Here is a 72,089-nt window from a genome sequence, read left to right on the forward strand (position 1 = left end):
TTTTAAAATGAGGGTTATTAAAAATTAAAATAAGGATGCAACAAGCCAGAATCAAAACACTGGAGGGAAAGGGAGTGGGACACGAATGTAGGAGGGTATCACGCTTGTTTATGGAATAGCGAGTGCTCTGGTTTTGCTGGAGTTGTGTGTCCCCTTTAGTCTGATTACTTGGCAGCAATAAACTTAACCATTATTGCCTCAGAGTTGCCTGAAAAACTTCCTCTCGGGTGCATTCTGAGAGTGCCTAGACACCTCTTGATTGCCAAAGGAACAGACAGGATGGCCCACCCGGCTGAGCCAAGTTCCTCCATCAGAGATTCTGCCAGAGCCTTTCCCTTTGCCTGTTAAGCATGGCTCCTGCAGTGACTGCATCTGCCTACGGCCCCATTTTGTTGAGATTATTTAATAGTTGCCCATGCTGGGAATGTTTATTTATTCACTTGCCAGACACCTGCACCTTCTAATAATATTATTTTTTCCCCTATTCTTTCATAAATGAAAAAGAAAGAAAGAAAGAAAGAAAGAAAGAAAGAAAGAAAGAAAGAAAGAAAGAAAGAAAGAAAGAAAGAAAGAAAGAAAGAAAGAAAGAAAAGAAGGAAGGAAGAAAGAAGGAAAGAAAAGAATCAGAGTGAGGGTAAAACACATTTTATGTCCAGTGAAAACATTTAGGCATGACAGTAGACAACACATTGTTTTAATTTCACAGTCCATTGGAAACATTAGTTCATTAACAAACTAATTAAGAAAGAGGAAAGAGAGGTTATTTGGGATGGAGTGTATTGTTTACTCTAGTCAGCAGGCAGTTGCACAGCCCACAGATCTTTAACCATTAAGCACACATCAGATCTCTTCCTAACCTCCATCAACTCCTGACCCTGTTAGATGTGAACTTCTTCCTTTCTCTTCTGTGTCACAAGAAATAAAATAGTTTCCCTGATTAGAGGTGACAGGGTCCGTTTTATATCCATGTTAGTTTTGTGTCTTGAAAATTGAATGGAATGATATAGAAGAACCAAGTTAATTTGCTACCCCTTATCCTCAATTCTTAAACATTCTTAAGTGTTTACCATGGGAGGGATGAGTGAGACCTAGTCTTTGACTTTCATTTTATTCTTGAAGAGATTTTTAAAGAAGGATTTACAGTGCAATTAAAATGACAAAATCATACATCTTACCAAGAATGAAGAGATGAGATGTTGGAAGTGTTTCCCATAAATGATGGATATTTAATATTAGATTATTAATTTTACTTTTTAATACACTGCATTAAAATTTTGCCAGAATTTATATATTATGTTCTTCTATAACCATAACCCTAGAAGGAGGAGAGATTTAAGAAATACAAGTTACAGGAGCTACCATTGTTTCCTAGTTGATTTGCCCTAGTGCATGTGCCTGGCATGAAATAATTTGTATAGTTTTTATAACTCTATGAGGCAAATTTCATTTTTATCACATTCATTTTTCATCTAGGAATCATAATCTTAGGAAGGTAGGGTAATTTCTCAAAACATCACTGAAAAATAAGTAGCAAAATCACGATTCAAACCTAGGCAATCTGATTCCCCTGCATTTGGTTTTAATCTCTGTGAAATGGAAATGAGAGCTGTTGAAAAGGTGAGACAAAATTCTGCATGAACATTTAATCTGTTCAGGGTTCTGTTCAGGATTCAGTCAGGAGACAGGTACCATACCAATATTTTGAATAGGGGAATTTTAACTTAAAAATTTAGAAATGAGTCAGTGAAATTTCCTTAGGAAAAGCATATTAGGAAGGAGGCTCCCCTGGTCATGCTGAATATATTTGCTTTATTGGAGGTATTGTGTCTGAGACACCCTGGGTTATAGAGAAGTTCTCTGAGATCCTATAGATCTAGGGAGAGGAGGGTACTAAACCAACTACCTTTTATCTTGCATGCAAAACTGAGCAGACACCTGTTTGGTGATGCAGGTAAAACTGGCTTGAGGTTGTATATTGGGAACTCTGTGGCATTGCGCACCAGGAAGTTAAAAGGAAAGCCCTATATCAGGACAAAGAAAAAGTTCCCATATTGTCAGTGGTCTCTGAAGATCCTAATAAAATGCCAGCTAGTAAGCAGAAGTACATACAGGATTGAGTTTACAATAATATAAAGTCATGGCTAAAATGGGTTGTTCTGCAGCACAGAGGAAATACACTGATAACTGATAGAGATCAATTGAAGATTTTTATAAACCCCAACATTAAAAATGCAGTTTTTTTGCATATACTATTCAAAATAAAACAATTCTACTTCATAAAAAATTAATCATATATAAAAATGTTTGGATTTTCTCCAATGGCTACATTGATAGATACACAGATACATACATGCGCACGCACACACACACACACACACACACACACACACACACACACAGAGGTTAAGTAACAAATCATTTCAAACAGATGATCTGTATGCATGATTTAATAGTGACTTATGCATATGCTTTGTGTTTCTATTGGAAATCTACCAATAGGAGCATCTCTTCCCTAAGAATTTGGAATGTAGAGAAATGGAATTTTTATTAAACTTCCTACAATTTAGTTTTCCTTCTTTACTTCCCTCCCCCCCCCCTTTTTTTTTCTTCTTCTTCAGGTTTCACATCTAGGAAATTTTCCTATTGAGACTCTTAATCCTTGAGCTAGATGTAATACAATGTTCTGAAATGAAATTCTCATACTGAGACTTTTTTTGTGTTTTATAAATATTATAAATATCCTCATCTTACACTGTTTTAAGAATAAGTCATGGGTTACATTTTATCCCAATACAGACAGAATCAAAAAAAGTTTGTTTCAAAAGATGTACCATGACTTGTTCTTATCTACTCCCTAGAAACATAATAACCCCCAGACTCTAAAGCAAAACCTTAATTACTACAGAGAACAAATATATGACAATACAATTTTTTTTTAATGTTAGAATTGATGACTTTGTCTTCAACTAGAATAAATATGTTCTTTGAAATTACAACATTTTAAGCTTCTTTGGCATTCTAAAAGATATATTGTTCTTTTCTGTTTGGGGATAAAACCTCTATGAGTCTACTATATCAACATGTCTGAGGATGTGAGAGAAAATGTATTTTTTATATCATTGCTTGTATTTAGCACAAGAGTTTTAGAAAAAGTATGAATTTGATTGTTTGAAGAATATCCATTTGTGTGTTTTGCCTTTTTTCTGAACTTATTTTCACAGTTTGAAAGAAACAGACTACGAAGAATAGTGGCTCACTCCTATAATCCCAGAGACTCCACAGGCTAAGGCAGGAGGATACAAGTTCAAGGCCAGTCTCTGCTAGGGAGTTCCTTTCTCAAAGCAAATAATAAAAAATGACTGGGGATATGACTCAGTGGCAGAGCACCCCTGGGTTCAGTCCCCACTACCAAAAACAACAAAAACAAACAAAAGCAAAACGAAACCCCATGGATTATAACAGCTCACTTCTAAGTCTCTTATAGTTTAATTTCTATGATTTTATGATGAGTAAAATTTTTAGGATGAGTAAAAATTCAAATAAACTAAAAAAATCAGTATTGCCTCCTTAGTCAATATCATGTAACAAGGAAGTTTGCTATCCTAGGGAAAAAAGCCTATGAGTGCTGGGGTTGTGGTTCAGTGGTAGAGCGCTTGCCTAGCATGTGTGAGGCACTGGGTTTGATTCTCAACACCACATAAAATAAATAAATAAAATAAAGATATTGTGTCCATCTACAACTGAAACTTTTTTAAAAAAACTTTCAGATTGATTTTAGTATTTTTTGTTGATACACAGGAAAGCCAATAAATTAGTACAAAATATCATTATTATTAAAACTTCAAAATGAGACATTTATTTCTAAATTTAAGAATACCACAAGTTGCAGGATCAGAATGTTCATTGTTGATCCAAAATACCCTTCATATTTAGAAATTCAGTATACTAAGTATATGACAAATTTTAAAAAATAATCTTCTGGGTCAGTGCATAAGGAAGAAGAAGGAATTACAATTAGGAGTGATTAAATTAATGACCTGATTGTTTTTCCAAGTTACACAAAGCTGTTTAATCCATTGTTTGAAACATTTTTAAAAACATTTTCAAACTCCTACCATACCTAAAGGTTAAAAAACTAATGTATAAGTATCAAAATCCCATTAACTTTGTCAGGATGGTATAGTGTGGAGAATGGTGACAGAGGGTGGGAGAGCAGTTACTGAGATCAGGGGTCTCTGATGACCTCATGACTGTGGCATGACTGGTACCTGAGAATGTTTCTGTGCAAAGGCACAGGATGCTTAGCTGCTGTGGAAATGCCCTGCATGAGGAGGCTCTATTCCAAGAGTCCTATCAGCTCTGACCTTGATCTCAGGCACATAGCTCCTAGGAAAGAAGGAACTTACGTTAGACAACCACAATGTTTCACCAGCTCCGCTTCTCCAGTTCCTGCCTGCCTTGTAGTAACTTTTTGTTTTGTTTTGTTTTATTTTTTTAAGTTTTTTTAATTAAAATATCTTTTATTTTTACAGATTGCATTTTGATTCATTGTACATAAATGGGATACAACTTTTCATTTCTATGGTTGTACACAATGTAGATTCACACCATTCATGTAATCATAAATATACATAGGGTAATTCTGTCTGTAGTAACTTTTAACAATGGACTTCCTTGAGAGCTACACAAAGCTCCTAATGTTGCACTTTGCAACTATGGATTGCAACTGTGGAAAAGCTACATAGATGTTCTAATTTCTGTAACTTTCCTGAATACAAAGAATAATGGTTGCATAGTCTATAACCTGATAATGAAACATATATAAATAAAGATTGCTGGTGTAACTCTTTAGATTTGCATCTCCATCAGAGAGCAGAGCTCCACCTGATCCCAGTTTAATCTTCAAAATCTCTGTTTGTGAATATTTATTTTTCAATCCCCCTACCCCTGTTGCCAGACCAAGAGTTTGGTAGTGCTGGTTATGGCAGTATAGAAAATATTCAGGAAGATATTTAAGTATTTTCAGGATACCTGTATTGTATTATATAATGCAAATAAAAACTGATAGTACAAAGAATATATAGTCCCTCATAAAAGATATTGTCATGGGACACGATATTAGGATATTTAATCTCCATTCCATATCATCCCTCAGTGTTCTCTAGGCTCAGAGCTTTTTATTTTTCAATAAGAGTGAGGAATCTTAATAGTAATCTGTAATTACAATCATCTTGTTTAATTTTAGCTAATTAATTCTTGGGCTGCCTCAAAAAATATTTCTTTATATTATCACTAATCAGACTTGATAAAACTCAAACCAGACCTTGGATTATACAATAAATGAACTCTATTTACTGGAGAAAATTTGTGTTTTCTACATAACCAATTGTGCCCTATATGGGGTTTGTTTTTTTCTTCAAATGCATCCAATATTTAGCATAATTTTGCTTTTAAGACATTAATTTTTTTTTTTTTTTTTTTGTGGTGTGGGGGATTAAACCCAGAGCCTTCTGTATGTGAGGCAAGCATCCTACCAACCAAGTTATATCCCTAGGCCCTTAGACATGTTAATTTTACAAAAGGGTCTGGAATCTCAGTTTGATTGATTTTAAACCTACTTTTTAGTTTTCGCATGATGATAACTTAGGTACAGCTATTAAGTTCACACTCATTTGATTAAAAAGCAACTATTTTAATTAAAATTGAGAGAGAGTCTTATAAAGGAATCAACGTTAAATGACTGAAAGAACTGCTTCTTTCACAGAATGATATGGATATTGTTAAAGATTAGTCTTATCATGTTGAAAAAAAAATCCATAAACAAAGACAAGTGTCTCTAGAATGCAAGAGACCTTGTGCAATTATATCTTCTACAAAAGATGTTTCTTTCCACTCACCAAAAAGTCTTATACAATTTACCAATGTAAGTTGCTATCCTTATAGATAAGGTTTTCCTTGGTTTGAACTTGATCTTTATTACAAAGATGAACTCATTGTTCTCTGATTCCTAAATATAAATTTTTAAATGTATAATTTGATAAATTGTCACAAACAGTGGACCCCCCCCCCCCCCATGTAACCACTTCTCAGGTCAGCAAGTCCAATTCTATGAGCATTCAGAAGTTCTCATGTCTCTTCAAGCTTCTACCCTTCCTCTATTATGAAGTAATTACTAATGATTCACAATTGTGTATTTTAGTTTGGCCTGTTCTCAATATTTCCATAAATAGAACCTCACAGTGCACATATTCTGTCTTTATCACTCTACATTGTGTGAGACCCATCATATGTTGTCATTCATTTTCACTACTGTTTATGTGGATTGTAAGTGCAGGAAGGTAGAAATGCAGGAACTGTAGAAAGCACCACTAGATAGGAAGAGAATTAAGGTCACTTTTTAAGAAGGGCATGAAGGATGGGAGATACTGCTGTAGCTGTTTTTGGTAAATATAATTTAGTACAAGCTGTATTCAAACATAAGGTGAAATGGAAACACAGATAGTGGAAGAATATCCATGCATATTGATGAGTTTCTGATTTATTTACAGTTTATTTCCTGTTTGATGCTATTATGAGCAATGCTGTTGTGAATATATCTGCACATGGTATTTAGTATAAAATGTATGCACTTTATTGCTGGTCACAGCAAATTCCAAGTTCTAGTCTCAATAAGTAGTGACTGAAGTATGTATTCAAATATAGTTGATTTATCTAGAAAATGCTGTGCTTTTTTCTCTTTTTCTTTTTCTTTTCTTTCTTTTTTCTTTTTCTTTTTCTTTCTTTTTTTTTTTTTTTTTTTTTTTTTTTTTTGGAAAACTACATAGGAGTAAGAGAAGCAGAATAGAAAAAGGAGAAGTGAACTTAGAACATCTCTTCAGATAAAGTCAACACTTGGCCTCATCTGCAGTACATTCTCAGGTATGAGTCACGTTGCAGTGTTGTATCCCGCACCAGACAAGGGAGACAGAATTTTGCAATATATCAGTTGATTTCGTTCTGTGAGCTGTTCACCTCATAGAGTGTAACAATTGGAGATTGGGCAGTGGAGTACCACCTCACTACAGCAGTGTCTATTGCCTGCTGAGGGCAACTGCCCAAGGAAAGAGGAGACTGTGATCTAATAAGAGGCAGTACTCACACCAACTGGGGTAGCCAAATAGAAATCTAGTTGGAAGAATTAGCTTCACTAATCACAGTGCCATGTCCCTTTTGCACTTGAATCTCACATTAAATTCATTTCATCCTCCAAAGTATCTGTATTTTTGTTTCACAATTCCTAGAAGACTGTAGAAGAGGAAAGTTGTTGGTATGAACTACAAGCTTCTCTAATGCAGTTGCTCCCAAGACTGATTTTTGCTTATCTTCTCCTCTCTCACCTAATTTTTCTCAACATCTCCTCTTTACTCCCTTGGCAGCATTTTTCCTAACCTCAGTGACTTGTCAGGTGGAATTAACCAAATGCTCAAATATAAAAAGTTAGAGACTTATTACCTCATATTGCTATCCTTGTTGATTTATAATTAAAACTTGGCAATGTAAGAAATGCAGGTCCCTTCAAGGATCATAGTGCAAACATACTCCTCCCACCCACCATTAAGGTAACTGAAGAATTATCTCCTCATGTTACTAGTATTATTTAGCCTGTAAGTAAGCTAATTCCTTTTGTCTGTAATCTACAGATAAACTGACTCAAGGTGAGTAATCAACCATTATCCAAAGTTTTGTTTAGTGGTCATCTTTCTATTTTCCCAGGCAGAAGCATTCCTTCTGTGAGAACCAGGATTTTTAGACCAAATAAAAGAAATACAAATTCTCAGACTCGCTGGAAGCGATAGTAAGTCAGGCCATCACTACTTCAACTCCAAGGTTCTGACACGTATGCATCAACTAACTGAGCCCAGAGAATCAGCCAGGAGCCATTTGTTTAGGAAGTACCAACAAATGCAGGAAAATAATGTTTTATTTGTGACGGTATTATTGCCAACCTGGGATCTCAGCTGCATCATTTTTAGTTTACCTAGTTCTCTAATTGGCCAGTGTCTACTACTTGGTGTGGTATGTGGAAAGACCAACAAATCCTATGGTTATGGTTGACATTTTCTTTTCATCAGGGATTCCTTGATCTGAAGTGGTGTTACGCAGGGTTCCATGTTGGCAGACCAGACACTATGAAACCCAACCAGTACTGGCTCTTGATCTGGGTTTGTAGGCAAGAAAAGGAAATCAATACCTATAATATGTATCCATTCTTATAAGAATCGAGTGATCTTTCTAAGATGCAGGGAGTCTAATGAAACTGACTTGACAATGGGTGACTGGTAATCTTCAAGGTAGTATTCCATATTAGAGATTCAGTATTAGCCTCCACCCTTGACTCTTCAGACATCCAGAAGCAGCAGTATCTATATTATGTTTGGTGAGAGGGATTCCACATGGTTGAACTCATTTGTAGTTTTCAACTCTAACACCATAAATATTCATTAGCTCACAATGCCAAAATCTAGTATGGCTAAAGAGTAGGGAAGCTAAATGATCAGATCTACTTGTTGAGTTATTGTCCACTGCCCATAAGCCTATATATACTTATTTTGGACCTCACTTCTTCATATTGCTTAAACTTCTGACAATTGGAAAAACTCTCCACAACAGTCTTAGTATTGCAGCAGCAATCTTTTTTTACTTTCTCTCACATATTAGGCTGATCCATCTCTGAGTAGTCTCAACCCTGACATCCCCTCCATTCACTGCTCATGAAGAAAATCACCATTAACTTTCAAGCATTAACTAAAGTATAGGCATTGGTGCAATAGAAGTGGTGAAATGGGGTTTCTACTAACTGTGCATGGCTGGATCCATATGTGGCCCTATGAAGGGGATAAGGGTGAAAGGGAGAAAGTATGGGTAAATTTATGTTTGATAAATAATGGTTGGAACAATGTATAATTCCATTTATATGTGGGAGAGTCCTATTTAGTCCACCTAGCATACCAAAAAAATCACCAAAATAGTAATTATTAGCTTTTTCTTTTAGTTGCTAAAATTGGCGTTTAATATTGTCTCTTTTTACTTTTATGGTAGTTCTATGTGTTGGTTAATTTTTGTAAATATTTTCATTGACATTCTAAATATTCTTTTTTGCAAATGCCTATTCTTGTATCTTGACCACTTTTCTAATTTAATTAACTACCATTTTTCTTATTGATTTATAAGTATTTTTTCATATTTCCTGAATATAAGACCTTGTCTTCTAAACATGTTGCAAAAATCTTCTGCCAATATGTGACTGGTCTTTTCACTTTATTAATAATGTTTATGGGTGAACAATTTTTATTTTAACATAGTGTAATTTGTCAACCCTTTCATATATGGTTATTACATTTTATTTGATGCTTTAGAAATATTTTGCTACCACAAGATGATAAAGATCTTTTTTGTTATCTTTATTGTTTATATAGGCAAATATATAGCTTACTGTTTTACTATTAATATTCAGATTGATAATATATTCATATAAATAGAGTTTTAAGAGATCATAATTAAAAGAATCCAGACAGTAATATATCCTTATCTTTTACTTTGCAGAATTAAAATGAAGGAAAAAAAACTCAATTTTATTTTGACAGATTTTAATGACAATATAATTTAACAACTTATAGGTTAATTTGAGTGGGTTATAATGATTTTTTGGCCAATTTTTGGTAATATTTATTGAGAAAATTTGTTCCTATATATTAGAAATCTTTTTTCACAATGAGGTTATTTTTAATAATAAGTAATTTACTCATAGTATCTTCTCATAGCACATCTTGCATTGTTAGAGTCAGGTAACCATTACATAGCATTATAGTCCTGTTTGAATATGCTCAGTTTTTTTTTTTTTAACTAAAAACAATATAACTCAAAACTAAAATAAAGAAAAAATATCCAATGATTTTCATAATTTGTAAATAAATGAGAAGTTGGAAAATCTCCTGAATCAGTAACTAAAATATGTTCAATACCTCATGACAAATCGAAAACAAACTGAACAATTAACAAAAATAGACAACATGATGTTGTAAACATTTGGAATTTACCTCTTTTAGAGATTTGATTTTAGATGACACTGCTTTAGATGTTATTTTTGTTGATTAAATTCAGGTTTATTAAAAGCAGAAATATGTAATTTCTTAACACTGGGGCCATGTGTTTGTTATGATTTTCTGAATTGACAATTATTATTTTATTCACCAACTCTAAGAACTGCTTATTATGAATAGAAGGCCATGCATCTCTGAGAATGCAGCTGGGGCTATCCAAGGGAGCCTTAATATACACCAGCCTGTTTCCTAGAAATGATTGACCCCAACTGTTCTAATCACTTACCTTCCACCTGCTGTCTCCACATTTATTCCTTTTTAATCTTCACCTGGTAGAGAACAATCAAGTCAATCTCTCCTCATCAGACTTTACATTTTCCCTTAAGTAATCCCACTCTTTAACTGACAATGACCCTATAGACACTCCACCCTGCTTGTGCCCAATGTCAGTATACACCTTTCTAGAACTGTGAATGCATGTCATCCCAGAATTTGGTTCTAGTCTTTTAGTTCTGTACAAAATAACATTTGTTACCACCATGCAATTCTAATAAAATATGACAGGATATTTATGAGCTATTCAGGCCTCTGTAGGGCTGTCTTTTCCACTTGCATAATTACATGAGGGCTTTGCTGCCTGGTGACATTTCTTGATCTAAAGTAACTGTCATTACTTGTGACACTGCATTTCAGACTAAAGCTCAGCCTGCAGCATTGACTCCAGTGGACTTTGAGCTCCTGAGAGACATTCTATTCCACATAGCTTCACTGTGGGCGTATCTGTCCCAGTTTGGGGCTCTGCTGCCACACAGACTGCTTTACTCAAGGTGAGGATATCATTATAGTTCTTTCGGCTTGGTGGAAGAAAGGAGGTCTCAACAGGAAGTTTTTTGAAATAACATAAACCATTTTGAGAACTAACTCCGTTATTGGTCCTCTGCTACACATTTTTCTGATAGATTTTCAAATCAGACATACCAAATTTACAGATTGCTTTACCCATCTTATATTCTAAGTGACTAAAAATACACTGATTAATGAATAAATAGAGAAACAATCAGATAGGGCAAAATAGAAAAAATATGTAGCATAGAACTCAGGATCCATATGGCTAATCTTTAGGACAATGGTGATATAGGAAAAATTCAGTTTACAAAAGATTATTCGGTTTCTTCATGTGCCTTTCACACATCAGATTGATTATCATTCTTGCCAACAAACCTGAAGTAAAATGATACCAGTTAAGACATCATATAGGGGAGAATGAAGGCCCTGGAAGATGTGATATAAGAGAAATCATCAAGTGAAATGTCAGGATTATATCTTACAACAAGTATAATTTTGAGTGGACGTCTTAACTATTCTCCAGTATTTGAAAAACTTTTGCATGCAATACATAAAAGAGATTAATTTGGTAGCATTGCTAAGGAGTTAGATTTCCTTATAAAGACTAAAACCATTCACAAATGGTAAGATGAAGTTATGCTTTAAAAGTAGTTGAGAAATCAGTGAATGAATACTATTAGAGAGAAGCAAATTTTGACTATAAAACTTAGTTTTTGGCACCTAAGGACAAGTTAAAACCTGAGATTCATGCTAGCCAAGACTTCAATAATCTTAAATAGGATGTTCTGGGTAAAAATAGTGAACTGAAACTATGTGTTTCTACTTCTAATTATAAATCCCACTGAAATTACAGCAAAAGTAATATTTTCAAAGATATATATCTGTCACGATAGAGATAATAAAAAATTCACCAAGAAAAACAAGAGTTAGGAGAACACAGAAATAGTGTTAACCCATTCATCTCATTGTTTCAGATAATGAAGTGTGTGTAATAGACCAAATATAGTATATGATGTATCATGTTTACATCATATAATTATATATTAATGATGATTTATTATATTATAATTATAATATTAATTAATATAATATGTAAGTTCTAGATTACGTCTTCTAATCTATCTTAATGTTCCTGTCTCAGTTTTGCTGGAATATTCACAGAATTGAAATCTTGGTACTTAATGGCACTGGCATACAATCTCTTATGAACGTAAGTGCAAAAAAATTTAATGAAATACTAGCAAATTGAGTTCAACAGCACATCAAAAAGATTAATATAACAGTCAAATGGGATTTATCCCTGTAATGCAATGTTATACACAACATTAACAGAATGAAAGATCAAAACCACATATTTCCAACAGATTAGGAAAAGCATTTGACAAAGGTCAACATTCATTCATGATAAAACTTGAAACAAAAGAGAAATAATTTTTACAATTTAGACTGCAGGACATACAGGATCACATGTGTAATGGAAGATCACTGAACTTGGAGACCAGGTATTTGCTTTGGGTCTCACCAACTGTGGAACCTTGTGTATGTATTTATCTGTATGATATTCAGTTCTTTCATAAATCAAATAATGAAGAGTCAGATTGATTACATGTTGTTAAAGCCATTTTACTAATCCATGATTTCAAAGAAAAAAGATAAGGGTTATTTGTAGTCATCTATGGTTGAAGGGACAGTCACATTTAAAAATGATAAGGTCAGAATTGCTGAGATGAGAGTGATTCTCCCAGGTATTTGTAGCCTTCTGACTTTGCAAACTTCTGCTTATTCCTAGAAACTGAAGGATATTTTATATGGGAACCAGCATCTGATGACCTGAAGAGAAATCAAAATAACTTGAGATATGTTCTCTCATTCCACTTTAGGGATGTAATTTGGAATAAAAAAATAGAGCAACTGGAGGAAAACTACAACTTTCACCCTGACTTTCTTTATGCTCATCTGTTAAGGTGTGTTAAAGATGGATTTAGTGCTAGAAATTGACATACTTTTTTCTAGTTGTTGAATTTATTAAGAAACATTAAGTAATGCATTGTTCAGACAAAATTTAAAAGAATTAAAACAAATAGTTATTGAACAAACAGTATGTGCCTGTCACATAGGAGTTTCTCAAAATTTTCTTTTATGTTCCCAATAACACCACAAAGCAGGTATTCCTCTCCCCTGCTCTACAGATAAGGAGCACAAAAATTAGTTAATAGCTAACTGTGATCAGTGTTACACATTTAATGAATTGTGACTTCAGGATGCATGTTCTTTAGAAAATATAATTTATGAGTTCTAATCATATAACTTTGTACTGTGGGAGAGAGAATAAAGAATGTCTCCAAGCTTTATGATTTTCACAAATAAAAGACAGAGTCATCATAACATAAGAATCAGAACATTATGAGAAATCTTGGAAAACTAGCCCAAACTAAAAAAACCCTGGATTTATATGTGTTCATATCAATTAAACAAAGATATTATTTGAGTTTTCCAAATACACTTTTATTTACAGAAAACATCAAGCTGAAGAGTCGTAGTTAATGTTGTTTCCACTCAATTAAAACAAAGAATTCTATCAAAATTTATATGCTTACTTAGAGCTGCCTTGCCTTGAAGAATCCCAACAAACAAATGCAAGAGGGGAAACAAAGTTTTCTGTGCTCTCTGCAACCCTTCTTTTATTGCTTATGCTACTTAAAAAAAATGCATATTGTTAATAGTGCTATGGAAATTACTGGTTCTTTCATATAGGTCTTTTTTTACTGGAAAAGGAAAGCAGAATCACATATTCATGTGCCAACAATGAAGTCTTGGGAATTCTTTCAATCAAGAGTGCAGGGTTTGTTATAACCAGAATTTCTACTGTGAGTTTTATGGCTTCGAGATTTTAGTCCTTATAACAATGTGTTGGCCTTTTTCAGACAAAGATATTTGAACTCATTTTAATAATCATCTTGAACCATTTGAAAGGAATAACTGTATTCAGTAAGGTAACTGGCTAAAGTAAGGTGACAATTTTGTTAAAACATGGTAACCTTTCCACCACTAATAGATGTTTATTCTAAAATAATTTCTTTAAAATCTAGTCCTTCATTTCTAACATAAAGCTGAAATTGCATGCCTCAATACAGACCATTATGTTCAGTTTTTATGATTTTTAAAAGGCGGAACTTTCAGAAAATGTAGTACTTTATTTAGCTTTCTAAATTACAATTTTTTTCCCAGGGAAAACTCCAGATGATAGCACATGAGTAATACAAGTACTTTTAAGGAAATTTCACTACTCTAATCTCACTCAAAATAAGTGTGCAACAACCTGTACAACTAATGACCCAAGTATAATAGTTCTGTTGTATGAAATTCAGGCATGCTGGTGACGAAGCACATACTAAGGTTTTATGTTATAGGTCATGTATTATTTTAGAAAAAGGAATTCTTCTATTCGTAAAGTAACTTCTAAAACCCTTATAAAAGCACATGTATGAAAAACAGCACATATCTCAGTATGTTCAATTGCAGTTCATCACATTTTCAAACTAAGATTGAGTGCAAAGAAAATTCTATAGAAGTTCACATCCATCTTTGGTAGTAAAATTTTGACTTTTTTCCTTTTTTCAACTTTACTTTTTTCAAAATAAAGTAAGCATGTAGATGCATTAAATATTGTATGTGATGTCTCAACTCTTAAAAGGAATTGGGGTTCAGTACATTCAGAGAAGCAAAAAGTATTGATAAGTCCTAAGAACTTACATCCCTGATGAAGCAGGACATATACATGCAAAAAATATTCAATGCAAGGTAGAAAGAAACCCATTAGCTTCAAATAGATATTGATTAAAGTCAATAAAGAACAGAAGTCAAGCAAATTATTTATGCCTGTGTGTAGCCAGAAAAACACAGTACAGAAGACTGCATCCAGGATACTGAGTTGGATATGTGCATGCATAAAACAGAGAAATGGATTTATTGTACCTACTGGAAAAGAAAGGGCACATGAAAATAAAATGATAGAACTGCTATAGAAATATTAAGAAATATTATTTGAATTGAATGTATAAAGAGTAAAACAAACATTAGAAAATGGGACTGGACTATTTTAAACATGTACTTTAGTTATCTGTTTAGTGACATTTTACCATAGTTTATTTCATTTAAGTTTTTAATATTCACTGCCTCATTTAGGAAAACTCTCAGTTACTATGGCAAAATAAGCAAGAAAAAAGAAGCGCTGAGCCTTCTCACACCATTTTTTTAATTTTTATTTTTTGCAGTGCTGGGGATCAAATCCAGGGCACTGTGCATGTTGGGCAAATCCTACTACTGAGCTATATACTCAGCATCTCATGTTTTGGTTGTTTGACTTTTTAAAGGTATGACCTCCAATGTGTCATTTAAAAATACTGAGTTAAATAACATGGGAAATTCAAACATTTCAAAATTCTGTGTAAAAATTATGTTATATTGTTATAATATTGCCATAACTAAACTAAAGGAGAGGTTCAGTTTGCTTAAGGAAGGTAGTAAAAGGGTAAACGGTTGAGTCGTTTTTGAAATGTAAGTACAGTTATCTAAGCCCTTGCTAACATTTGAGTAAATGGCTTCTGGGTCAAATGTTATAAGTTTAACCTTTTCTTGGTTGTCAGCAAAAGGCAATTATCAACATGTCACACAGGTAAGAAGAAAGTAAGGAAATCAATCAACATCTCAGTGATATTAAACTTTCTTTCACTCTTCTATCCTTTGACATATAACAGAGGACTATAATTCTTATATTGGTCTTTCCAATGTGAGATTTAGAATCTAAAGTGAGGCCAGTACAGTGATATTTGTGTGGACAAAGGACTTCAATCTTGGGTGGTCCCGAGAGCAATGGCAACTTGATGTTAGTTGTATACTCATCCAGGGGCAGAAGTTAAAGCCTTCATGGCAACTAGAAAATTGTTTTCTATAAGGATATAAACAATCGGATTTAATATATTCTAATAAAACTTCAGTTAGTGATATAATCAAGAAGCCAGCTTTGACCTATATAGGGCACACTTTGCTTACCCATATTTAAATAGAACCTATTATTTCCATACCTATTTGTCATACTTTTTCTGGATTGTTTTCAGAAGTCTTATGGAAACCTTTTACATTGTATGCTTAGTCATTTGTTGTCTGTATCTCCAAAAGGATTCAAACTCCAAAGGGAAGATTCTTTGGGTTTTTCATTTCTATATTCTCAATTCTTAGAATGGTTCCTGGTTCATGTTATGCTCTTTAGGTTTCATTATTGTACCTAATTCTCCACCTCTCTTTTTACACATGCCTTTTGATTTTGATGTTCAACTTCAATGCATAACTTCAGATATGGGCAAATGGAATAGGTAAGTACAACTCTGACTTGGCATACCATTTTTTGATCCACTCTAACTTCTACTATCATCAAGATGAGAAAATTCCCTTGTTATATGGATACCTCAAGAAAAATGACAGAAATGTGGAGCAGGTATAGATATAAACCACAACATTATTAAAAGGTATGCTTTGCCAGGACTCGGAGAAAAATTCTTTTAGTGAAGTATTCCACTTATTACTGGGATATTAGATGTTTCAAACATAAGATAGATTAAAATCATCTCTGTCTTAAATGAGTACACTTCTAATACTTGATGCAGCAAAAGAATTCAGTTAATGTTATCATTATAATTTTCCACTGTGTGTCCATCATAGTCAAGATTTTCACATTGCCATTTCAATGATCTCTACAGCCATACCTCCTATGCTAGTTTTCTGGAGTTTGGGATAAAGTAGATAATTTTTACTTCTAAGCCACTTATCAGGGAAGGTGATATGTTATCATTAAGGCTTTAATTAAACAGACTTCTCTATTCTGCATGATTCTGAACAGTGGTAAGATTAGCAGAATTTGGAAATTTGATTCCACTATTCATAAGCTACTAAAGGCAAGTGGTGGAAGTTTGTTCTGGCAATAATTTCCTAGAACTGTGTTGAATTATTAATTGTGTGTGTGTGTGTGTGTGTGTGTGTGTTGTGTGTGTGACACTGGGGATTGAATCCCGAGGTGCTTTATCATTGAGTCACATGCTTAAGAGCCTTTCAATTTGAGACAGGGTTTTGATAAATTGCTTACAGGCTTGCTAAGTTGCCGAGGTTGGCTTTGAAATTGCAATCCTCCTGCCTCAGCCTTTTGGAGTTGCTGGGATTACAGGTGTGCATCACTGTGCTCAGCTAATTATTGATTTTTGAATATGCATGGAGTAAGAATACATAGATATCAATGGAAATGGGCCTTGGACTTGGATATCTGTAAGACTGGGTTGTGGGTTTTCTCTGGATGATTATGAAAGTCATCTTAACTGTATATGAGGTTGCTGAGAATGTTTCTCTCTCTTCAATTTTAATGAATTTTATTTTTAATGGTGCTTCCTGAACTATAGTGCAAAGTCCTCTGCAACAGGGAGGTCATGACAATTGGAGTTTATTTTTTTTGTGGAATTAGTTTCTTAACACTTTCCTAGTTTGGGTGTCTGTCCTGTTTCCTCTTTGTATTTTGTGTATTTCCTCAGGTATTTTTTTCTCAAATATATTTCTGAATTTTGGCACAACACATCTTAAGTTGAGGCTTTATTTTCTATATAAAATATATGCTATGTCAAATAATTTCCTCCAAGATTCCGTACTTAAGAAGTCTCAGTTATTAAAGTTGTTTTTGTCAGTTTCAGGAAAGGATAAAAATAACAATTTTTTTTCTTGTTTCTTTATCAATTTTCCTTCAGGTTGCCATGCTTTCCTGTGTTAGGTTTTTATATTATTTTATTAATATTTTCTTTCAGTTGTATTCATTTTACATAATTCTGTATTTTCATATATCTTATACTATATTCCCCCTTTTAATTTATTCTCATTTGTTCCCAATTTTAGCTTCCATTTAACATGACATGGCATACAGAAAGGAGAATAATGAACTATCATTTTGGAGACACAAATATACGCCAGACATTGTACTGCTGCATTGCAGTAAATTGTATATATATGTATATTTATACATATACTTATATGTTTATATATATGCAATAATTATATAATATATATGTAAATATTTTTCTTATTTTTTAACCAATGTTTTATTGATTCCTTATAAAAATCAAAGTCCAAATACTTTGGGCCAGACTCCGAAAACACAAATGAAATTATACTGTTATGGTTTGGATATGAGGTGTCCCTCAAGAGCTCACATGTGAGACAATGCAAGAAGGTCCAGAGGAGAAATGATTTGGCTATAAAACTCTTAACCCAATCAGTGATTTAATCCCCTGATAGGGATTAACTGAGTTGTAACTGAAGGGTAGGGTGGGGTTAGAGGAGATTGGAATTGAGGTGTGACTTTGGGGTAAATATTTTATATCTGGAGAGTGGAGATTCTCTCTCTCTCTCTCTCTCTCTCTCTCTCTCTCTCTCTCTCTCTCTCTCTCTCTGCTTCCTGATGATGCAAGCTGCTTCTCTCTGCTGCCATGATGTTCTGCCTCACCTCAGGCCCCAGGGAAAGGACCCGGCCTTCTATGGACTAAGACCTCTGAAACCATGAGCCTTCAAATATACTTTTCATCCTCTACAGTTGTTCTGGTCTGGTCATTTAGTCATAGCAGTGAAAAAGCTAAGACGTACCAAACTCAATAAGCATAAAACTGATCTCAGAATTATCAGATTTCAAAGACTTTTACTTTTTTGACACACTTAAGCACTTTTTATCAAGATGTTATTGAACACCACAGTGCCTTCCTGACTTAGCTGGAGAGCAGTCTGCCTGTCTACTGCAGTGGTCCATGCTGGGAGACTGTCCATGCTGTTCACACCAGGGAATGACAGCAACAAGAGCCACTGCTTGTCTTCTCCTGAGTACTCTAGTGACTCTGCTCAGTCTTGAGACTGCTGAGCCCCTTCTCTTGCCAGCCTATCAGCATCTTCATTCTCCACAAATCCCAAATGACCAGGGACATGCATCCACTGAATGTCTGTGCAGCAAGTGAGCTTCAACAGCTGCACAAAGAACTCCTTGTTGATCATCTCTTCTCCTACCCTCATCCTCCGCCAGTTCTTCCAGTTTGGACCCACTTTGTGATCCCATATGTACTAAATATGCTGTCTGTATATAGAACAAATTTATTGATGTTCTGAGTCTTAGCTTGTTCAATGGCTTTGTAGACTGCTTGGATTTCTGCTCTTAGGTTTGTCTGGGAAGTCTAACGCTTACGTTTAAAGGATGGCCTGGTCCCCAGTAGACAACTCCTGCTCTTGCTCTCCTCCACCCATTACTGGAGCAGCAACCATCAGGGTAGAGGATGGCAGATTCTCCCATATGAGAAAACATGTCCTTGCCCACTGCAGGGGCTAGCTCTGCATTCTGTGGTGCATACTTTGCGCTGGGCTCTGAGCTCTTTTCTTCTGGAAGGGCTCCCCCGAGTCACTTGGTGAATTTCACTTGGGACTCCGGTACCTGTGTATTTTCCTGCTTGTCTGAATCATCTAGGTTGGCAGTTTCTGGAAGAGGCCCAGGTCTCCTCTTTGTGGCAAACTTCTTAAAGTCTGACAGCAGAAAACCGGTCCACTTGTACTCTGCACTCATTCCAGGTAGGGAAGAAGCCGGTGCTGAGGCCAGAGAGCTGGCTTAGAACATCTGGAGCCCGCTGCAGCTGCAACTGCAGTGCACCGCGACCAGGTCCTCTATACTGACCAGGGGCAGCAGCCTCCTGTGCATTGCTCAGCTGGGTGTGGCTCGCCACATCATGCTCCCGGGGGCTCTAACCCTGGAGTTTATTTCCGCAGGAGGCACGGGAGATGAAGTCCCATACCAATATAATATAATATAATATAATATAATATAATATAATATAGAGAACAGAAGAGGTGAAATAAGTAGCACATCTAAAGGCTGCACAGTGATGGAGAAGTACATCTGGTTGAGGGTAGTGTTCAGATTGTGTGAGCGAGAGCAAAAGTGAAGCATACACCTAGGAAGATAATCGCCATTTCGTCCTTGGATTTCAGGGAGCTTTGGGGATTCATGATGGCTCCTTAAGATAGCAAGGAATAAGTGAAGACGCGGGATGGATTTCCTTTCTCTGACATGAAAACGTGCTATTCAAACAGAATTTCTTGTGGCTCAAAAATAAGGAAAAGCAGGGAGGCAGAAGGACACTAGGTAGGATTGCAGCAGAGACTCCAGGAATTTGACGACAGAAAGTTGCTCATTTGGCTCCCTTAGTGAATGTTTAGTGGACATCAGTGTGTCAGGAACTCTTTAAGTGTACAGACTCTTTGGATCACAAACTATCTTACAGAAGTACTTATCTTCTTATTATAATCATCTTCTATTTCGTTTACTCATCAATCAATGATCTTTCTGACATTTGACTTCTGTATTTTTTTCCTCTTCTTGTTTTGTTGCATTTGTCAGATTTTATACTTAGCCACACTTCTCCAACTTTCCCCTTCCTACTTTAACCAGAAGTGTATTAACTCTGAACCTGCACTAGTTTATTACAGCCCAGGAACCTGAAAAGAATATTCAATGGAAACTCTTTAGTTCTTCTGAAAGTGTTGTCTCTCCCTTTGGAGTATTAACAAGAGATAAATCCAGGAAATTGTGGAACTTCTACCATCATTCAGAAGGAGAAAAATTTGAGCTGTAACTGATCCTAAGTGTTATTTTCACCACCTCGCACATTACTGCATTATCAGTTTGTAGAAACTGGAAATGCTGAAAAATTCCAGAAGCAACATTTTCTCACAACATTAGATAGAGGCACAGACTTAAAAAGTAACACCAACCTTTCATGTGAGAGTGTACTAAGAATTTAAGGATTGCAAAGTGATAAGAAAATGGTTGAAATTTATTTGAGCTTTTTACGGCATGGTCACGTGAACATGCATTTTACTGAAAGGTCAAACTTGTAAATGTTTCTCTGAATATTCTGTGCCTCAGTATCTAAAAATTGACCTTTATACTGTGTTTATTCAGCACAGGCAGAATACACTTTTAAAATATTAGGCTATTATCTTGATAGATTTCAGAGCTCATCTGCTGGTAGCTGTCATGTGCATATGTCTTTTGCTGAAAGATGCTTGTAAAAGATATTTTCCATAGTGCATGTGTGAAGGAGCATATCCATAATTGATCAGCCATTTGGAAACTGGATAAATCATAGCAACTGCATTTATGAATCACAGAGTTTCTGGTTTACTCATGAAAATAGTAATTACTTCTTTTGAGTATGTGGACTGCAGTTCTAGTAGGTGAATTTATGTCTTTTAGAAATATATTGCCATATTTCTTATTAAGCTTTCCACTTCTTTTCCAGTGAGACATGTAAGTAGAAAGCTTTGGAATGAATGACTTTTCTTCATTAAAACAGTTTATAAGAAATCATATTTCTGTTGATCAAGGGATAGACACATCTATTATATACAAAGAAGCATGAATTTTGGATTAAATACAGAAATATTTGTATGATATTTCTTAAACAGTCTATGAAATAATTTATAGAATTGTGTCACAAAGAAAATTGGAAGTCTTTGGAGATACTGCACAAGGGAAGAGTAATTATAGTTATAGAATACTTAATAAAAATTAAAAAGGAAACTAAAAGACAGTAAAATACAATAAGATGCAACTAAGATAAATGTATAGATAGATGATAGATATAGTTACTTGTATGTTATATATATATATATATATACACACACATATATACATTTCAGAATTTATTTGTTACAAGAAACTAGAGTTTTCATGAAAATATAATTAATTAAAGCAGTCAGAGGGGGAAAAACTGTTAAAACATAGAAGACTATGTTCTGTCAAGAAAAGTCTTTCAAGAATAGGTTGAATTTCTGTGAACTTGGACCTTAGAAAACTCATTTTACATTTTAATCATCACTTCATTGTTTCAAATGAGGTGATCCCATTTCTATCCCATCAGTGATATATTTTTCTTGAATAACATAAAATTAGGAAATGTGATGACATGACTGAGACACCTAGGACAGTGATATATCAGTAAGTTACAAGGGAAAATAAAAACTGAGATACACTTCAAAGAAGGATGCATATCCCCAAAGAGATCAACAGGAGGAAAGCTGCTAGCAACCCTGGGTATGCATATTTGTACCCTCTTCAAGGTAAGTGGAGACTCAATAATAATGTAGGCCTGCAGAGATCTCTTATTTTTCTTTGGAGGGAATTCTTTTTTTGAATTGTGGTTTTGTAGAGACACTTAGAGTTTAGTGTCCTGTAGTGAAGCCCTCATTTATTGATCATTTAGACACAGCAACATTCTTTGTCATCAGATTGCTGAACAAATCAACAAAGACTAGGGGTATAGTCAGTCCAATGGTAGAGTGCTTGCCTGGCATACACACCACCCTGGGTTCATCCTTAGTACTGTCAATAATAAATAAATAAATAAATAAAAAGACTTCAGTAAGTTTTAATTTCTGACAATTTATGTAATATATGTCTACATATCCTTAAGAGTCCTATAAAAGACACTAGCAAGTTTGTGTGAGGGTAGAAAATTGCAGAATGTAATCATCAGAAAAAGTCATGTTAAAAAAATCACACATCTTTTAGATTTCTGATATATGTCTTCTCTATCAGGTCATATCACTTATAAAGCAAAAGACATTACAAAGACACCTTATGTTAAACAGTATACAATATCATGTACTAGAAAAAATCATATTGCTTTAGTATCTAAAGAGGATCTTATAATAGAAATCAGATAATAGAAACAGTATTAGAAAGGGTTTTAGGGTTTCTACCACTTCCCTTTTGATCTTGAGCACTAACTTATGGAATGTACAATTTCACTAGAAAATATGCTGTGCTGGTCAAATGCTGCTTGTTTTCAAATCCACCCTCACCTTTATCCAGCTATACTGCATCACAGCAAGTCAAATTTCAATTGCCTGGATAGTTCATATTCTATGTTAATATTTTTATGTGTGAATGTTCAAGAATATAATATCAATATTTCCTTAATTGAAACCACCTGTGCAATCATTTGATCTTATTGAAAAATGATCATTTCGGACTGCTCTTTATTGAATCTAATTCTTCTATCACAGGATGTATATATGGTTGATCTCTTTGTTCAGTGGGACATGTTGTATGAGAACTTTAGTGAGCTAAATAACTAGGTACTTTTGTATTGTAGTCACAAGGTAGGAAAAGATTCCTAAATTTCACTTTACACTTATTATTCCTATCATTTCTCCCACTAATTTTACAAATAGCTGCATTTGGCTAGTTTGAATTATGCAGATGAAACTGCACTCTTATTTCAATGTAATTTTTCTAATTAAATTTTAATTATTTTAGTGTTGTAAAAGACCATAACAATTTAGGTATTTGTAATCCACTGTTCTCCAAGCATATCCTATTCAAGATCCATTTACGTAATTGAAAATTATATAATCACTACTAAGAATTAATGAATTACTATAGGGAATGGCTTCTAATATTGTTCTTTAACAAAAAAAAAATTTCTTTCCAAATGAGAAGGTAGATAGCAGATAACTATGCTGGGGATAATTTAGCTCCAACACAACCTGTGGTTTTGCTTGAATTCTCAGTTCATCTATAGATAGGAAAGAGTAATGAGGGGGTTAAGTATTGAAGATGAGGAGCTAGGATTGAGAGAGCAAAGTTGTTTTCATCATGACAGTGGTAGCTGACATAACATATAATGCTTAGAATCTCAGTAGATTATGTCTAAACTTTCATATAATATTGAATTTATTGAATTAAGAAATATTCAAAAATTAATGTACTCAAGAACTCAATACAGCTTCCTCATTTCAGCTGGCTTTATGTAGTGTCTGCTCAACCAGAATCTATAGCAACAGTGTCATTTAGTCTACCAGTGCTTGCTGCAAGAGTGTGAAGTAATTTAAATTCTTGACTATGAAAAAGCAATCTTGAGAATGCTATGGTTTTCTCCACTTGTTTCCTTTCTATTTTTGTTAATTATGCCATATTCCCTGCTTTAAGATTTCCCCTGACATTGTTCATTCACAAGCAACCAGTTTAGCTTCTGATGCTTTTGTTTTTTATTGTTTTTTTAATTGTAGGGATGTGCAACAGTCTGACTCGTGCACATGGTGAACTGATTAGGGTAGCTAAGCTCATTAACTGTGCTCTCCCTTCACTGTCTCTGGTACTTTACCTTTGCAATAATTTCCTCTTCTCTTCATTCTTCTGCTTAATGGAGGTCTTTTAAAATATTTCCAGGAGTCATCATCCTTATAGACTAACAGTATATATCCAATAGTCCAAAACCATCATGGCCTCCATTCTTCCTTCTGTTCTTTGAGTATAGTATGATCTTTCCTGAGGCTATGAATCAAAAACTGTCTTCTCTCTTCATTCATTCTGTGGAGGGACCCCCAGCATATTGATTATGTTTCCCTTTTCTGTCCTTCCAGGTACAAATGAGGGAATCACAGTCTAATAATGTCTGAAAAGAACATTTATTTCTTATATATCCTATGATGGATAGCATGATTAAAATCAAGCTTTGTCCACGTTTTGTTTGACATTAAGTACTTAAATACATTATTATTATTATCCAGTCTAGATGTATGAGAAGCTTAATTTTATCCATTAGTCCATTGAAAGAGAGTAAAAAATCCTCTCCAGGACTAAACAACAGATGGTGCAAGTTTGTTTGCATAAAAATGAGAGACTTTGTGTATAAAAGTGAAGTACTAATGGGTTCATGTAAAGGAATCAATGGCAGGAATGAGAGCCTCTACAGCTTAAAGCTTGACCTTCTTTAACTCCACTAGGTGCAACTAGTGGATTTTGTCAATATCATGCTTATAGCTCTGGTTCTTCATACCTCTTGGCTATGCAGAATGAGTAAGTACTATTTTCAGCCACTAGGGACATAGTTCATACTCTGAATGGCAAACAGATGTATTTATTATGAGCACTTCCTTTGCAGAGATTTTTATTTAAAGGCTTAAAGAATAAGAAAACCAGAAACTTTTGGAGATGTGCTGTAATAATCCTTAGTGTATATATATATATATATATATATATATATATATATATATATATATACAAAATTCTATTTGGAACTATCATTTATCTGTTGTGTCTGCTCTTACATGGGGAGAGAGTAAGCAAAAAAAGAAGTTGCTTTTACAATTGAGTGAATAACTTGAAAGATAATTTGTATGTAACAAAATATGTCATAGGAACAAAAAGTTTTCTTAGAAGATTCTTCAACTTTTCACACCCCTCCATAAAAATGGAAAAGTTAGTTTCAGAGGAATATTTGAATATATTTGTTCTCCATTATAGGCTGAAGAATAGAATAAGAAATTTTAAATTACACACAAGTAAATCTTATCTAAAATATGTTAAAATCTCAGCAGTAGCAAAATTATTTTTGAAAGAGCTCTTCTATTATGACAATTTTGTAAACAGATGGGGGAACTGGGAGGCACTGATATGACATGACAGCATTTTCTGGAAAGCACTTTAAGTGAATGTCACAGTTCACAATATATGTGAGAGAATAAACTCCATGTAGCAGTATGTAATAAGCCCTGTTCCATGAGCCAAAGACCTCTCTCAATGATTCTCTCATCAAAATAAATGAGAAAAATTGAATTTGGGGGTAATCTGAGAAACCTTCAATTTTTTTAACATTCACTGAAGATAATTAGCTATAATCTATGATAAAGAATGAATGGAAAGAGGGAGGAGTGGGGACAGACATTTCCAGAGATGCAAAATATCAGTCATTATTCTACTTTGTCTGTGAACTGGCTGAGTACCAAGGTGTTACAGAAAAAAAAAAAAAAATGTTTGCTGTACTTTCAATCAGAATTCAAAGGAAATGGGTGTCTCTGATAAAAATCTACTTTTAAAAGTACCATAAAATATAATTCTAATTAAAAGTGACAGTTCTTATACATCTTCCCAAGGTGGTTTTGGAAAATGTGATAACAGATGGGACTTAAATTACTTTTTGCTGCCTAGTATTAAAGCATCATTTGAAAGATGGAGATGTACAAAAAAAAGGGGGGGGGAGTGGAATATTTAAACCCAAGTTTAGTTAACTAATGGTGGCTCGCTTTAGAAAATTAGAATAGTCAAAATTATTATCATTTGATGTAAAAAAAGTAATGTGCAGAGCACAGTCATTCATTTTCCTATTCAATGAATGCTTATTAGGCATGTATTATGTCAGACATTCAGTTACAATCTGAAACTAAAAATGATATTTGCAGCAGTCATGAAAACACATAATATCCATTACAATAAGATGGATACTATGGAAGAGATGTATAAAAGTTCACTATTCAAAATGTGGTCTGTGGACCATCAGCAACTGGTATCAGTTAAAAGGCTATTAAATTCATAGGATCTCACATCACACCTGAGATCTTCTGAATTCGAATATGTAAAATCCCCTAGGTGATGCATATACATATTAAAATTTGTAAATTATTGGAATGGAAGATATGAACAAAGAGAAAGAATAAGTTATCACATTTTTGGTCAAAAACGAAAGGTCATTATTGTTGCAATAAAACAATTGGGTAATTGTTCGCATTTTGTAATGTGACTAAATTCCTTTTCGATACCACCTAAATAAGCTACAGTTTTATCAAGCCAAACTTCATAGAAAATGATATTAAGCTAACAGTTCAATGTATGATTTAATATTCATTTATGTGTTGACTCTTAATTTGGTCTAAACCATGGTTGGAAGTCATGTTATCACATGTTCTAGTCCAGGCTCCATACACAATTTGGACAATGTGTCCTAGACTGTTAAATTATTTGCTGTGAGAGACTCAGCCCTATATCCTATCTTTCTTTTATCCAGAGAATGTAGCACATTATATGCTGTAGAAAAAAAAGTAGCCAATGTACACATATAAAACTAGATACAAATGGAACTTTGAGACACTGTGAGGTTTATTTATTTTACAGCTTTCCATAAGGACTGCTTCCTTAAATCTCTATTATCTAAACACTCTGATATTTATGACCCTATCTGGGATGAACAAACAAGTTGCTGCATTTCTCTTCCTGGCTGACATCTACTTTGCATCCAGTCATTAACTAATGAATTAACCTGAAGAGATTGCATCCAGTCATTTTTACTAGACTTATTTTGATAATCATTATTATTGGGAAATAGTATTTCAAATTCTCAGGTTTAGTGAATTTTTTTATATGTATACTCATAACATTTGAGAGAAATCATATTTTATAAAAATAGCTTGGCATTGTAATTATCAACTAGGTTTGGCATTATAGGAACTGGATATAATGAAAGATTCTTTTCTTCATTAATTTCTTCCATATTTCATTATCATTTTTAATGTTTTAAAATTTAATAATTCATGAACATTACTTCACTTACTAAACTGAATTTTTAAAAAACTTGTCATGATTTAAATTAACTATCTCTAATTGGCCTTTAAGTACTATTCTAAAGTGTTGAACATAAGAGTTCTGTCCTGCTTTAGAGCAATCATACTAGATTCCTTCTTTGAAAAACAAGCAGGTTTAAACCAGTTAGTTCTTTTTTTTTTGGAAAGGCATAAAAATATCCCTTCTTTAGTTATGATTCTCTTTGAAATACATACATTTTAAAATTTCAGTACTGCGTTCAATCAGAAAATTCTTGTAGATTTTTTAAGGCCAGTAATATTATCTGTCTGAAGGTGTGCAAATATGTATTTTGAATAGACAACAACAACAATCAATAGATATTTAAATATAGTTTTATTACACTGAAGTTTCATCTCACTCCAGTCAAAATGGCAATTATCAACAATACAAGTAACAATAAATGTTGATGATGATGTGAAAATAATCACCCATACATTGCTGGTGGGACTCCAAATTGGTGCAACCACTCTGGAAATCAGTATGTAGATTCCTCAGAAAAACTTGAAATGGAACCACCATTTGACCCAGCTATCCTACTCCTCTGCATGTACCCAGAGGACTTAAAAATCAGCATACTATAGTGACATGAACACATCAATGTTCATAGCTGTTCAATTCACAATAGCTAAGCGATGGAACCAACAAAGGAGCCCTTCAATAGATGGATGAATAAAGAAAATGTGGTACAGACACACAATGGAATAGTACTCAGCCATAAAGAAGAATGACATTAAGCATTTGCAGGTAAATGGAGGGAAATGGAGATTATCATGCTAAGTGAAATAAGCCAGTCCCAAAAAAGCTGAAAGAGAATGTTCTCTCTGATATTTGAATGCTGACCCACAATTGGTGGGAAGTAGTAGGAGTGTAGGTTCACCAAATTGGACAGACAGGACTTGGTCTAGATTGCTTGAGTCCGCACTAAGTATCTGAGACTGGCCTTAAACTTGCAATCCTCCTGACTCTGACTCATTCTCCTCCTGAGTTGCTGAGATTGCAGATGTGCTCCCCCTGGAACAGCAATAATAAGTCTATGATGTAAATATTGAGTGTTTGCATTGTGAAATAACACTGTTATTCTGTTATCACAAAATTTTGAAGATCCCAAAGAAATCTCATTCCCAAAAATACACTCTGTTTCAAATTTTGTTTGATAAAACAAAAGATTTGGATAAAGTAGCTTAAATACAAGTCAAAATGGAAAAAGACCAGAAATTGCTTCTGTGTTATGACATTTATGTTGGCATAAAACAATTGTTAAAAGTTAATATTGGGGAGCTGAGGTTGTGGCTCAGTGATACAGCACTTGCCTAGCATGTATGAGGCACTGAGTTCAATCCTCAGCACCACATAGAAATAAATAAATAAAGCATCGTGTCCATCTAAAACTAAAAATTTTTTTAACATTAATACTGAATAAAGTGTATTATTGTGATATTTGAGATATGCTCTAAATTTTTCCAAAATTTATATTGTGTATATACTAATATATTCAAATGTCATTTATTCTCTTCACTATTGCTATTACTTCTGCTTCCTGCTACTGTGTTTACTGCTGTTATTACTAATAATTATAATTTTTGCCATCTTTTATATGGTAGATTTCTGCATTCCTGATACTGTGTTAAATAATTTTCATGCGTAATGTCACTTAGTAAATGTTTATTATAAGCCTTTTTTATGTCTTGTGGAATTTTAAGGTCCACAAACAATGAAAACCATCACTTTTACACTTTTAATTTAGATGATATGTTTATCAGTTCTTAGACTGATATGTTTATCATTTAGCACTGATTTATATGAAGTCCTACATTTTTCTTGATTAGATAGATTAGCTTTCCTTATAATTGTTTTTTATGTCTCAATAAGGTATATATGAATTACACTTTATTGGAAGAAACACCATTCCACTACTTTCCTTTTGTAGCCTAATCAGTTTTTGATATTCCAAGAATGACAATTTCAATTAAAAGTGGAACGTAGGCCCTGAAAGCAAAATTAATATTAGACCAACAGCAATCACACAAATCTTACACTTTACCAATTGACTATATACACTTTGGTGTTAAAATATTTAAATATGAGATTGGGGGAATAAAAGGAGAGCCCCAAGAACCTCATTTGTAGATGAAAATTCCACTTTTCTATTCAACTTTGAATGTTAAACAGTATGGCACAAAGGGTGTCACAACATTTTCCATCTGGCCACCCCTCATCAAAATATGTCATTTATGTTCCCTCCCCTTGAATCTGAACAGCTTATAATTCACTTGTTAGAGGTAGAATATAGCAGAAGTGTGATTTCTATGTGATTTCTGAGCTCTCTCAGAAAAGGTGTTATAGGTTGCAATTCATTTACTATCATAGTCTTTTCTTCAATCCTCAGCTTCAGAGTAAACATTTGTTATAGTATAGATGTGAGATGTCCCCCAAAAGTTCATATATAAGACAATGAAAGAAGATTTAAAGGTGAAATGATTTGCCCTTAACCCAGTTTGTGAATTAAACCCCTGATAGGGATTAACTGAGTGGTATCTGTAGGCGGTTAGGGTGTGGCTAGAGGAGGTGGGCTTTTGGGGGTATGCCTTTGGGGTTTATATTTTGTCTTTGTTGAGCAGAACTCTCTCTCTGCTTTCTGGTGCCATGATCCTAGCTGCTTTCTTCCAGCACACACTTCCATTAATGGTGTTCTGCCTCTCCTCACACTCCAAGGAATGGAATCAGCTGTCTATGAACTGAGACCTCTGAAATGTGAACCCCAAAATAAACTTTTCCTACTTAATATTTGTTCTTACTGGGTGTCTTGGTCATGGTGCAAAAATGCTGACTAAAACAACATTTAAATTGCATTGATTTTGCCAGAGTCTAAGACTGAAATATGGCCATATGGGGACACTACAGGGAGAAGGCACAGTATTACATGAGGGAAGTTATATGGACAGATGGCTGGATAATCCCACTGTTCTAGCTCTGCTCCCATTTGAGTATAATCACATGAGATGCCTGAAAGACAAGACCACCCACCAAGACCACCCTTAATTTCCAAATTAGAAATTTTGAGGGATAACAAAATATTTCTTGTTGCTTTAAGTTTCCAAATTTTTGTGTAATTTTATTCTAGCAAAGATAGTTGCAGCAATTTTTGGTTCTGGAGTGGGTTCTCTTACAACAGAGCCTCCCAATCATTTGTTATTGACTTTGAGATAGAGCAACAGAAAGAAGATGGAGGAAGTTTGCAAAGACCATTTATGGAAAACTGATGGGACTGGAGGTGGCCGACAATTAGATCTCAAGAAAAGGTAGAAGGAAATTACTGATGGCTAGAGGAAAGAAAACCTTTGATATGTAATGGCAGATTGCTCAGTAAAAGTATCACTACAGCAGCGTGAAAAATAGAAAATATATATAACTCTATGTCCTAGATTAAGGATCATCAATTTTCCTGTAAAGGACTAGATGAAAATTATTTAAAGTTTATGAGACACATTCTCCACTGCACCTATTCAGATCTACCATTATATCAGGAAATGGTCCATTTGCAATTTGATATGGTTTTACCGGGACCACCACAGACTGCACTTGACTACTCAGAGAAAAAATGACCTCCAAAAGATCTCAAAGTTGTGCCTGATGGATCTTGTCTGTTAGTAAGGCTACCAAAACTTATTTAAGGGCAACAGCCTTATGGAGAGCCTGAGAAGAAGGACTTAATTTCAAATGTTTGTTGTTAGAATTTTTGTCTTATGAAATAAATTTTCTACTGATAAAAAAAAAGGTAAAAGTGAATTATATTAGTTTTTACTAAGAGAAAGATAGTATCAAGCCTTTTGAACTCCCAATATTTTATGGTCAGGAAGCTGATGGAGAAGTTTTCTCCATTGCAAACCCAAGCTACTTCTACAGTTAGGATTTCATGGAGGCAGAATTAGGAGTTCAGAAAATGAAACCAGAGGCCCTTAAAAGCAATTCACAGGGAGTTGATGTGAACCCTAACCAAATCTCTGGCTACAGATTTAGAGTACAGAATGGTGTGGATCAGTGACTGCTATGCATCCTTATTTTTCTATTTTGAATGAAAATAGCAAAGTTTTCTTATATCTGTTCCAGCATGTCCATTGTGAGCTGGGTATTGAAGGAGTAAATCATAAGATTCCCTCATTCACAGGTTATAAGTATAAAAATATAAGAGGAGAACACTGAGACACAGATGGAGATGCAGACAGACGTGGAAAATAGTCACTACGTTCAACAAAGCTGTTTTCTATTTTGACCGAATTTAGAAGAGAAAAATTTTGGGCCATGAGCTTGAAACTTAGACTATAATGGTATAAGACTTTTAGGGCAGATTTTGAGAGTGGATTAATAGATATTTCACATTAAAAGAACTTGACTTGTGGTGATCAAAGGGTGGATTGTGACTGCATTTCTCAAAGTATCATCTGTTTCCACTTTAGATTCTAGAAACTTTTCACGTCATGGAGAAATGATCTCTTGAATATGAGTGGTCTTATGACTTGCTTATAGGCAGGAGGGCAGATTGAAAATGATTCAGCCTCACCAGGTGCAGTGGCTCATGCCTGTAATCCAAGAATGCCTATAATCCCAGCAGCTCAGAAGGTTGAACCAGGAGGATCACAAGTTCAAAGCAAATCTCAGCAACTTAGAAAGGTACTGAACAAATAGGTGAGACCCTATCTTTAGTACAAACGTTTGAAAAAATGAACTGAATGAATATGTCATGAAGGATATATGCATGTCTGATTGATAAGATCAACACCTGAAAAATTCTTTGTAAACTCTAAGAAATACTTTGGGAAATCTTAGCAAATGGAGGAATGGAATCAACATTAACTGGTGGATGTAAGATTAAAAGCTTTGTGTAATTGATCTATAAAATATACTTATGGACATATAAGTAACCAATGTGTACTTATGTTTTAATGTGGAAAGCATACATTTTAAAATCTACTATATCTCTTTTGCTTAAAATATTTATAGACATTTACAGTTTGTCATATATAGTTACATATAATACTTTACTTGACTTTCATAGTACAATCATAAAGTGGGTGCTATTCTTTCCTTCAATTAGAGATGAGGAACCTGAAGTTAAGGAAGACTAATAAGCTAGACTATATTTTCACCTTTATAAGGACCCAGGACCAGGACCTATATTGTTATTTCAAATCCATATATTTTCCACTTAGGTATTATTTATTTAAGACTAATTGTGAAACCATTTAGCAACCCACAAGACATTAACACAGACCAATGGGGACAATCACTTGATAAGTCAGAACAGACACCAATCATTTGCATGGCAGTACTTGTGTGATAACTTAGAGTAATGGTGTATAGAATTAAGGCAAAAATGAACCTGAAGAGAAGTCTAGGAAAACCTGATATAAGACATTGTCTCCTTTCTTTAACATTATTATTTTCAGTAAGTAAAATGAATATAAGGAAAGCTCAAATAATCTCTTAAAGTCTGTACCATGTTCTTTAGGCTCTTCTGAGCATCAGATGATCTGGATAGGATTATACAGGCAAGCAATTTATTAGGAGAAAAATGAGAAGCATGTCAAAGGGTGTGGAGGATGAACTGTGAGGTTGTCATTTACCCTGTAGAAGAGGATTGAATGGAAGGAAAGATGAGTAGTAAAATGTTTTAGACCATAGCAAAGTCTTAAAAAGTTTCAGAAAAGCTGATGAATAGGTATCAGAGTAGTTACCCTTCAGAAATGACTCATGTCTGCCTCAGATGGGTCTACTTTAGTTTCCATACTATTGTTCAGTCACTGACTGGACACATTCACTTGCAATCATGGCATCAGAAGTAAATGCATGTTTTATAGTATAGTAAACAGGATGAATTCTACCCCGTGCAGTATGCTGCCTGAAAGGCACAAATATATGGTCATGATGTGCACATATGTGAGTGATGCCAAAATAGTAGATAATAAGTCCAAGTTTTAAAACCATTTCTGTGTTCCAGAGAGTCGGAAGGAGACCTTCAGGAATACCTTACCTCTCAATTTGAAAGGAGGTAAGTCCCGTAAATCTTTAGTCAATGTGTAAAGCAATAAAAAGTGTAGACAATGTAACAGCAATAATTTCACAGATCTTCATGTTTCTAAAGTTTAAAGATGGAAAAGCACTCTAGTTTGTGTTAAATAGCTGAATATGAAAAATAAATAAAAGAATACTTGGGAAAACTTTCTTAGAAAAAAATTACATAGTTATTAGATAATTTAGTTAATATAAAAAATCAGCCAAATTTACAGAAGTATCACTCATAGTATAACAAAACAGAGGCATCCCAGGCACTCCGTTGTAATACTGAAGAACTGGAAATTAAAAAAAAAAAAAAAAAAATCCCATATCATGAATACATTCCTGATAAACATTAGATCAAAGTTCTGTTCCCAAACAAAACTGCCTTCCAGAATGAAAAGCAAGTCATTTTTTAAGGGTTAGGGTTAATCCAGAATTCCATTTCATTTCCTTTTAATGTCATATAAAAAATTATGTTATTTAATAGAAGTTACAAAATACACAAAAGGATAAAGTATGACAATAACCAAGGAGAAAAAAAAAAAACAAAAACAGTAAAACCAGATCCCTTAATGATCCCTTAAGGAAGAGGGCAGAGCCCTGTATCCACAGGTCACAACAACAATATAAGCTGTAACAACATATAACCAAAAGAGAAGCCCTATAATATCTGATTACATTGTCCCATATTGAGGTGGCTATAAAATTCTTTCCCAGTCTTGTCCAATTGTCCAGTGACAGACTGGATTCACCAGCAAAACTTACATGCATTTAGTGCATACCCAGTAGGCATGTCTGGTGTAGGTATGTGTCTAGTTCACAATGGTGTTGGCAAGGACACACCTACAGATGAAAGAAAACATCAGTTACAGTTATTAGTATAGGTAAACCACATCCATCTGGGAAAATGCATGTCCGCTTTGAATGCCAGGAAAGCACAGTCGCCACTTGTGGTGGTTTCCCTGGGAGGTGATAACACACTCAATCAGCTTGATCTTGAACTTCAGTAGGTTCAGTGTGCTCCACCACCAGGGAACTCAAAATTGGCCGAAAGGAAATAGCAAAAGTGCCCTTTAAAATCTGGGTCCCATTTGCAGAAACTGGGCAAGTCACCTGTACCCAGGGGGACATCCACAAATTATAAGGAAATCTCACTCCAAATCTTTTCCCTATGGGGCTAACAGGGTTATCCAATGAAGGTGTTTCGGGGGATGCTTTGTTGTCCAGGGTCATATCAATCTACAGTTTGCCCCCTTTTAATATAGTAGGAGCAGGCAAAAGAACATTCCCTTCTTCAAATCCAGAATTTTATTTTATTGTATTTTTTTTTACAGTCTGCATTTTGATTCATTGTACACAAATGGGGTACATCATTTCGTTTCCACAACTGCTGTGCAATACAGCAAAGCTTCTATGGGAGCTGGTCTTCCTTGCTGGGGATGCTCATCAGAGCTCTCACGACTACCCACAGGTGCTGTGCCCACATTGTCATGGAGGGTAGGTTGAGTGCAGACTTAAGTTCTTGCTTAAGCAGATCATTATATCTCCCTTTTATGCCTGCAGTCTGTTAGTGATATGGGACATGCAGCTTCCATGAATCCATAATTAAGTGGCCCATCATTGCACATTTTGAGTGTAAAATGAGTCCCTTGACACTTTTTGTTGTGATGGACCATCAACATGGTCAGGGCATGAATCATAGCACACTGATTTGCTTGACCACTAGACCAGACAAACAGCAAGCCTGTAGCCATATCCCCTGACATCAAGGCAAACATGGCCCCTTCTGACTGTAGTAAAGGGCCAATGTAGTCAACCTACCATCATGTCAGAGGGATTCATTCCCACATTACCTGACCATCTGTGACTCCAAGGCTTTGGGGGTGTGGATATTCCTAAACACAAACCACACGTGCCTGGCAAGCCTCTATTAGGTATCCCACATTAAAGGCAGACCCCATTGTTTGACTACATTTCACACAGTTTTCACATCTGTATGCTGTTGGCAGTGATTTAACCAAGCCTCTACATCAGTGGTTGGTGCCCACTCTAAACACCACACCCTAGCCAAAGCATCTGATTCATTATTCCCTAGACTAGTCAGGTGGTATGGCCAGTAACATGCCCTACAGTCACCTCTTCTTGGTGGCTTTACTCCCAGAGTTTGCTAAAGAACTTGCCCCTAGTACACAGCACAACTGTCATGCATATCATTATGGGGGATGCTTTATTTACTATCACCATTTAGCTCAGTTCATTGACTATTTTGTCTTGTACTCACACCAAACCAGTGTCTTTTTCCAGCACCACAGCCGCTGCCATCCACACAGGCAGTCGTCCATCGCCGGAGTCATCAGTGTACCAAACTCTGAACAGTATAGGTGCCTTACCTCCAAGGTATGGGCTTGTTTATGGTTCATCTTTATAGATAACGAACCTTTGCACCTCTCTCTGTTTTGGCCCCTGCCAGCTCCTACTGCACTTGGGCTCTCTCTTGGCCCATACCAGCTCCCCAGTACTCCTGGGCTATCCTGGCCCCCGCTGACCTCCAGCACATCTGGGTTGTACAAGATCAATAACATGCAGTGCATGGGGTTTCTTGCCTCTGTCTGCTCCTGGAACCCCTAAATCTCACAGGTTCTCTTGGTCTCTGTCCAAATTATTTCCCTAGGTCCACCAAGTTGCTTTGTAGATGGATCATGTTGAACATGGTTACCTGGACCTGCAATGTTGGCAGCTGCCTATAGAAGCCATCAGTTGCTGCTATTTCATTTTCTGCATCATCATTGGTCAGGCTTGCAAGCATTAATCTTCCTCCTCCTCCTCAGACTCCATCTGCACTATAGCACAATTTGAGGAGTATTTTCAAGGTATGGAGATGCTCCTCCAGTGGCCATACTCTGGCTATTAAGGCCTCTTCCTTATCTTGAAACTCCTCATCTTGGCAGTCTCTGGTAAAGCTGCATTGGTTTTTGCTCTCAGAACTGTAAGGAACATTTATCCCATGGGGACCAGTGGCTGTGCTTGGCAGCTTCTCAGGTTATTTCTTCATTTCCTCTGCACTGCCACTGCCATCTTTGTCCTTTGCCATGGTCTTGTGCCAGGGCTCTGTTGCTCAGGTCACAATCAGCTATGCCTGTTCCATGTTTACCACAGGACAATCATGTCTTATCTATGCTCACAGGAAACACATTCACTGTATCCCAACTCTACACAGATCTTCATGCTAACACACTTGGCAACCAAATGCTAAATGTTGCTCAGTGACTATAGGTTCCTCCTGTCTACCAGGGTTGAGGCATCTCTCACCTGTGGAATATCCTGCCAACTCAACCAACTGTTACATAGGGACTCTGCCCCAGGAAACAAATTCAGGATTCAGCAGACAGAAGAAGATGCAAGGTGCAGTTAGGATAGTAGTCAAGCTTTATTTAGTGGTGGCCATAGACTCCAGCCTCCACTTCAGCTTCAGCCCCCGACCCTGTAGCCAGTTCCTTTGTATCTCCATTTCACTCTCATTGACCCCCATTAGCCCATTTTACCCTGAGTGTCTTCCATAGGTTCTTTTTACATGCAAGTCAAACAAAGAAGGAACACTGCCTACAAATTATATGAGGGGGTGCATGCTCAGTTAATGTTTATGACTTAGAGTATATATCTTGAATCAGAGTGATTCTCCCCTTTTCTAACCATAACACATTTAATTCCCAGCCCTAAAACTAACATAAACTAAAAACTAACATACCCCACCAGACATCTTGGCAAGGGAGCCTAACTTCAGCTGTTTTGTGCCCGTCCCCAACAGGAATACAGATCAGAGGCCAAGGAGTCCAGTTCCCTCCCCACCATTGAGTCCAGTGGTTTGCAGGACCAGCTGAAGAGGAGAGAACTTGAAGGGCAGGTGTGACTATACTCTAAACCTGGGAAAGTCAGGAAAGGCAGGGTCCACAGGCAGCAGAAGGGACAAAGAATTGGCTCCGCCCCCTCACAAGTGGCATTCTGGGGAGGCTCCTGCAAGGCAGGCTCCCAGTGTAGATCAGCAACTGCTGGGCTCTAGTGGTGCATTGATTTAATATCTCCAGATTAGCTGACACTCAGCAAAGCACCTGAAGGCTGACTCGACCTAAACCTTGCCTTTGGGAGCTCCACCTAGGAACTCCTCTCACAGAACTCTGCAGGGACTCCACCCACTGAGTGGAGCTGACAGGACTTCCCATTTCACCCTACCTTATTCTGCTGAGAAAGGAAGCTGGGAATTTTTGAACTCCAACTGGCAACTTGGTGAGTAACACACACACAAAAGGAAGGGTTTGACAGCCTACAGCCCCTACTTTTGCACTCAGTACACACCTCAAGAAGAAATGGAAAAAAAGACAGTAGGACACAGAGAGTGAACAAATATTCTCATTGACTATTTAGACCACTGCAATGGAAATGATTCCTTAATTTTTCATCAAGAATCTCTATTTCTCTTCTCTCTTCTTCTTCCTTTTTCCTCTTCCTCCTCCTTCCTTTCTTTCCTACTCTTCCTCCTCCTCCTTCTTCTACCTCTTATTTTTTTTTGTGCATGTGCTGAATGGTTCATGGAAGTTTATACATATTCTTATTAGTTTTTTTTTTTCTCTCATGTGTAGCATTTTTTGAAGGTATTTTTCCTTGCTCTGTCTTTTGAGGGTTAAGGCTTTTGATTAGCACATTTGGATTTTGTTTTTTGTTTTTCACTTATCTGTTTCCCTTGTTTCTCTTTCTCTCTTTTCTTTACCAACAGCCAAATTCTATTATTTTATTTTCATTCTTTCTTTGATGTTTTACACTAATTTTTCTCCTCCCTCATAACCATCACATTCTACATCCCTTCTTCACTCTCCCTGTTCATCTTTTGAAATTGCAAACACTTTTCCACCCGCCTATCTGTTCTTCTTTCCTCTTAATTAGCTCTATTCCTAATATCTTAGCACTAATTGGTTTATATATCACCTGTCTCTACCACAAGTGCTTTAGCAACTATTAATGCAGTATAAGTCATAGATCACACCTGGTGTTTGATTTTATGCCAGACATTATACATAATTACTTACTGTTTTTTTGTAATGGCAATTGCTGATTCTAATATTTTTATTCATTGTACCAATTAACACTGTAGATGTCATAGCAGGAACTATGTCTTTAATGTTATATATTGTGTGAATTAAGTATTGCTATTATTTTGCCTCCCCCTAATATGTGAGGTAATAGAAACCTATAGGGACTTTATAAGCTCAAAGGGTAGAAACTCTGCTGCTTCGGATCCATACTGATAGATGAGTAGAAACACAAACAATATGAAAAAGTTAATAAAGATGCTATGGAACTAAAACATACAATTAATAATTTAAATTCATCAGATATATATAGAACATTTGTCTATCAATGACTGAAAACACTTTCAGCTCAGCAGCAAATGGAATTTTTTTTAACACACCATATTTTTGACCACAAAGCAAATCATAGCAAATACAAAAAAATGCATACATATCTATATCTATCATATATATATATATATATAGAGAGAGAGAGAGAGAGAGAGAGAGAGAGAAAGAAGGAGGCAATAACGTGCATTCAATCCAATCATAATGGAATGAAATTAGAAATAAATAATAAGTAAAAACAAAAAACATTCTAATACCTGGAAACTAAATAGTACACTATCGAATGATAAATGGAGTGCAGAAGAAATCAGGGTTGAAATAAAAACCGTACTTAGAGGTAAATGAGAATAGTAATACACAATCTCAAAATCTCTGTAATGGTATGAAGACAGTTCTAAGATGAAGGTTCATAGCATTGAGCTCATACATTAAAAGACTTTCTAGTCACCAAATAAATAATCTAATGTTAAATTTCAGGGTACTATAAAAAGAAGGAAAAAAGCACACAAATCAGTAAAAGACAGAGAAAAATTAAAATCAGAACTGAAATCAATGAAATTGATATTTTAAAAAATTCAAAAAATCTATTAAACAAAAAGTTGGTTCTTTGAAAGAATAAACAAAATGGATAAACTCTTAACCATACTAACTAAAGGAAAAGGGGGAAAACTACAAGTTATTAAAATATGTGATAATAAAGGAAATATCACCACAGACACTACTGAAATACAGAGGATAATAAAACAATATTTTGAAAATTTATACTTCAATAACTTAGAAAATCTTGAAGACATCAACAAATTCCTACAGATATGTGTCCAACTCAAACTGAACCAGGAGGTCATAGAAAATTTAAACAGATCAATTTCATATACTGAAATTGAAGACACCATCAAAAGCCACCAACAAGGAAAAGTCCAGAACTGGGTAGAATCTCAGCCAAGTTCTACCAAACCTTTAAAGAAGAACTAACACAAATCCTCCTCAGATTATTCCACAAAATAGAAAAGGAAGAAATCTTCTAAACTCATTCTGTGAATCCAGTATCACTCTGATACCAAAATCAGGCAAAGACAACTCAAGGAAAGAAAACTTCAGACTGTGTTCCTTCATGAACACAGATGCAAAAATCCTTAATAAGATACAGGCAAATCACATACAAAAACACTTCAAATGATAGTGCACCATCATCAAGTGGGTTTCATACCAGGAATGCAAGGTTGGTTCAGCATCCTGAAATCTATAAATGTAATTCACCACATCAACAAACTTAAAGTTAAGAATCACATGCATATTTCAATAGATGCAGGAAAAGCATTTGAAGAAATACGGCACTGATTCATGTTTAAACATTGGAAAAACTGGCAATAGAAGGAACATCCCTCAACATTGTAAAACCTATATATGAGAAGCCCAAGGTCAAATGGAGAAAACCTAAAAGCATTCCCTCTAAAAACAGAAACAAGACAGGGATGTCCTCTTTCACTAGTTATATTCAACATAGTTCCTGAAAAGCTGTCCAGTAATTAGGAACAAGAACAAAAAAATCTTAAAGGGATGCAATTAGGAACAGAAAAGCTTAAACTAACTCTGTCTGCTGATGACATGAGCCTATATTTAAAAGACAAAATTAATCTCCACTGGAAAACTTCTTGAACTCATAAATGAATTCAGAAAAGTAGCAGGGTACAAAATTAACATCCTCAAATCAATTATATTTCTATACTCCAATGACATCAGTAGAAAGAGAAATTAGGAAAAATATCCTATTCGCAATAGACTCAAAAAAAATAAAAATAAAAATAAAGTACTTGGGAATCAATCTAATGAAAGAAGTGAAGAACCTCTACAACAAAAGCTAAAGAAACTCTAAAGAAAAAAAACAATTGAAGAAGGCCTTGGAAGATGGAAAAATCTCCTATGTTCTTGGATAGGCAGAAATAATATTGCCATAATAGTCATACTACTGAAAGCACTATATGAATTTAATGCAATTCTTGTTAAAATTCCAATGACATTCTTCATAGAAAAGATAAAGCAGCCATGAAATTTATTTAGAAAAATAATAGGACTAAATTAGCCAAAGCAATCCTAAGAGAGAAAAGTGAAGCAAGGAGCATCACAATACCAGAACTTAAATTATACTATAGTGTCATAGCAACAAAACTGCATGATATTGGCACCAAGGCAGGCAGGAGGACCAATAGAATAGAAGACACAGAGACAAACCCTCCAAAATGAAAATGTCTCACATGAGACAAAGGCACCAAAAGGATACATTGGAGAAAAGATACCCTCTTCAAAAAATGTGCTAGGAAAACTGAAAATTCATGTGTAGTAGAATAAAATCTAACCCCTATTCATTTAACCCTGCACAAAACTTAAAGTAGATAGGAATCTTATTTTCTTAACAAGACTCCTAAAGCACAAGAAGTAAAATTAAAAATTAACAAATGGGATGGTATCAAACTACAAATCTTCACAGTAAAGAAAACAATAAAGAAGGGGAAGAAAACACCTACACAATGGGAGAAATTTTTGCCACCTACACCTTAGAGAGAGCATTCATCTCCAGGATATATAAAGGACTTGAAAAACTTAACACCAAAACAACAAATAATCCAATTAACAAATGTGCAAAAAAAAGTGAACGGACACTTTTCAGAAGAAATAATAAAAATGGTCAACAAATATATGAAAAAATGTTCAACTACTCCAGCAATTACCGAAAAGCAACTTAAAACTACACAGCAATTTCATCTTACTCTAGTCAGAATGTCAATTGTCAAGAATACAAGTAAAAATAAATGTTGACAAGTATGTGGGAAAAAAAGTATGCACTCATACATAGTCAGTGGAACTGCAAATTGTTGCAATCACTGTGGAAAGCAGTATGGTGATTCCTCAGAAAACTCGGAATGGAACCACCACTTAACCCAGTTATTCCACTCCTGGGTATATATCCAAAGGACTTAAAAGTCACCATACTCTTCTGAGGCAGCCACATCAGTGTTTATAGCAGCTTAATTCACAATAGCTAAGTTATGGAGACAACCCATGTTCCCTTTGACAGATAAATGGATAAGAAAATGTGGCATACATACACAATGGAATATTACTCGGCCATAAAGAATGACTTCATGACATTAGCTGATAGATAGATCTGGAAACTATCATGCTAAGTGAAACAAGCCAATTCAAATAAACCAAAGACTGAATGTTTTCTCTGATATGTTAGCTAACCTGTAACAAGGAAAATGGGGTTTTAGAATTTCAGTGGTTTAGACAAAAGGGAATGAATGTAAGGAGAAATAGGAACAGGAAAGACAGTGGAATGAATGTGACATAATTTTCCTATGAACATATGAATACATCACAGTGAATTTCACCAACATGTATATCCACAATACTGGGGTCTTAATTAGAATAAGATATATTCCATGCATGCATAATAATATCAAATTGGATTCAACAATCATGTATAACTAAAAAAAAATAAACCAATAAAACAAAAAAATAGGTAGTTTAATGATCAAAAATGTAGATACATCTGATAAGTACTATCTAGAATATATACAGAATTCAACAAAAAAGTAAAAATACCAACTAAAACTCTGGGTGACAGCTATGAATAGTCATTTCACAAAATAAATATGCAAGTAGTTAAAAATATAAAATTATAATAACCCTATTAAAATGCAAATTAAAGTCACAATGGAATACTTTTTCACATATTATACTATAGCTAAATTTTAAAAAGTAAAGGGTGGGAAAACAGAATATGCCTGCTCAAAATATGAAGGCAATTAAGAAGAGATGAATAGATGAGAGCTCTCAGTCTTCCATTTGCCTAAAGCTAGACATAAATTTACAGAGAGAAAGAACGCGTTTGTCCCCTTTATGGCACCAAGGAAGGGGAAAGAACTGAGGACAACTCTGGACCTTAACTGTCTGGAGAAGACATCAGAGGAAGCTACATTAACAAATGTCATTAACAAGTATCATTAACAAACCTTTGCCTGACAGCTTTTTGCTTTCAAGTAGACACAATTCCAAACTCAAAGTACCCTTTGTCTGATTGTTTCTCTAAAAATGTACTTGCTTTTTTGATGATATGCTCTATAAGAAGGAATTAAAAGTCTCTTTTTTGAGAAGTATTCATTCTTGGGGTGTTTCCCATGTGTATATGATATAAATGTGTTAATAAACTTCTGTTCATTTTCTTTTGTTAATCTTTCTTTTGTCATGAGGTGTGTTCCAACTAAGCACCTATGGGATGTGTTTTTCTTCCCCTCCCCCCAAACGAAATAACGAATGTTAGCATCACTGAGATGCAACTGGAAAACTGGTATTTTGCTGTTGGGTATGTAAAATTTTATGATTATCATTAAAATTACTTAGAAGTTTTGCTGGTGGGGTTGCAAATTAGTGCAGCCACTCTGGAAAGCAGTGTGGAGATTCCTCAGAAAGCTTGGAATGGAACCACCATTTGACCCAGCTATCCCACTCCTTGGCCTATACCCAAAGGACTTAAAATCAGCATACTACAGAGATACAGCCACATCAATGTTCATAGCTGCTCAATTCACCATAGCCAGATTGTGGAACCAACCCAGATGCCCTTCAGCTGATGAATGGATAAAGAAACTGGCATATATATATACAATGGAATATTACTCCACCATGAAGAATAATTATGGCATTTACAGACAAATGGATGAAATTGGAGAATATCATGCTAAGTGAGATAAGCCAATCTCAAAAAACTAAAGGATGAATGATCTTGCTGATAAGTGGATGAGGACATATAATGGGGGGTAGGAGGGGTTAGCGTTAGGGTTAGGGTTAGGGATAAGGAGGGTGGTAAGAATGGAGGAAGGAAGGACTGTATACAGGGAAAAGAGGGGTGGGAGGGGTGGGGGGAAGGGAAAAAATAACAGAAATAAAATAAAATAAAATAAAATAAAATGTGAAATCAGAATAGTTAGAAGATAAAAATAATAAACATAACCTTAGAAGTCACTTAAAAAAATAATGTTGAATATATACTTCTCATTCAGTCTTGTATATTTGCACAAATCAAATATAAAAAATATTTTATAATACTTAACATAACATTTTCAATTGCATTTTTATTCACAATATTCCAAAAGTGGAAACTCCAAATGCCCAGCAACAGAAATATGGATAATTACATTGTTGTGGGTACAATAATGGAATACTCTTTTTCAATACAAAGTTCCAACAACTGAAACATGAAACCACTTGGATCTAACTCATATTCAATATTTTTTTCATGTGCAGAATAGGCCAGATGTGGATGGGCCAATGTGGAAAGATTTCATGTTCTGGAATCTCAAAAAATAGTGATAGATGTCAAAATATGGTTGGTCTCCCTGGAGGTGAATTTTCAAAATAAGAGCACAATAAAAAATGCAGAGATGATAAAAGGGGTTTACTTATTGATTTAGTGGTAAATTACACAGGCATAAATATATATTAAAATTTATCATGTTCAGGGCTGGTGTTGTGGCTCAGTGGTAGAGTGCTTGCCTAGCATGTATGAGACACTGGGTTTGATTCTCAGCATTGCCTATAGATAAATACATGAAAAATAAAGTTTCATCCACAACACATATCTATCTATATATATATATAAATTTATCATATTTCATTCACAACTAATATATATATATATAAATTCATCATATTTTACACTTTTGATCATTTCATTTCCCAGAAGGTAATTTTAAAATGAAGTAATTTTTTAAAAAGAAAAACATTTTTAAGGAGGAAATAAATTTGAAACAATCTCGATGTTATAAATAACAATAATTTTTCAATGTTAAGTAAGTTAAAACTATTTAGTATGTTCACCAGTGTAAATAAAACAGAATAAAGCAACAACCTGCCAAGTCCTAAATATTTCTGTGCCTTTTTGAGAGTTTCAAATGAGAAGGTAAAAATCATATGGCAGGTGTAAACTCAGAATTCTTTTATTTAAAATTTATTCAGGGATTATACTTATTGCTTATTGCCTGGGATATATCACACAATAAATTTTGGCCTTAAAAATCTGTGTTCTTCATATACTGAAGAGACTTTTGATATTTCCACATAAACTAGGGTGACATAATTAAGAATATGATGTTACTTTATAACATAAAATGATTTCCTAATATGTGCTAACTTTTTACTTCCATGATGGATAATTAAGGCTCACAAGAAAACCCTGGGATAGGTATTAGGTGGAGAAACTAAGGGTCACAGAAGCTATATAATATTAGGAAGATCATATAGATAAAATGAACATTTAAATTCAGGATATGACTCTGCAAGTATCTGCTACCTACTGTCAATTTTCCTTAGAGATTCGATTGGGGGAAGAACTAAGCAAAGGGTGATCATTTGGCTTTGAATTAAATTTTTTTCAATAACTTATTTAAATTATAGACTTTTAAAAATTTGAAGTAACCAGTAATCTTGGTGCATGCCTGTAATTCCAGGGGCTTAAGAAACTGAGGCAGGAGGACTACAAGTTCAAAGCCATCCTCAGTTCTCCATCTGTGGATTTTTACCCATCTCAGGCACATAGTGTCAAAATAGAATTGATTTAGAGAATTTCCAGCTGGTAACCAACTGAGAACACCTTAATGTGTGGAGATACCCCCTACCCCCCACCCCAACACACACACATCTGGTGTCAGAAGAAATTGTGTAAGAAGGTAGAAAGAACACTTTGGTTTTTCCTATATTGTTAGTTGGGTATTCAAAAATTTCAAAAAGATGATAGCCCTTTCATTAAGGATCTAAGAGGTTCAATGGGGAAATACAATTAGACATCAGTGAGAAAATTAAGCATGTCAAAATGGACAAAAGGAACATAGATTGGATGGCTCTTAGGTTTCTCAGGAAAAGTAAATCTTGAGTTGGCTTGTGAACTTATCTTGAAAATTTCTCTATAGATGTAATGAGAAATGTAAAATCCATGAGTTCATCAGCTAATCCTACCTCAATTTGAGGTAGCAATTTTTGTTACTAAGGACTCTACTTTCAAGTTAGTCTTATTTTCTTTAAGTGTTATTCTTGCCATCCGGGAAGCCCTGCCTCTGCATCTTGATCCATGCTTTCCTGTCTCTGTAAAATGCCTTTTCTTCTGTTTCCTTACTTTCTTCTTCAAAGACTCATCAAAGTTTAGTTCAAATATCACTTCACTCTGAACTTCCATGATCTCAACACAACTAGAAGTAAACTTCGCTTTGCTCATTCTGATACCATGTTTATACTCTTTATACTTTGGTTTATATTTGTATTTTTGCACTCATTATTACATTTTTGCTAACTGTAAGGTGTTTTACATGTGGTGATTCAATTCTTCATTTCTAGCTCATTAGTAACATTTAACAATGTTGGCTATACAATGGTGCCAAATAAACAAAAAAATGTTAGTGTTGTTACTATTACTTTAGAACCTATTTATTAAATAAGAATGGCAGAGACATCTATAATACTGCTCTCTCTAATATATTCTCAGCCTTTCCAATCTATCAGGAAAGTCACATTCTGAAGATCATTTCCCGCTGCTTTTGTTAAAATACCAAGAAATCAACCCACAGAGAGATCAGTATGTGTTTCTCTATTCTAAATCTCCTCCACTGACTTAAGAGGGAAGAAAATAAAAGTGCAGAATAATATTCAAAAACAATAAAATAAAATAAATTGTAACCTTGGTCTTCATAGCTGAGAATAAAATTGGAGGACATTGTATAGAGAACACCAAATGAGCCCTGGTCTGCCAGGATGCTCAGTATTCCTCTGAAAATGAATTTTGAAACTCAATCGGTCATCTTCAAAATGTTTGGAAATTTTTGTCTATACCCCTGAAATTCTCTCAACTATGTTTCAACTAAATTTCTCATTAAATTATGAATTAGGACTGGGGTTGTGGTTCAGTGGTAGAGTGCTTGCCTCCCATGTGTGAGGCACTGGGTTCGATTCTCAGCACTGCATAGAAATTAAATGAATAAATAAATAAAGGTCCATCAACAACTAAAAAAATTTTAAAAAATAAATTATGAATTAAATATAACTCCTAGTAATAAACCCTAATCATGCCGCCACATTCAGTCATATACAGCCACATCGAAATACTCAAAATTTTCTGCCGACTTCTAAGGAGTGTCATAATCTCCTTGAGAAATATAAATTTCCATCTTTTGTTGTTTCAAGCTGTTGGCAGTAGAATAAGTGAATCAGGACTGTGAGGTTCTACCAAGTTTATAATGATAATTTTTCCTAATACTTAATGTTTGTATTTAATTTAGTTTGTTAACTATTCTACCTGCCTCTATTTCTCAGGCCTCACACATATCTTGATTTTATCTCCATTTATTTTAATTCCTATTATAATATTCTTTCAGAAATTTTTAGAGTATATTAATATCTTTCTAATAAAACTAAATAGGTTTAGGAAACAAAACTTTTAAATGTAAGACACTTCAGTTTCTATTGCAAACTATCTTTTGTTTCATCATTATGTTCATTTTGTTGAAATCTATTTTGATTCTTTAATTATGAAAACATTTCAAGAAGTACTCCTGGTACTAACCCACGGTCCACTGATTATAGAAAAATCAGGACTTCTTAACTCTCCATTCAAAACTTTATATAATTTAGATCTTTGCACATTTTATTATTAGTTTCTCTTATTTTATTTCTTGAGGTAGCAGTCAAGCATGTCAACAACCTATCTCTAGGATGTGTACTTGCTTTGCTTTATGTTATGAAATTTAAAACCCTTAGCACTGGAAAACTTTCAATCCAGTACAAATTTCCCAGGGTAACTCTTTGTGGCCTGAGGCAGTACTCACCATTTTCATAAAATGTTGGTCTTTAAACAATTCTCCCTATTAACCTAATGCCAGTTATCTATTTTTGAAGATTTTTCCCCAATTATCATATTACATTCAAAGCCAAACAGAAGGAATTTAAGTTTCCTTTCAAAGTTTACTTTATATCTTAGTTCTTGAGTTTTGCCTTCTCTGATGTACATATATTTATATTCATATATACATTATATACAGCTAGAGGCATTTCATTCCATGTCATTCAAATGCATCACCAATATATAGCACATTTCTCTACTTAAAACAAACATCATTGAAACCAGAACTTCCTGAATAACAAAGAGAGGACATAGTCATTAAGTATAATTATAATTCCATTTTATAATAGCTATGCTGTCATTCCAACATGAAAGGAATTATTCTAATTAGAATGAGAAACTATTGGATGGTAGGGAACTGGGAGTTCACCTAGTGATCTTATCACAGAGTCATAAAAATTTGACAAAAGTAATTGCATTTGGTTTGTTAAACATAAAAGCCTTTATGGGGCCTATGGGTATTTAAACTAATTGCTTTCCGGCAGGTCTGGTTTATTGTGAGTATGATGAGCACACGACTGAGTTTAGATTGAGTAAACCATAACCTCAATTAGCTCAGTTCTTTCCTTCAACTCATCAGGCAATTAAAGAAAGAAAAACAAACTCTTCAGATGTCAAGTTTTCTGATTGTGAATGCTAAGAATCTCAACAGTGTTTCTTAAACCTAAACTGCTACTTCAAAAAACAAAAAAAAGAAAGAGTTACATGTGTACAAACCAATCACAATTTCAATTAAAATACAGAGGAGGGAATTTTCCATATGTAAGTAGAAATGGTAAAATATTCATAAAATTTTCATATAATTGTAGGGCTTGGATAAATGTGCCATGAACTAAGAATGTGAAAATGTAAAGAGAAAATAAAAAGTATCAAGTTAGAATTAGGAAGTTTAAAGTAAGGATTATTAAAACTTTGAAAAATATTTACCAAAAATGTAAATAATGAATATAAATATTTATATGTGATAAAATATATCCAAAGGAACATAAATTATACCAATATTATATTTGAATATTGGAAATTATGAAATGTGAAGGTGCTATACAAAATCACATTTGAAAGGTGAGAAAACTGGAAATTTTATATGATAGAAAGACAAAGTAAACTGTATTACTGCAGAATTTAAAATGAGCTTAGAAACCAAAATGAACAGAGTGAAAACAGTGTGAACAGAGTGAAGTACAGTGGTTACATAAGTGGAGTTTCTATACACAAATGGGGTCTGATTATTATCTATCATTATCTTTGATCCTCTTAATATCCCGCCATGTTCCATTAACTGCATTAACTGTGTTTAATTCTAATGCTTAGTCTGTTCAGGTCACTAAAAAAATATACATATATATATATATCGATATATATATATATATCGATATATATATATATATATATATCAATCACACCTTGGATGGCTTAAACAGCAAACGTTTATTTCTCAAAAATTTGGAGCTAAGTCCAAGATCAAGCGGCCCAGAGATCTAATGTGTGCTGAAGGCCTGCTTTCTGTGCTTTGTGTTTTGCAGACAACTGCCTTCACATTGTATTCTCACATGGCTAATAGGGGAGAGGGAAGAAACAAGCTTTCTTGTGTGTTTTTATGAGGGGATTAATTTCATTGATGTGGAGACCACCTTCATGATCTCACTATCTCTCAAATGATGATCACCTAATATTATTATATTGGGAATTAGGATTTCAACATATGCATTTTGGTGGGAAACAAACTTTCAGACTATTTCACTGTGCTTCCTGGCATAATACCAAGGACAATAAAGAGGATTGCATTAAAAAAAATCTGTCTAGCCATATTTTATCTCATATTCCTGGGACATATTTGACCACAAGTCTCTTGTGTGTCTGAGGTAGTGGTGATGGAGTTTTCCAATTAACTCTATTGAAATCTATGGGACATAGACATGAGAGCAAAAAGCCAACTTAAAAAGAGTCTAGAAAGGAACCTGAATGAATACTGCCCTTTGAATAAGAATGATGGTTCCATGAGCCCTCTCTTCCCTCAGGAATTTAAACAAGAAAAGAGAAGGAGAGTTGATGGATTGCTACAGAAACAATGATCAAAGCATGTCTTGAAAGAAGTTATGAGACAGTAAGCCAATGTGTAAGTAAGTTCCAAGGAGCTTATAACCAAGTAAGAATTTGTATCACAAATGACCAAACAATTATAATAAAAAATTGTAGGTGCTAACCAAAGATAAAAGGAACACAAGAGTCCATTAACAGATGGCAGGAAAAATAAAATGTGGTACATGTGTAATGAGTACATATGTAGAATATGTACACAGAGTGTACAACCTTTAAAAGAATATAAATTTCATACTATACCATGTGTGAATGTTGAGGATGTTATGAAAAAGGTGATAAGTTTGTTATAAAAAAATGCAGATACTTTAAGATTCCATTTGTATGAGGTATCCAGAATAGTTAAATTCACACAAAGTACAATGGTGGTTGCCAGGGGCAGAGAAAGGAAAGGGAGTTATTATTTAATGGATATACAGTTGCAGTTTTACATATAAAGAAATCTAAAGGTGGGTGATAAGTTTAGCCACCCAACAATGGAACTATATTTATTGCATTTAAAACAGTTCAAATGTAAAATTTCATGTTATGCATATTTTACTGCATTTAAAAATAACTTTATATAAAGGGAAAGGTGAATATTATAGGAGTTGTGCAAAGCTATGTACATGTTTCATGTCAGAAGTGTTAAAAATTAGTTACATAATAAAATCTGCATAGTATCAATAAAGGAACTTCATCATTCCAAGATGTATAGACAGAATATGTAAATAAGCTCAAAATTTTAAGATGGACTTACAGCAAATTTGAAATAAAGAAATCATCTTTTGTTTAAGCATATACATGCACACATAACCACCAAACAAAAAACAAAACTAACTAAAGGTCCAACGGGCTTAGTTGTAGTATTTAGTACTGTATTTAACTTAAGATTGGAAGCTCTTTAGTACCACATCTGCTGAGGAAGCAGGAAAAAATGAACAAACAAACAAACAAAAAAAACCCCACAGAAACTTAAGAATTGGAATAGAAGTCATTAAAAACAAAATAATCATACATCAAGTTGTGAATGTTAAAGAATTTTTGAAAAAAAATAAAAGTAGTAAACAAAATTAGCTATAACATTTAGAGCAAATTGTTTATGATAGTTTTTGTTTTACATGAAAAAAATTAACTAATTAAAAATCTGAGATATCATATACAGTAGCATAAACTTCAAACACCTGAAAATAAATGTAATGAAGGATAAATAAAATATCTAAAGTGAAAAATTCAGAAATGAGAAAAATGAGGGCATTAACAATTGAAGTGATATAGTACTATGAAATGGAAAACTAAATTTTATAATGATGTCAATGCATTTGATATGGATCTGTAGATTGCAAGCCATCTCATTTAAAATCCTAGTAGATTTGTTTGCTAGATTGTGTGGTAATTAACAAGCTGGCATCAGATACTTACAGATAAATGCAAAGGGCATTATATATAAAATATTTTAAAGCTAAACAAAGTATGTTAGTCCAACCTATCATATGCAAGATGCATTCTGAATGTATTCTATTCTACTGAAGACAGTGTGGTTTTGATATCACATAGGTAAACCTACCACAACGAACTTATAAATACAATAAGTTATCCCACCCATGTGATTACCTATTTTATAACTATGCTGATGGTGCAGTAAAGAAAGGATGATTTTTGAATAGTACAGCTGGATTGGATATTAATATAAGAAAAATATGCCTGGACTAATACACAATTCACAAAAACTAACTGCAAAGGAACAACATATCAAAAAGTATGAGAGAAAAATTTAAGTAATGTAGCATCTCCCTTGGAGTGGAATGTTTTTTGAAAGAGGACAGTAGTAGAACTAACCACAAAGTAAACAATAATAATTACTTCATCTATTTTAAGACAAATGAATCCAGTTCATCAAATGGAATCATTTAAAGGGTATTAATCAAGTTGCCAAATGGAAGAAAATAATTGTGATACACACAGTCAACAGAAAGTAAGTACAGCAAACCCCCATACAAAAAAGAAAACAGAAAACTAATAGAAAAACTGGGCAAAAGACCTAAGTGCTTCACACATAGGGTGCACAAATGGGTAATAAAAACAGAAAAAGAAAGCTTCTCCCCCATTAGCCTTCAGGAAAATGTAATTTAGAATCAAGGCGGAATATCATTATACTCTCTCTGAAATTGCTTGATTGAAAAATGAAAAATACTTCCAAGTGTCTGTGTAGATACAGAACAACTGGAGCTCTATTAAATTGGTTGTGGAAGTATAAATTGATGTAATACTTTGGAAAATTATTTCCCAATATCTACTAAAGTTGAATATATAGGAACTATTCCTGGATATATGAACAGAATATGTGTCCACATAAGGTCGCACACACAGATGGGCTCAGAAAAGAATTATTTATCAGCCAACCTAGACACACACCAATTTTCATATAGAACAGAATCCATGAATAATAGTAGTTCATACAATGGCACACTTCAACAAAAATAAAATAACTTAAACTATGTAGAACAACACAGAGGAAAACTATGAGTTAAATATTGAGCAAAAGTAGCTGGATAAAAGTAGGGCATTGCTGTGGATTGGATGAGGAATGTTCCCCCAAAACTTATGTTGCAAGTATGGTGCCCAAAACAGCAAGGTTTGGATGTAGGGCTTTGAGGAAGTGATTGCATTATGTCCACTGTAACCAGATGAGTTTTTATCCTTACAACCTGAGTGGACTGCATGGTAACTGGGAAGGTGTGGTAAGGCTGAGAAGTAGGTCTCTGAGGGTATTCCTTTGGGTACTGTATTCTGTTCCTGGATCCTGTCTCCCTTGTCTCTCTGCTCCCCTTTCTTCTGCCACACCTCTTTGCAACTTTGTTTCTGCATTTGAGATGGATGACCATGGACTGAATCTTCTGAAACCATAAGCCAAAATAAACTTTATCTCTTAAGTTTTCTTGTCAGGTACCTTGGTCACAGTGACAGAAATGTAACTAACAAAAAGTGTCATATGATTCCATTTGTATACAATTTAAGTCAGGAAAATCCAATGTAAAAAACTGAAAGTTTTAATTGTACTGCTTTTGGAGTGAATGATAATTACACGTGATCTTCTGGGGTCCTACTACATAATGTTCATGTTGATTACCTGAGTATGTTCCTGAGACAAGACTAATTCATTTATACATTAGGATTTGGGAAATTTTTGTATGCAAGCTTATGTTAAATTCACAAAACAAGACAGACAAATCTGTGTGCAATGCAACTCACAGCATATTGAGACTGAAGTCCATACAGCTATGAATATGCTTTTTAGATAAGAAGGAAAAAAATCAGATCTAATTAACTATCTAAAATGAAAGATAAGCAAAGTAAACATAAAAATGAAGGATATAATGATAAATTTCTCATTATATAAAATAAAAAGTAATGAAGAAAACAAGAATATAATTGATTTATAAGCTATTTCTTTTGTTTAGAATTCAGTTTGTTTTAAAAATTTCTATTTATAAAATGTCATATTGACTTATTTTGGAATGAATCTGAATCCACTTTAAGGCAAGCTTTTTTTTTTCTTATACCTTTTAGAAGAGTTGTTTCTAAATTCTCTCAATTTCATTTCAAGAAGAACTGACTATGAAATGGTCTTTGAGTTTCTGAGAGTGTGTGTGTGTGTGTATGTTCATGTGTAAAGATATATAAGTATGCACATAATAATAATTTTGTCAAATTATTTTATCACTTATTTCATACTTTCTCATATTTTTAAAGATAATATACATTTCTGTTCAATATAAATGATCTATCTACATGGACATGGAAACATATATATATATATATATATATATATATATATATATATATATACACACACACACTGATATGAAAAAAATTCTTACCGAATTATACAATAAGTACATAAAAATGCTCTTGTCACAATGTTAAGATTAATAAATTATCATAAAGTGACCACACTTTAAAAGTAAGTCCTCTTCACAAAGTCTAAAGCAAAAGGCTTGAAAATCATATGTACAATTTAATCACTATATGGTAGTGGGAAATGGCCCAAAATGTTATTATTTATTTTATTTATTCATTCACTCATTCATTTGCATTTGATCTTATGAGGATGAGAGGAAGTACACTTTTTTCAGGGAAAGGCAATAAATCCTTTCATCAATTTCCCTTCAGCCTTTTCTCATGGATCCAATTCCTCCTTACCTTTCTTCACATCCTAGACCTCTGATGATGAGAGTTCCAACTGAGCTATAGACAGACCAGCAGACCAGGTCCAGTGACTCACCCACTACCCCTGAACAAAAAACAGAAAACAACAACAACAAAAAAATGAAAGTAGTGACAAATAAGGAAACTTCTTCTTCTGTGTAACTATACAGGAAAGAACTAGGGAGAGTAACATCTTCAGCCTTATCTTCAAGGAGCTCACAAGGGTTATATAGGGAAGGAATAAATGGTGAGCCACATGTAGAAAAAAATAATCTTGGTAAAATTGTTGTCTAGTTGATCATTATCTCAGGATGGTCACCTGAAGCCTTGTCAGTGACAGAAAGTTGCTGCTGCCTGGGGACAGTTTTAGCTCTTGTCCCAAGACTTTTATCATTTACACCTGTTGTACCTGGAATCTAAGGTGTCTACAAGAGAGCAAGACTCAGAGAGGAGGACAAGTCAGAAAGGCATGATGGAGTTAGCACAGTGACTGCATACTCCTTAATTTTAGGGTAATGAGTAGACATTTCTAGGCACCATTCTGCTGATCTGGAACAAGCTGGTGGTTGAAAATTTCTTGATCACCAAATCCTATAAACCTTGGAAATATCTGAGTTCTTCTTGGTGTCTTCAATGTTGAAGGGGAGGATTGCCAGTTTTAGGAGAACAACATTTACATGATTTACATGTCTTTCTGAAGAGCTAAGCAGGCATTTGAGCAAAGTTTAAGCTAGTAAAAAGACCAGCAAAATTAAGGCAGATATGGCAAGCTTTATTCTGTGTTAGTTACCCATCAGGAATCTGAAGGGTCAAGTGAAGATTCAGCACATTTTATCAAAACCAGTCTCTAAATCCCTTTTGCCAAAAGAGGAATGCAATTGTCCGTGGGGTATCTGTTCATTTCTGTTAGAAGATGCAGCCCTCTCATGCCTCCAGTGGAATCTGTCAGTTCATTGACAGATTCACCTCTGTTTCCAGGTTAACTAATCTGAGCCCCTAATGTTAAGTTCATTTGGGAAAAAATAATAGTTCAAACTTTTTAAATAAAATCTGGCAAGACACACAGTTCCTGATTGTACTGTCTCAGCAGGAATTCTGGTAAGCTAGTAGGAAAGGTGTCATAGGGCAATTAAAATAGCACTAGTAGATTGTTCAAAGTTCCTAGCATAAGAAAATGCCTTCAAGATGAGCTGTGTCATGCTTCTTGTATTAGTAATGCATAACATCACTGCAATTTATTATCAGTCTTCAAGTCAATGAGCACTTTCATGTATCCATACAGCCAATAAACTGAATTGTGCAAATTATATACAAATGAATTGACATGGTTTCTCAACCCAAGAAACTTGACTTCTAATGGTGCAGATAGAACACATCCAATCACAGTTAAACCAAGTTTTAGTGACAGATGAGAGCACAAAGCACAGAGCAATCAGTACTCAGCAAAATATCTAAGATGCTTTCCTAAAAGATAAAATTTGAGGTAACCTTTCTCACACCTATTGTGGTAAGATGATGGAGACATGAGAGACAGAGAAAAGCAAGAATGCATAATAATAGACATCATCTGCGAGCATTGCTTAGAGAAAGGCAAAAATCCTTCTAACTTTCAGAGCATGCATGAACATGGTGGTGGAAGAAAAAAAATGGAAAGACAGATAAAAAAATGATTTAAGTATATTTAACACCATATCTTAAGTGACTTTATAATAACAATTACATTGTTTCTTTCCTAATCTATAAATCTTAAAATCCACAGGAAAAATGACTTTTTTTAAGTTTTATTAAAAATACCAATAGTATTAACAATACCAACTTGTTGCCATTATAAAATATTATAATAGGTTAAAGGATATGAAATTGGCAGTTTGGAAATTATAAGAGTTCAATATCAAAATTACCCACCAATCATATTAATAAGTAATATCTGCAGGACATGAAACAGTGCATAATTTACCATTCCACTGTTTCTCAAAAATTATAACATTCAAAGACATTGACTGAATTGCTTTCCCTCTAAATAAGTGCATCCTAAAACACCATGTGCATTTACAGATGTATTTCACATATGAGACTTGCATATTTTGTATGAGGAAGTAGCTTCCAAACAGCACAAGGATATTTAATGTATGTTTATGTGTGTGTGTGTGTGTGTGTGTGTGTGTGTGTGTGTGTATTCTCTGAACATGGAGGGAGTTGTATTTTTAGATATCTTTGGATAACAAAAATAGAATTCATATTCAGGCAGATTGTAAAACACATTCAAATTACAAAAGCAGTGGCCTAAAAGACCTTGTTACTCTGATGATTCCTAACCCGATAAAATTTAAAGTTCTGTTATAAAGAAGTGACTTTCTCATCTTTACTTTCTAAGGATATATTCTTTCTCATGAAACTCTTAAGGCTCTGAATTAAGCTGACAGAGCCATTGATTTTTTTTTCTTCTGTTCTGGCTTATGCTTTATTTTATGAAACTATTTGCAACAGATTACTTACAACCATGAAGTACAAGACAATTGCTCATATCACTGATGGATACCTATAATAAAAGTTGAAAATAATATTTTTACTCATAGAGGCATTTCTCCTTTTGTTCTTATTGAGAAGAAAGATTACTTATCTTGGCATAACTTCCTTAGAGATTTTAGTAATTTTGAATTATTTAAAATACCAGAATTTTGTCATGTGATAAAATATTTTTCCATGTTTCAAAAATAAATGCTTCTGACATTAAAAGGAATAATTGGTCACAATTTCCAGAGCTAAACCCAAGATTTCAGAAGCTCATAATTCACTATGACTTTCTCCTAAGAATTTCTCATAATTTTGGTTCCATAATGATTTTATCTGATAACATGTTTTTACTTGACACATAAAGTTGCATATCTTTATGGATAATGTGATGTTTCAATATATATGCACGTTGTGTAATGTTCAAATCAGTATAGGCATACAAATCTCCTTGAGCATTTACCATCTCATCAATTACCAGGTCCTGAGCTGCTTTCCTCCTTCACACCCTTTCATGGTCACCTTGGGCCCAGAACAATGGAGTTGACTATCTATGGACTGATACTTCTGAAGCCATGAGCACCAAATAAACTTTTCTTCTCTAAAGTTGTTCTTGTTATGTCTTTTGGTCACAGGAGCACAAAAGCTAAATCACTACTCATTTCATGATAATGACACTTCCTTTCTGTACTATTTCAATAGCTCTAGCTAATAGTCCTCCCACTATTCTTTCTTTCTTCTAATCTATTATCAACACAAATATAAAAAAAATACATCTGAAAGAGAAATTTGATAGCTTACCTTTCAAAATCTTTCTCTTCCTAATAGAATAAAGTGTAGGGTGACATAAAAATCTGTTGATGACCTATCTTTCTTATTTCAATGTGTCCTTGATTCCCATTTCATTCCTTTTAACTAAATTAAATCATTAGTTAATCTCACAATACATTTTCTATGTTAGACATATTTTTGTCAATGTGACAAAGTACCTGAGAAAATCAGCTTAAAGAAGGAACTATTTATTTTGGCTCATGGTTTCATAGAGTTTAGTCCACCCTTGGTTGGTTCTATTGTTTGTGGACCTGTGCTGAGGCAGTACTTCATGATGGAAGGGCATGGTAGGTCAAAGTGACTCACTTCATTATAGCCAGGAAACAAAGAGAAACAAAGATCTGGGAACAAGATATAGTCCCCAAAGGAATGATCCCAAGTACTCACTTTCTTTAACTTGATCCCATCTCCTATAGCTTCAAACACTTCCCATTAGTCCATTTAGTTATGAATCCATCAGTAGATTAATCCATTAATGACATTAGAGTCCTCCTAACACAATCAGTTCCCCAAAGCTCCACTTCTAAACATGGGAAACATATCTGCAACACATGAGTCTTTGGGGGACATTTCAGATCCAAATCACAATATTCTGCCCGACCCCCAAGGGCTAATGACCATTTCACAATGCAAAATACACCCTGTAATATAAAGCCAATACTCTGCCTCCCAACCACCTGTCAATCTGCGCTTTGCCTGCCTCTTACATTACAGGAATTTCCGGCTTACTCTGCCGCCATTTTCCTGCTTCCCACGTTTTGATCTAACGTGCTAGATAGCTATTGGTTCATCAGTCAGCTTGCAAGTATTCCACTCCACTACTGGTTCCTTCCAGCCCCGGAGATTCCAATATCTGGGAGAAGCGCACACGCCATCTTTCTCTTTTTTCTTTTCTTTCCACCCTGAGCGAACGTGTTAGTCGTCCACATAATAAAGTCTCTTGCATGAGACCTCCTGTTTGCAGTGCATTTTTCTGGGAGCTGTTGGCGAACCACAACTGAGACGAGCGAGCGGGCAGCAGTTTAGCGGGATTGTGCAGCTGCAGCTAGAATCGCCATGGGTCCCAAGCTGCCTTACATGCTCATCCCATCTCTAAGTGTCCCCCAGCCTCAAAAGCGCTGGAATTGGTCAATAGTTTAAGTTCAAAGACTCCTCTGAGATTCAGGGCAACTCTAAGATCTGCACCCCTATGGGCCCCTCTCATGCGCAAGCTGTTTGTTACCTTTGCTTTTCCTTGGCAGACATACCTTTCAGATCTAAATTTCTGGATTTCACTGAATCTTTGGCTTCATCTTCACAGATTCACATATCACCTTTTCATGGGCTGTCTTCAGGAATTCTCAATGTACCTTAGATTGCCCAGCCTCTCAGGCCTTCCTTTGAAATACCTGTAGAAGCCTCCAGGACTCTTTAACTACTGCAGTTTGCATGCCTGCAAAACTAGCAATACATGGATGATGCCAAGGTCTTCCACCAAGCAGGAACAGTAGCAGGATCCCTAGGACCATGACTGCAGTGGCTTATGAGTTTCTGACCAACACAGTAGAAGAAATTCTTCAGAAACAACTTCCTAGAAAGTCCTATGGGAGCAGGGTGACCAGGGTTTTCCTTCTCAAAATAAAGTGATTCAAATGGGTTTTCACTTTTACACATTTGAAAATGCAATGGGTTGTGTCCATTCCAAAGATGCTCTTAAGGCATATTTCCTATTGCTCTGGTGCAAAGTATTTGGCTTCCTTTTAGTGATGCCAATATGTCTTCAGTAACCATCCTTTGTCTAACTTTGCAAGTTTTTTCTTTTTATGGCCAAACTGCAAGTTTTTCACTTTTTTCTGTTCCACTTTTCTCTCCCAATTCTAACAAAATTTGGCTAAAATTCAGTGGTAATACCCATGCAACAGCATGAATACTATACTTACTTGAAATTTGCTCTGCTAGATAAAGTAATCTATTACTATTTTTTAGCAAGTTTTTTTATTATTTAATTTTTTTTTAATTTTTACAGACTGCATTTTGATTGATTGCACACAAATAAGGTCAAATTTTCATTTCTATGGTTGTACACAATGTAGATTCATATCATTCATGTAATCATGCATATACATAATGTAATACTGTCTGTCTCAGTCTACTACTTTCCTTCCCCCATCCCCTTCCACCCCATTTTTCTCTACGCCATCCAATGTTCCTTTGTTCTTCTCTTCCTCCCCACCCCCCCCCCCCACCACGTTATGTATCGTCATCCACTTATCAGAGTAAAATTCTGCCTTTGGTTTTTGGGCTTGACCTATTTCACTTAGCATGATCTTTTCCAACTTCATCCATTTACCAGAAAATACCATAATTTTATTCTTCTTTATGGCTGGTTAATATTCCATTGTGCATACATAACACAGTTTCTTTAGTCATTCAAATTGAAGGGCATCTTGGTTGATTCCACAATCTAGCTATTGTGATTGAGCTGCTATGAACAATGATGTGGCTACATTACTGTAGTATGCTGATTTTAAGACACTATACAGATTTAATGCAATTACAATTAAAATCCCAATGACATTTCTCATAGAAATAGAGAAAGCAATCATGAAATTCATCTGGAAGAACAAAAGACCCAGAATAGCCAAAGTAATCCTGGGTAGGGAGAGTGATGCAGGAGGAATCACAATACCAGACCTCAAACTCTACTATAGAGCAATAGTAACAAAAATGGGCATGGTATTGGCAGGAAAATAGACAGGCAGACCAATGGTACAGGATAGAAGATACGCAGACATACCCACATTAAGTACATTTATTTCATACTAGACAAAGGTACCAAAAACTTACAATGGAAAAAGATAGCCCCTTCAACACATGGTGCTGCAAAACTGGAAATCCATGTGCAATAAAGTGAAATTAAACCCCTATCACTCACCCTGTACAAAATTCAACTCAAAATGGGTCAAGGATCTAGGAATTAGACCTGAGAGGCTTCACCAAATAGAAGTAAAAGTAGGCCTGAATTTCCATCACATTGACTTAGGACCAGACTTCCTTAATAAGACCCCATAGTACAAGAAATAAAAGCAAGAATCAATAAATGGGATAGATTCAAACTAAAAAACTTTTTCTCAGCAGAGGAAACAATCAATAATGTGAAAAGAGAGCCTACAGAGTGGGAGAAAATCTTTTCCACACACACTTCAGACAGAGCACAGTCTCCAAAATTTATAAAGTACTTAAAAAACTTTACAGCAAAATACAAAGAACCCAATCAATAAATGAGCTAAGAAACTGGACAGACACTTTATAGAAGACATACAGGTGATCAATAAATATATGAAAAAGTGCTCATCATCTCCAGTAATTCGATAAATGCAAATTAAAACCACCCTAAGATTTCATCTAACTCCAATTAGAATGGCTATTATCAAAAACACAAGCAATAATAAATGTTGACATGGATGTGGGGAAAAAGAAACATTCATACATTGCTGGTGCAGTTGAAAATTGGTGCAGTCACTCTGGAAAGCAGTATGGAGATTCCTCAGAAAACTTGGAATGGACCCACTATTTGATCCAGCTATCCCACTCCTTGGTTTATACCCAAAGGACTTAAATTAATCTATTACTCTCAACTCAGTGTCATACAAAGTCTCAGAACATGGAGAGAAGGAAACAAGTTCTTTCACATTTGTGATACAAATGACTTCAACTAAAATTACCAATAGCCTGCATTTCTATCTGAAACCTCATAAACACTGTTTTTATTATCTGCATTTCTATCAGCACTCTTGTTTTCTGAGCTACAACCAGAATTGTCCATTAAGCTCTGCTTCTAACATCTTTGGATTTCTCTATGCTGCATCTCAAAAAATTTCCAAACTCCTACTACAAATCCATTTTAAGGATTGGTGAACCACATGGTCAGGTATAGTCAGAGCAATGACCTCATTCCTGGTACCAAATTTCTGGTAGGTCAACTTTTCACCATTGTGGCAAAAGACCTGAAAAAAAAATAAAATTAATTGAGGAAATATTTATTTTTGTCTTAATGTTTCACAGGTTTTAGTCCTTTGTCAGCTCTCTTCATTATTTCTGAACCTATGATGAGATAGTACATCATAGTGCAAGGCTTAGTAGAGTTAACATAGTCAGCTTGTAGTGGTCAGAAAGCAGTGGGAGAGAGTGAGAAGAGGACAGGAGAGAAAAGGAAAGAGATTCTGGACCAGAGATACCCTATTAAGGCATTCCCTCATTGATCTATTTTCCAACTATGCTCTACCTCCTTCAGCTTCCAGACCTACCAATAGTCCATTCAATTATGAACCAATCAATAAATTGATCCACTGATGATATAAAAACCCTCACAGTACAACATCATCCCAACAACCTAACTTTGAACATCGCTGCCTTGGAGATAAGCCTTCAATACATAAGACTTTGGGGGATATTCCAGATCCACATCAAAACATTCTTCTACCCGCTTATAATATCTTATACAAATTCAAACTCAAAACTGCCCTTCTTTTACAAGCTTACTCTTATCAGTAAACTGAGCTGAGGCTACATTTTGTAGGCTGCCATTATAAAATTTTTCATTTATTTATATATTGCATGTATTTTTTGATATTGGAGATTTAACCCAGGGGCACTTTACCACTGAGTTACATCTCCAGCCTTCTTTTATTTTTAATTTTATTTTTTTTTTCTGAGACAGGGTCGCACTAAGTTACCTGGCATTGAGAGTTGCCAAGATTGGCCTTGAATTTGTGATCTTGCTCTATCAGCCTCCCCAGATGCTAAGACTACAGGTGTATGCCATTGCTAATGCATCAAATTGCATTTCTTCATACAATTGCATTTCTTCATACATGCCCATGCCATATCGAGCATACCTAATGGAATAAAATTGTGACTTAGTAAGATTCTAATTGTCTCTATCTTATAACACACTTGAAAAAGAGTAGACATTCATTAAGCTATAAACATTTTCTATAAATAAAAGCTAGCCATAACAACTCTTTATTAAACATACACAATTGGGAAAGATATACTGTTCCAGGAAATTGGATTGATCAAGTTCATCAACAAACTACACTATCCTGACTTTAATGTGGTTGTCCATGTTTCATAAAAGTAGTATTGTATGGAATCATGTATCTGTTTTCTCTCATGACAAGTAAATGACTTGAATTACGGGAAGAACTTTTGCATATGATGCTTGAAATGGGTACACTCCAGTACCTCTCAATGTGCTAAAGGCATATGACACCTTATGCTAAACAATCTTTGGGATTTCCACATTAATTTGAAAAAAATGTGGCTGCTTTTCTTAATTTTTAAAATAAATAAATAGAACAGGTAAGGACGAAAAGTGAAATGGGACAAATAGGACTTAAAAGCTATGTAATTTTTGTACAGTAATGATAACTCTTTTCACTACATGTATAAGATTATTTCATCAGGCAAAGCCAATGAGATTCCATCCTAGAGACTAGAGATACAACAGCACCTCAAAACATGGTTCTAGAATGGGAATAGTAAGTATAATATACTATACTTCCAGTAGGGGATCATTTGTAGAATTCATTTGCAGAAGAAAATTTGGACACTTGTGGAACGGAGGAAATATCTTTTGGGGGGTGCTGATAACCGGGGATTGAACTCTGGGGCACTCGACCACTGTGCCACATTCCCAGCCCTATTTTGTATTTTATTTAGAGACAGGGGGTCTCACTGAGTTACTCAGCACCTCGCTTTTGCTGAGATTGGCTTTCAACTCGGGAACTTCCTGCCTCAGCCTCCTGAGCCGCTGGCATTACAGATGTGCGCCACCAAGCCCGATGAACCAAGGGACTATCTTGACAAACTTTACAGCCTCAATATAGCAAAGTTTACCTCTAGGGATAGTGAGTGTACAGTACAATTGAAATTGTATTCCTCAGGCCCAGGTAATTAAGTGTGGTTTAATAATAATAGAAAATAATACACATTGATAGAAAGCTTAAAAGCCAGAAAAACTTTATGCCAGGTAGAATTCTATGATGATTCTTAAGATACATGTCTTTGTATAATTATTTCTTTTGGATTACGGGTGGGATCTGAAGATTATGGGCTATCACTTCTGTTACTGTTACCATGTGTGGCAAAGATAAAGTCATATGGCTAATCTGAGACTTTATTTATTTCCCTGAAGAAAAAAATATATGTATATGGAGCAAAGAGGATGGGAAATGTTCCTTGCATGGTGTGTACGACAAACCTGGGACTGAGTGATAGTACCATCATCTGCATTAACCAAATCCTCTCTAAAATACTCTATTATGACATGATTCCTTCTAAAACTCCTACATGTAAGTACTGTGAAGTTTTGGAAGTCATACACATTATAAAAATGCTACCTCCTTTAAGAATTCTTCCAGATTTCCAAGATGTACATTAGTTTGAGTACTTTTTTATTTCTATTTAACTCTCTAATTTTTACAAGATCACCGGGGTCATTTTCCTAAAACTCAAATCTTATTTACCTGATTAAAATGTTTTGCTTACTCTCAATTCCTATCTTGATATTATTTTAAGTCATGGAAACTCTTAGTTCAATGAAAAAATGCATAGAGAATTAGTATGTAAAACAAAAAATAATCCCTGTATTACACTTGAAGTGGAATTGGAGGCAGTTATCACTGAATCCTGAGCTACAGCTGGCACCTTTCCATGCAATTTGAGGGATTTCAAAGTGATCCCTAAGGATCTTTGGAGCTTGTTTGGAAAACTTTGTGTTTATTACATAAAAACCAAATTCATGTCATCACACAAATACTTATAATTCCCACAAACTATTGAGTTTGAGACACATACCTAGGGCATCACATCAAAATAATTTAATTATTAATCAGAATGTGAGAGAAGAAAGTAACTGAGTGGCTTTTGTATCTCATCACTCTGGATCCCTTATCGGACTTTTCATATTTTGACATTTTCTGCATGTACCTTACCAAGATATCCAACAAACTGATACTACAAAACTCATTAATCTTTACAAATACGATTTGCTTTGGAATAGTTTCTTCTCTTTTGACCTCTTCCAAGAAATTCTGATATGCTCAAGGTCAAGGGAGACTGGAATTTATAACTAGAGTGTCTGTATTATTTCTAAAAACCACCATAAAATTATGATGTGCTTCAAATTACTGAAAACCTCACTGATAGTTTTCTCTTCTTCTTTCAATAAAATTTGGATGACCAGAGAAATAAAGAAAAAAAATTTTTTTTTTGGTCAAACATTATGCTATATGTCAGAAATTCAGAGGGGAGTGGCCCAGATATTGTCTTCATCCACTCAGCTTTTCAGGAAAAGTCAAATATTGTTTGTTTCCTACTTTAAATTGTCTATTGATGATTACAAGTTATGCTGCTTTTTCCCTTTTCTTGCATTATTTGATGTACATTGTGTTCATTGGACTCCATATTAGAAATTATATTACCATAGAGCTACATCACAATACTGATGATTCTGAAGACACTTGATTCTTTATTGAGCTACAGAGATGCAATAGAATTTATCTACATTTACATTTAAAAAAATATTTCCAACATTTCATTATTTTCACTGAATCCGAATGTCATCACTTTACATCAAATTATTACCAACTATGAATATATTAAATTTTGGAAAAATTAAATTGCTACAAATAAAGAAAAACTGATCATGGTAATAGGAAAGAAACTGAAAAGTCATTTTTAACCAGAGGGGTAAGAAAAAATCCATCTGAGGAGATGACATGAGGCTTTGTTTCCTTGTATAGTAGCTATCACTTGGTAAACACATGAAAACTAAGTGTGTGATAAAAGCATAACTTCAAGTTTGGGTTAGCAAAAAACTTCTAACACCATCGCAATGAGCAATTTCTTCCCTCTTCTTCCTCCTCCTCCTTCTCTTCCTCCTTGTTCTAGTTTCCCTTGCAATTTCCAAACACTATTTTGAGTGGAAATTATAGGTTTCACTTAAGTGGCACAGGCCCTATACCTGTCTCCCATCAAAAGAGTAAATGTCATTCTCATACAATCAGAATGCTGAAAGCTACACAAAAAGTCAAAAGACCACTCTTCCTAAAACCAAAGCAATCTCAAGCAACAACAGCAAAGCTAGAAGCATCACAATATGTGATTTTAAGACATATGACATAGTCATAGTAATCATAACAGCATTGTATTTTCATAAAATAGACATATATAGTGATAGAATAGTGAACTAAAAATTAGCCACATACCTCCCGCCAGCTAATTTTTGACAAAGGTGCCAAAAACATCAATTTGGAGAAAGAACCTTTTCTCTCACCCTGTACAAAAATCTACTTGGAATATATCAAAGAATTTACTGTGCAACCTGAGTCTCTGAAACTACTAGAGGAAAACACTTCAAGACATTGATACAGATAACTATTTTTCAAAATAGGAATTCAAATACAGGAAACAAAGGCAAAAATTGACATATGTAATGATATCAAATAAATAACTTCTACACAGCAAGGGTAACAATTAACACAGTGAAGAAACACCTATAGCATTGGAGAAAATAGTTGTCAGCTATTAATCCAACAGAGGGTTAATGTCCGAATGATATGAACAACTCAAAAAACTTAACAAAACCTCAAATAACCCAATATAAAAAGTGGGCAAATGATTTAAATACATGATTCTTGAAAGAAGAAATAAAAATGGCAAAGAAATATATGAATAAAGCTCAGCATGATTAATGTGAGAGGAAATGTGAATTTAAACTATAGTGAGATATCATTTTGTCCCAGTTAGGATGACTATTATGAAAAGAAATAAATAACAAATGCTGAGAAAGATATGGGAAGTGGGGAATTCTAATATACTACAGGCAGGAATGTAGTTTATTGCAGCCACTATGGAAAATCATTATGGAGATTCCTAAAAAAACTAAAAGAGCTATATGATCCAGCTACCTCCTCATTCCTGGGTATATTTTTGTGTTAGTCAGTTTCGTGTCACTGTGATCACAATACCTGTCAAGAAGGACTTAGAGGAGGAAATGTTTATATGGAGTTCATCATTTCAGGGGTCTCAGTCTACAGATGACTAAAATCTCTTGCTCTAGAACCAAGATGAAGCATTACATTATGGCCAGGGGCACAGCAGAAAAAAGATGCTCAACTCACAGTAGTAGGAAGTAAAAGAGGAAGGGGGAAAGGGACCACAGGGAAAATGAGTCTTTCCCGACCATATCTCTAATGACCCACCTCTTCCAGTCATAACTTACCTGCCTATGGTTACCTGTCACTCCATTCTAAGTAGGATGGACTGAATATGTTGCAACTCTTCCAATCTGATCATTTCACTTCCAAACATTGGAGTTTTGGAGGACACCTCATATTCAAACCATAAAAAATATCCAAAGGAAGTGAAGTCAGCATAAGAAATAGATACTTGTATGGCATGTTTATTGCAACACTATTCACAATAGTTAAGATATGGAATCAGATTAACTGTCCATAACAGACATAGTAGATAAAGAAAATATGGTATATATACACAATGGAGTATTATTCAGCCATTCAGGTTCTGTGGTATAGCACTGAAGTCTCCAGTCTCAAAGAATTAAATTCTATCATTTTCAGCAAAATGAAAGAAACTGGGGAGCATAATATTAAGAAAAGCCAGACATAGAAAGATACGTGTTGGGCTGGGGATGCTCATAAGTAAAGCAATTACCTAGCATGGGTGAGACCCTAGGTTGTTTAATTGCCAAACTAAAACAAATCAAACCGAATCAAAACCTTTCTTCGAAAGAAAGATAAGTATTATATATTCTCTGTCACATGTAAAAAATAAACAGGAAAAAAGTCCATCTGAAAGTAGAATAAGATTACTAGGGCCTGGGAAGTGTGCCTAGCAGGGGCTTTGCAAAGACAGATAAAGAACTGTACATAGGTATGATCAAAGCACAGTATATGACATATGCAAAGTAAGCAATGGATCCCATTAATATATATAATTAGCGTGTATATTAGTATTAAAAAAAACTAAGTGTTTACATGATGTACTGCAATTAAGAAAAGATCAAGTCAAACAATATCAGAGTTGCAAGTGTCTTCTTCTGGATATAGCCCTTTGTTTTGTTTTGCTATTGTTTATTTTTTACAATAGGATTTTATAGTCTGTGAGTTACTAGTTTACTAGTTAATGGCATCTTGATGTCACTCAACATGTTATACTAAACCTACTACGCATGATAAAAGGATGCCTCAGTGGTAAAAAATGCTTAGTAGTCTAAACACTTACTCAGTAGTTATAAAATGCTTTTTTCATTATCCAAGATACTACAATAACTTGTACTCTCTGTAGCTTTTCACTACTGAAGTGGTGCAAGGCTTTGGGGCATTCATTCCTAAGTTTAGGATTTTCTAAACACCACCACCATCTGTATTGATTGTTCTATACCCTGCATTAGTTTTCTATGTTATGTAACAGATTATCACACACTCAGAAGCTTAAAAACAACATACTGTTTTTTCTTTTTTTTTTAATCTCACAGTTTTCTGACTCAAGAGTCTAGTCATGAATTAGTTGAGTCCTTTTCTTATGATCTTGCAATGCTGAAATCTAAGTGTCCATCTGGCTACGTTTATTTCTGGAGCTCAGAGTCCTCCCCCACGTTCATGTAGTTGAGTGGAATTCAGGTTCTCTGGTACAGCACTGAAGTCTCCAAGATCTTGCTTGGCTGCCTCAATGAGATCCCTTCCTGCTCCTCCAGACTCTCATATTTCCTGGCTATATGGGGTCCTCCACTGACCCTCTCATGTGTAGTTTACTTTTACAAAGTCACATAAATGATCTCAGTTTTTTGTGATTCTTTTAACAAAGAACCTATTTCCTTTTTAAGAGGCTTTCACCTAATTAACATGAGATATGTTACATTCTGTCTTCTGATTAATTCAAAATCAACAAATTTGAGAGCTTTAACATTGAAAAAGATTCCTATGCTTTTGTCATATAACCTAAGAAAATCGGAGAAAATCCCATTATACTCATATGCCAAGACCACTCTCTACAGGAGGAAATATGGAGGACATACACAACAGTAGGCAGGAATCTCAGAGACCATCCTAGATATCTTTCTACCACAGGTCCCAGAGAAGGGGGCGCTCCTTAATCCACTTCACATATAACTGAGTTGAGATTATATATGTATGTGTATATATACACATACACCCACACACACACACACACACACATACACAATTGGAGTATTATTTAGCCATAAAAAGAATTAAATCATACATATATATACATTATATATATAATATACATTATTAAACATATATATAAATATATATATACATTATTAAATCATACATATATATATATGGATCACCCTAATAAGTCATATAAAATTTATATCCACAGTCATATTCATTCATTCATCTTACATATTTTTAGGTCATACATTTTTCTAGGTGAAAAGAATGAATCAGTCAATAAGATCGATAATATTACTGCTTTTACTAGAGGAAATATATAATAAGTCAGCAAATGAAAATGTTTATATGTTGCTAAGAATAATGAAATAACTAGCTGGAGAGGTACTGTTTTAGAACTGAGACAGAGCTTTAGAATCAAATTTGTTAATATGAAGCAAACAACATACCACTAGCAAAAGCACAAGATTCTGATTGACTGCTAGATTAACAGAATAATATATTAACTTTCCATTTATTATACTGAAATAATTCCCTAGAAATTCAGGTGGGTCACTGAAGCTTAACTACATGTACTGGAAAAAATAGAAATGACTGAGAATATATTTTTATCTTTATCAAGCACCTTGAAATTTTCTGTCATAAAGCACTGCCAAGGTTTTGTTACTATTCCTGTCGACGTGTGCTTTCCAAACTCCTGTGAGTAACCTAAGGTATGAAAGCAGTTTGGGTGTGATTGTGTACAAATTCAATTCATTTCTAAATACATGAACCATCATAAATTATCAGCTGTTTTTCTGTGATCATTTTAATTAGGTAAATGTAAAGTGTTTTCACAAGAACCAGTATTTGGTAAACACTCAATGAAACAAAATTGGTCTACTAACATCTTTAATGTTTATGAACTTGAGCAAATGACTTAGCTTCTCTGAGTCCTAATTTTCTCACCAAAAATACAGGATAATAGGGAAATGTTGCATTTCCTTTATGAATAACAATTTTATTATACTGAATCCCACTATTAAGTATAATTACAATGCACCAACAAAAAATGTAACTTGTAAAAGAATAATAGTTTCCTATTTCTGTTATTCATAAGAAAGGGAGAAAACAATTCACTTTATAAAAGAAATATAATTTGAGAGGATATATCAAATGTAAGTATATGAATATACATACTTTTTGAGAAAATTATAGCTCTATACTATCACCTCTCAACCAGTGTTGAAATATATTAAGTGTATTTGGTAAGATTACAGTTTGTGCTAATATGAATAATATTGATGTTGACTATTCACACGTGTCATATGTTGCACATATGTAAATATCTAAAAACTGGAGTTCTGGGTGATATAGTAGCCATAACTTTTACTTTAGTAGGTATTACTACTACTACTAGATATATCACCATAAAATCACTAGTAGTGTGATGAATTTTCGTTGCAGAACATTCTAGTCAACTCATGGTGTTATCTATTTTCTTTTGTTGATTTAATTACTTTAAGCACTCTTTGGGAATTGGGTGGTATTTTTACCAGAATTTAAAATAACACTTCCCTTTTGACTACATGTGCTAAACATATCTTCATATTAATCTTTTTCATATATAGATATTTTCATCTGTCAGAATAGACTTTATGGTTTTATTTTTTTTCCTCTATTTGTTATTATGGAAAATTTCAAATAGAAAATTTGACAAAGATTTGACAGTTGAAACAAAGAATGCCACTGTTCATATATGAACATTAGTATTTTACTATATTTGCTTTATCTCATTGTCTCTATCTTTTTTAGCCCATATTGAATTGTTCCTGGCACTAAGAAATGTTTTGTGATAAAGACGAAAATGCTAATTATATTGATTGGATCATTGCACACTGTATATGTGTATTAAATTATCGCTATGCCACATAAATATATATAATTAATATATGTCAATATAAATCTATTGTATTTATTTTATATATTTAAAATTAGCATACTATAGCAGCACAGATACATCAATGTTTATAGCAGCACAATTCTTAATAGTTAAATTAGATGTCTGTCAATAGATGATTGAATTAAGAAATTGTGAGATACATATACATACATGTATCTGTACAAATATACATATATACACACACACACAGACACACACACACACACACACACACACACACAATGGAGTTCTAGTCAGCCATAAAAAAGAATGAACTATGGCATCTGCTGGTAAATGGATGGAAATGGAGAATACGTTAAGTGAAATTAACCAAACTCAGAAACTCCTCAAAGGTTGAATGTTTTCTCCCATATGTAGAAGCTAGAATAAAAAAAAAGGAAAGGGGTAGGTAAGGATAGGAAAACATAAAGAGCCAATCAAATACAAATTAGTAGACAAAAAATAGGAAGGTCTAGTTGAGTAGAGGAAGGAGAATAGGAGAGGGGAGGAAGGATGAAAGGGAAAAGGAGAAGATCATTAGCTGAAATTGATTTCCATGCATGTATGAATTTGTCAGAATAAACCCAACTACTATGTACAACTACAAATCTATAATAATAATAATAATGATAATAATAATAGAAATTTACTGAGTAAAGAAAAAAAAATTAAAAATTGTCCCTTAGATGTACGACACGGTAAAAGTGAACTCTTAACAAAACTGTTTTATTTTGGTTTAAAAATAAATTGGCATCAGCAACATTATTATTTTGAAGTTATTTTTTATAATTATAAAATTTTTACATTAAGAACTTATTATTTTTGTCATTTGAAAATTGCCTCTGTTTTCCATCTTTTTTTGATCACACACTTATTGATCTTCTCTTGCTTCCTTGAAGGTAATGTGTCTTTTTTAAAAACTGCATTGAAAATTTTCTCTTTGGTTTTTGTTTTTAGCTTGTTAATTATAATGGATATGAATATTGATTTCTTTGAACTTACACTGCTTGAATTTGCCGTAGCTTTATGAATAACCGATTTTTTAATCTGTTTTTTTGGTCCCTGTGACCAAAAGACCTGACAACTTGAAGACAAGTTTATTTGGTGCTCATAGTTCCAGAGGTGTCTGTCCGACTCAAATCCTCTGGTCCTGAGATGAGTCAAAACATCAGGGTGAAAGCTGTGGAAGAAAAAAGCAATTCAAGAGGATACAGCCAGGAGAGAGAGAGAGAGAGAGAGAGAGAGAGAGAGAGAGAGAGAGAGAGAGAGAGAGAGAGAGAGAGAGAGAGAGAGAGCGCTCTTCTCTCCAGGGATAAAATATAAACTCTCCAAGGTCATACCTGCAAATGACCTACCTCCTCCTACCACAGCCTACCTGCCTATGGTTACTGAAAAGTTAATTCCTATCAGTGGATTAATGTACTGATTGGTTTAAAACTCTCATATTTAATATTTCACTTCTGAAATTTCTTGCATTATCTTCCACATGAGCTTTTGGGGGACATCTCATATTT

The 72,089-nt window shown here is 34.5% G+C and overlaps 1 pseudogene across 1 annotated transcript; it reads right to left on the reverse strand.

Moving 5' to 3' along the window:
• Positions 1–18,848: 18,848 nt before the first annotated feature.
• On the reverse strand, positions 18,849–36,274 carry LOC306638516 (ribonuclease H1-like; annotated as a pseudogene). The gene is made up of 2 exons: positions 36,185–36,274; positions 18,849–19,732 (listed from the first exon to the last, which is right to left on the reverse strand). The product of its transcript is annotated as a ribonuclease H1-like (transcript).
• Positions 36,275–72,089: the final 35,815 nt, after the last annotated feature.

Source organism: Sciurus vulgaris, assembly GCF_902686455.1.
Source record: "Sciurus vulgaris genome assembly, chromosome: 11".
Lineage (NCBI taxonomy): Eukaryota > Metazoa > Chordata > Mammalia > Rodentia > Sciuridae > Sciurus > Sciurus vulgaris.